Below are 72,089 nucleotides of genomic sequence, written 5' to 3'. Positions count from 1 at the left end.
TGGTACAGTTTCTGATAACTCAGCAAATGCATGCATATGCTTGAAAGACACTGCTGTTTCTTTTTAACTTTAGTATAGATCTTGGCCTGAGAGGCAGCGATCAGGCAGACCCAGCTCCATCAGGGATAGCCTGAAGGAAGAGACTCCTCCCTCCTTAACTGTCATTTTCCGGCCTCCTATTCCCCTCCAGCTATGCTCTGACTGTGTGGGGGAGAGGCTTATGCACCCTAATGAAGTTGTGAGCTATGCTGGTGGTGGTATAATAGCCACCAGTAGGGCCTCCCATGCCAGACAGGTCACAACTGAAGGGTCTGACCAAGAGCGCCAGAGGGCAAGATGGGCTCTCTAGCCTTATGGCAACCATCCTAGGAGAAGGAAAATTCTAATCCCAAACCCGGGCAGATGGTGCTCGTCTAACCCTGTAAGATCAACCATCTCAGAGAAGGAAATTCTAATCAAACCTATGACCCGAGGACCTCATTGCTACCGTCCATGCTTGTCAAGGCCTCAGCAGTCGAACCTCTGGTTTAAAGGGTGAGGCCAGTTCTGTGCACACTGCACTCCACCAGAAAAATCCATTGCACAGGCTTGAAGGATACATCCAACGTCATCAACATGCTTGTAGAAAGCACGGATGAGTCATTCCTGAATCTTCGTTTGCGAAGTATAGCCAAGAAGAGAGATAGATCTCAGTTCGTAGGATGGAGGTTGACATTTAGATGCTTAAAATACCTTGTCTCTCGCCAACCACCAAACGTATACACATGCAAAACATATTAAATTATTTCCCTCAGTGATTGAACTCATCCATTTTCTGAGTCAATTTGCTGTCTCACATGGAGGATAATAAGGTACTACTTTTCCCCATCCTATGTACAGAAGCCAACTAGACTGGAAGGTGAAACTTTCATCAGTTCTTTGAGTAAGAAAGCGTTCTCCCAAACATCACAAATAGCATCAAATGGGCAGTCTGCAGCTGCCCCTATACTGGCCGGATTGGGGCCATGGCAACCTCATGCCATGGCCCTAGCCTGGCCCCTGGAAAGCGCAAAAAGGAGCCACAAAAAGCAGCTCCTTGTTGCACTCTCCAAGGGGTGCCATAGCAGCGGTGGCATGACTTTATGATGCCCCTTTGGCACTTGTGCCATGTAGATAGGCACGTGCCAAAATGGTTCTCAAATGGTGTGAGGACGCTGTGCCTTAACTCTGCCCACACTTTTTGCCAGTCTGTATAGGCCCTTAGCTCAAGAAGGATATGATGGACTGTGTAATATACACTGCTAGGGTTCCCAGACCTCAGAGCCTGGCTCCTCTTCTACAGGCCTTATGACAATGGGAGGAATCTGAGGGCAAGAATGTTGCTCTGAAATGTTTTTTTAAACTGTGCTGTTGGCTCATCTTGTGGCTGGCTGCTTCAGAGTAGCCATTATAGAATCTCCGAAAATCTCTTCTCCTCTTTTTCCTCCTTAGTCTCTTTTGCTAGATGTGTGATTTAAAAGAAAAATAATAATAGCAGGTTCTGCGTAACTATACTTGATACTTAATAAAAATAATAAAATAAAATCTTTATTTATATCCCGCCCTTCCAAAAAGATCAGGGCGGCTTACAATAATGCAACAAGTGCAATTGAATACAGAATTAAAAACATATAACAATCAATACAATACATTAAAAAACAATAAAAGCCCCGTTAGCCCATCCTCATGGCCACGGAAGAGGAGGGAGGCCCACAGGATATTTAATCGGGGAATGCCTGCTTGAATAGGAAGGTTTTGAGGTCCTTCCTAAATTGGGCCAGGGTGGTAGATGAGCGGAGCTCTGTGGGCAGCGTGTTCCAAAGGGCTGGGGCAGCTGTGGAAAAGGCCCTTCTTGAAGTAGAAGCTAACCTGGCCCCAGGCACCTTCAGCAATTGCTGCCCAGATGTTCTGAGGGTGCGAGGCGGATTGTACGGGGAGAGGCGGTCCTTTAGGTACCCTGGGCCCAAGCCATTTAGGGCTTTATAGGTAATAACCAACGCCTTATATTGAGCTCGGAAGCGAATGGGCAGCCAGTGAAGATCTTTAAGCACCGGTGTTATGTGGCTGGTCCTGGATACGCCAGTGACCAGCCGGGCTGCCATATTCTGTACCATTTGGAGCTTCCGAGTTTGGTATAAGGGTTGCCCCATGTAGAGTACATTGCAGAAGTCCAATCTCGAAGTTACCAGAGCATGTACAACAGTTTCTAGGTCCCTCCGGTCCAGGTATGGGCGCAGCTGGCGAATCAGCCGAAGCTGGTAACAAGTGTTCTTGACCGTCGCATTCACCTGAGCAGTCAGATGAAGCGACAAGTCAAGAAGCACTCCCAGACTGCGCACGGAGTCCTTCACAGGGAGCGTGACCCCGTTCAGGACAGGTGGAACCACCGCCATTCCTGGACCGGGGGAACCTATCACTAGTACCTCCGTATTCTCTGGATTTAGTTTGAGTCGGTTTTTCCTCATCCAGCCCATTACTGACTCCAGACAGGCCACGAGAGGAGAGACGCCATCCCCAGTCACTGCATCAGTCGGAGACATAGAGAAAATAATTTGGGTGTCATCAGCGTACTGATAACCCCGCGCCCCATGTCTCCGGATGATCTCTCCCAGCGGTTTCATGTAAATGTTAAATAGCATGGGAGACAGAATGGCTCCTTGAGGGACCCCAGTTTTAAGGGCCCGCTCGCTGGAGCACACGTCTCCCAGCTGCACCATCTGGGACCTCCCGGAGAGGTAGGAACGGAACCACTGGAGTGCAGTGCCCGCGATTCCCACCTCAGCCAGGCGCCCCAGAAGGATACCATGGTCTATGGTATCGAAAGCCGCTGAGATGTCCAAGAGCACCAACAGGGACACGCTTCCCCCGTCGACGCTCAGACGGAGATCATCGACCAAGGCGACCATGGCCGTCTCAACCCCGTGACCCGCCCGGAAGCCAGTTTGAAATGGGTCCAGATAATCCGTTTCATCCAAGACCGTCTGAAGCTGGATCGCAACCGCCCTCTCGATCACCTTTCCCAAGAATGGTAACTACTTACTAGTTAAAGGTTAATGACATTACCAAGTCCTGTCCCTGTGGCATTACCAAGTTCTGTCCTGGGCTTTTACATTTAGGTCATAAAATTTCAAGCCCTGGGATGCTCCTGACTTGGAAACCTTTTACTCAGGCTTAACCTCAGACTTCCAACAGAGGTGAATGGTGTGGGTATGCAAGAGCTGGCAACAACAGCATTGGATCTATCACTTCTCACCCCAGAATATGTTACCTGAAGTGACAGCCTCATTTAGATTAATGAGAAGGCTGGCTTTATGAAAACTGAGTGAAATTGCAGTAAAAGTGTTTGGGGGGAAATGCGTGCCATATTAAGCATTAGCAGTGTTATCCTCCATTTACAGACATAAATTTCTCTACATCCATACCCAGGTTTATATATGTGTATGAGTGTAAAATGAAATGAACCCTTTTAGTACAGAGTTACATTTTCATGCAAATTACGAAGTGCAATCTGATTGTGGGGTGTCTTGAGACAAGCAGTTAGGGAAGAACTCTGAATGACTCAATGTGCAGTGTAACCAAGATAGTGCTGCAGATGTCACTTTACAGCACTCTGGTCTGCAGCATCTCAGAAACCCTTCAGCTGAAGGGCTGTAAAACTGAAACAGTAGGTTTTTAGAGGGTGGCATCAGCGAACATAATTATGATAATGGATCTCCAGCAATGTAGTTATGTCTGATTATATGGAATCTTGAACATTTTGGGAGAGCCAGGAAATGAATCAGGGAAAGGTCCTGTCACAACTTGTTGGCACTCTGCACCATGATGGTGAAAGAGAGCTATATGTATCATCCTGCAGTGCCCTGCTCACTAATGCTGCAGAATTCTATCCCTTGGTGCAGCTGGCTGGATTTTCAAGTGCACTTCAGGGGCATTTACGGTGATGGCAATGGTATCACAATTGTAAATGTGAATAAAAAACAGCTACAGGGTCATAAGTCTAGCTTACAACATTGTAATTGACTAACAGGATATCAGGCCTTGTAGTTTGGGGAGAGGGTGAAACAAAAACTATTTGCAGTATTTTCTCCAAAGAATCTATAACTGTGGAAAATAATCTAAAGATGAACAATACCTCTTGTAATAGTACACTGCAAAGATAAAACTTTTGATATGTTCTGTTCTTGTGCATTAGAATGGGATAAGTGAAGATTTACATTGCTATTGCTCACAGACAACATGAAGCACAATTTATTGCAGAAAGAGATACTAAAAAGTCCAACATCTTTTGACCCAAACCCAGCTCTTGATCAGGGAAAAATCTGAATTTTAAAAATAAGGTTGAACTGTTCTATTACACATCCTTCCTACTAGCTTTCAAGTCAATACCCCAGTGATGAAGAGCTGGATGCAGTTTGAAGTCTGTTCAAATTTTTAGTGTCACCATCTCCCCCAATAAATCTGCTTTGAGCTCAGTTACTGACTGATCTTCTACCTCCCTGGAGCAAGTACCACGCCATCTTAGGCACTTGGGATGCAAATAAATAAAATGAAGCAAAAGAGGCTACACATATGTTGCATGACCCAGTACAGTGCCATCCCATCCAGATTCCTTGTGTTTTTAGCTTCCAGTGCCAAGTTTGACAAAGTGCCACAGCCAATTTGCTTCTCCTGTTGCACTTATTTTAAAATAAGGAGAACTAAAGGGATAAAAGATAATGCTACAACTGTGACTGGGTTGGTGAAATGTGACTTTACTTTCAGGAAAAGTTTGTAACATGGGCAGTAAACCAATGAGAAGATCATGGCATAGGAATCTGACTTGAACACTTGTCAAAAATATAGTTACATGATTGTTTTTGATGGAGAACTGTCATCATGTTTTCATGAAGCAGCTGCTTCTTCAGCATGTACTCCACTACACATCCAGTTAGATAAATGGCTTTTCCACATAAGTTGTTTAGATGTTTACCTGGCAAAACAGAGATTCCTTCAAATGAATTTTTCACCATAGGAAAATATTACTGAACACCCATTTTATCTATTGATTCTAGCAGTTGAAAATTGCCACACTGCTCCAGCTTTCTAGGTTTCTGCTTATTAAAAACAAAAGAAAATACCTGGAAAAATTCTTAGTTTGGGATTTTAGATTTCCCAGAGGATAAATAGTGGTCAAATGCAAAGGTTACTAAAGCAGGATGCATAAATCTAATCTTAGTTCCACAGCCAAATAATTATACATCTCTGTGCCTCCTTTCCCTCCATCTTTTGTTTCCTTTGTCTGGATAATTTATAAACTCTCCAGGAGACCATCTAGCTTCATTATATGCTTCTACAGGGTGTATAAACATGGGAATCTGAAACTATAGTCTGAAACGTTGTTCCACTAGTCAAACCACTGACATTAACGAGACACCCTTGACTTACCAAGTCTGATGATCACGGCTTTGATCCCAGTCAGAGACTTAAGATGTCAACAAAACAAGGAACTAATATCTATGGCCATACTCTGCAGGCATAACAGCAGCAGAACAATGTGCTCTCTGCAACCAACAGTCTTATTTCTAAGTGACTGGCAGGAGAGATTTCTGTTATTCTTTGAAAGAAAAAGAGCAGACATATTTCATTAAGGCATTTTATCTTTTCAGTCCAACTCTTCCGGGTGTGTTAATAAACAATACTTTATGTTATTTTAGAATGAGAGAGAGAGAGAGAGAGAGAGAGAGATTTAATAGTGCTTTCATGTTGTTTTTCATTGGCATTTGGGGTTAATATTCAGTAGCTACATTTTTGATACCCAACCATGAAATAAAGAGATCAAACATTAAATTGACTGAATAAAGGACCATTTATTTGACCTATAACCTATTTAATGCAAAACTCTTGAACTTCAAGACTTAAACTTCAACACACTTAAGAAAATCAGTTAAAGTGAAAGGCCTGGTGTGGGTCCAGCTGAAGCCAGGTATCAATCCTAGACCACCTCTTCAGTCTTCACTTTGGGCTCCAGCACCAGACACTGAGGTAAATCTGATGACTCAAATTGTATGCTCAGCCAGTCTTAGGGTGGTAAACATGAGGCACTCTCCCCCAGACTCTCTCAAGTTTGTAAGGTTGAACAAAAACCTCATGTCTGCCCCAAAGGCAGGTTCTTTCCCAGCTCCAGGTCCCTTGACCTGTCTAAGCTGTTCAACAGCCTAGACTTTCAACACAATGGGATGCAATGGTGTGCACAAAATAGTTCCCCCCCCCCCCCAAAATATGGGCCAGTGAAACCTATTTAACAGCCACCATGAGCCAATTACCAGTCCCTGTGCACAGTATGGGATAGGTTTTAAAAAAAATCCCAGGAAAAGGGGAGAAGATTCTTACCTGGCCCAGAAGCAACCAACCAAGTTCAAACTGCACTTAGGGTGGGAGGGTGGGCTGCATCCAAAGAAAAGAGGGAGGATGGGGGCAGTACATCCTTAAATACTTGAACTCCACCCCCACTCCCACCATGTGCCCAAGCTTGGCCCATTGGGCCTTGCTTATTTTTAAAATTCCTGGTCTCCTTCATGAAGGGTATCAAAGCCACACCCTCCCTCCATGGATCTGCCTTTCGTCCTGGTGTGAAAATTTCCTATAAAGTGCAAGAGGTTTGCAGAGAATGGAAAATAAAATCATAAAATTGTTGATACAAGTGAATCAGTTCTTGGAGTAAGGGAGAAGTTGATGAATATTAGATATAGAAGAAAGCTGTGAATGGCAATTTAACTAAACTATGGAAAGAGACCAGAAGGTATGGTTGAAATGTAAAAGAAAGGAAGAAGAGCGAAGGCAGAGCAGAGAGACCAGAAGGCCAATAAGAAGCATCCCAAGAAAGGAATCACTAGCAAGAAACAACCAGAGTGTGAGCTTAATCTGTAGGAGAACAATTTTGTGAGAAAAGCTTTTGGTTGAATTCTGCAAAGAACTGTTTGCCTGGAATCTGAGAGGAAGAAAAAAGGAAAAGTGTAAGACCTGCATTTGTGTTTAGATAGGCTTAGGACATTATCACATGAACCATAATGGTTTAGGAGCATCCATCATTTCACATCTCTGAAGGAGTGCAAAGGTGCTGTTTTTTCCATTGACAGTCCCTTATGTTGTCTTCCACATTCCTCCTTAACCCCACTCCTTTCCTTATTCCAGTCAAATAAAATATGATCTGGTTACACATACTTCACAGGAGTTTAGGCTTTGTGTGGGTGGGGTGGGGAGGGGACTCATTAAACTCAACAGGAAAAGCCTCTGGAGTTTTTATTAGATTATCCTCTGAAATCCAGAGAAATACACATCATTGCATCTGTGGCCATCTGTCTGCTTCACATGCATTTGAGTGGCTGCACATTTTTGGTGGTGGTAGGGAGGTGAACAGATGTGAATTTGTGTATGAAAGTCAAGACAATTAACCATTAATGTGGATGTGCAAAACTCTACACCAATTTGTATAAGTGTAACTTACACTAGTTTGTATAAGTTACACTTATGTGTAACCAGCCCTTAGCCACCCTAGAGAGGGAGTTCCAAAGTCTGAGGACAGCTACCGAAGTGGCCCTCTCCCTTCTTCCCACTAAACAAGCCTGAGAAAGTGGTGGGATGGAGAGAAGGGCTTCTCCTGGAGCTCTAATGAGCTCATAAATGTAAATACAGCCCACCAAATAGCCTGCAGCTGAGCATTTAAAGGTGGCTTAAATCATTGTCAGCAGTTTTAATTGGGCCTAGAAACAACCAATGGAGTTGTTGCAACAAGGAAATTGTGTTTGCCCTGTAGACTATAGTACCCTTTAATAGTTGAGTGCACCCTGTGTTCTCGTTCTTTGCCCTCTGTTGCATCGCCATGCTGATTCCCACTGTGCTATGCATGGTGGGAAGATGAACTTCGGTAGTGTGGAAATTTCTATTCTCATGGAGATTTCTCTGAAATTTAGAACTCTGATCATGCAAGATATTTCAGGATTCCAAACTTCCATTGGAATTTTGAAAATGTAGAAGGCTTTGGAAAGATTGCTTTCCAAAGAACTGGAAGATGACCTTCCAACAATAGAATGGAATGGAGAGGTTATGAAAAATGGACTTATTCTTATTTTAACATGATGGTAATCTTTTGGAGGACAACAATTCAATAGGACATCTGGGGCCCTTTCATACTACACAGTTATGATGCTATGATACTATTTTAACTGTCAGAGTTCCATCCAAGGGAGTTCTAGAATTTGCAGTTTCTCAGCTAGAATGCTTAGAGTTCTCATCCAGAAGGCTCTAGTGCCTCACCAAACTTTACACCACGAGATTCCATAAGATGTAGCTATGGCACTTAAAGTGGAATTATAGTACCATGACTGAGTAGTATTAAAGGGTTAAAGTTTTAGATATCTCAAGTTTGATCCAGCTGTATATATTAATTATAAGGTTATCCCATTTTCTGTCCACAGAGCTCAAGTTGGTATGTTAGCTTCCTTCTTTCCAGTTCTCCTTACAATAACCCTGTAAAGTACATGAGGCTGAGAAGGTTGTGAGACTGACTTAAGTGAATTTTATGTCTGAATATTGGTTTGAACCCAATTTTTCTTGCTCTTAATTTAATTTTTGAACCCTTATATCATAGGTGGGCAAGACTTAAAGCTACAGGTCTTTATTATTCTTAGTTATAACAATAAAATGAAAAAAATGGGGAAGTTCATTTTGGGAGACATAGTCTGAAATTTGGGAGTTTCCAGAAAATTTCTCCCAGATCAGATATTACATCTCCTTGAACAAATCTTGAATACAAATAGTGAAACCACTCTACTAAGATGGTGCTAGGAGTGGCAAATAGAACATTACTGTATTTGTAATTCCAATTAAATCTAACATTTTGAGTTGATGTACCTCAATAATAGGTTCACCTTAAGGTCACCATAAATCAGACATAACTTGAAGGCATGCAACAAGAAGCATATATATATCTAACCTTTGAAAAGCAGCTATTGTATGAAACACTCATCCTAGAACTTTCTCTTTCTGAGATTATTCTTTTGTCCCCTTCAAATGTCAAGGATATTCTATTAGAGGATAAATGTGGCAAAAAAAATTCCAGATCTGGGAATGCACATTTCCAGTGCTATTACTTTTCTTTATAATCCAGGCTATAGGATTAAATCCATAAAGCAATGATGTAAGATTCCCAGTCAAAGCCACTGAGACTCCAATCATAGTGTACCAAAATACTGTATCTACACCTTATTACAATGATGAAATGGAATATCAAATGTCTCTGTAATAAATTAATAAAATATAATAAATCAATACAATAGAACCAGTATTCAGAATAATGAAATCTAGCTAGTTGTGCATCATTTCACCCACCACCTACCAAATGTCTGGTAGCTCAGAGATGGAGTGTGGGATAGCGTGGAACAGAAGTCAAGAGGATATGTTTAAGCCCGAAAGTTGTACTTCAATAAGAATTGGATGAAGATCCTTTAACTGTTTCCATTACGGACTGTACTAATTGACAGGAACCAAAAGGTTTTGGATCTGCTTTACAGGAAGATCTAGGAGGCTAGGAATGATTTTAGAGAAGAAATGTGGAATTAACTTTGGTATGGGATGAATAAGGACAAAGTGACAGAGAAGCAGAAGGAGTGATCTGGGTCTTGCTAATCACAGGTAACAGTGGAATGGAAGAGAAAAGGAGTGGAAAAATCTGGAGAGGAGTTGTGGAAAGGGGGAAAAACATTAGCAATTTGAAGGAAAAATACTAAGTCAATAAGTAGCTTATCACAAAGCCTCCTACTTAGTAGGCCATGTGGAAAGAGAAAGAATGTCTTTTCCTAAAATAGCGGGCTCCTGAATGCTGGGGCTTTCACAAAATAAGGAGGGAGAAAAGAAGAGAGGAACAGAACTTTTGGGACATAGTACTAGCTCATACAATATGGCTGAGATTCTACATCAGCATAATATGGATATAGATGTGGTCAACACACAACAACACAACAAAAACAATGTCACTAGAAAGATGTGGGCCTATGTTTGTTTTCCCAGGGGAAATGTGGAATGTACAATGGCCATTTCAGTGTGAAATAATGGACTTGAACAATTTTTTTCATATACTATTTTTGTGCATTTCCCTCTCTTATTGAATTATATAGGAAGTCTTCAATTTTATTTAACTGTTTATGTATTATCAATTTCTACAAGTTGTCCCCACACCCACCCTAGGCCCAAGAGTACTTCCAAAACACATTTGGCTTTCCCTTTACTTACTCTAAACCTGGACTGTCAGAAGCATCAAGGAAGGTATTGCCCTGTCATTTTCTACTACACTGTTGCACACTGGTTGTATGTAGACTTATAGAAGGTGTCATTCTCTCAGTGTGTGAAGTGAATTTCAGAGTGAATGTGAGGTGAATTTCAGATATCTCACCCATCTTCTCTTGCTACATATTCTCTCACTGTTTGCATAATTTGCATTTCAAAGGTATACTCCAGAGCATTGTGACTTACCCGTGGAAGTGGAAAGCTCCACTGTGAGTCCCAATAGAAATATATGCTTCTTGCTTACTAGCCTAGCCTGAGTTACTTGCTAACACTAGCAAAATAGGTTTGCTGCATTATCCTGCAGTCTCATGAATGCTTTGTGCTCAATTGCTACCTCAAAACTGCTTCTCTTCTTTAGCACCCAGTCTTTCTCAGAAACTGGAATGTTATTTTTAAAAAAGAAGGCTGAGATCATCAGACTAACAGCAATCACTGAACTCTGATATTATAGCTTGTCTGATGATTTCTGTTGTTGTGTGCCTCCAAGTTATCACCGACTTTTGGTGACCCTATCATAGGGTTTTCTTGGCAAATTTCTTCGATGAGCATTTTCCATTGCCATCCTCTGAGGCTGAGGGACTTATCTAATGTCACCCAGTGGATTTTTATGCTCAAGCGAGATTCAAACTCTGATCTCCAGTCACAGTCCAACGTTCAAACCACTACACCATGCCCTTCCTGCCAATCTCACAATGTACTCCATGACTGGGAAAGTGCTGCAGATGTCATTTCCCAGTGCCCTGATCTGTAGTGCCTTTGAAACCCTTTGGTTGGGACATTGTCATACTGTAAAGATTTTTTGTTTTTGTTGTGTGTTTTTTTCTTATCTGAGTGCTAATGGCTGAAAATAGGAATCCCCTGCACTTACACAATCTTGTAAGTACTGAACAGGATGCCAACCAGCATGTTTTACTGTGTGTAGATGGTCAATAGCTTGCATCAAACACATAGTCATGAAGTCCAATAGCCTGCATCAAACACATAGTCATGAAGTCCTAGCTATGCTTAGCCAACTCATGAAATTCACCTTAAAATCCAATCAGTCATCTGGGGCAACAGAGGTCTGTACTACTACCAAGTAGAGAGCTATGGAATGGCATGCCCAGCCCTCTCCTGCCAGTGAGCAATGCTAAGATGAAGAGTCATGAGAGGTCCCCAGAAGGGTTCCTGCTTCTCATCTGAGGCTAGGTCCTTACAGGCTAGAATATGTTGAGAGCAGCTTGGAATATTGTGGTCCCAAAGCTGCCCCAATGTTATCTTGGGCATTCTGTTGCAACACTGGGCAGCTGTTTGCACATGTGTTTTGCTGTTCTGCCCAGCACCACTACCGCTAGTGCAAGTAATTTGCTCTCAGGTCAAACAACAACCCAGCATTGATTGCATAGCTGAGTGCCTCGTTCTGATCTCAGAGAGGTACACACACCAGCAGTGACAGTGTTAGGCAGCACAGCAGGATGCAAACAGCTGCTTATCATCACAGCAGATGTCTCTGGGAAAACTAGAGCAAAAAGTAACTTTACAAGAAAATGGTTAAGGGGTTATAGGGCAGGTTTGACATGCAACTGGCTGGATGTCATCCAGGCAGTTCACACCACAAAAGAAGATTTGACCATGTATTCTCTGGACTCCTTGCAAAGAGGATTGGGGGAAGACATTTTATTTGGCTAGTGCAATCTCACAATGTCACTCATGGTGGAAAGGGGCTGGTCGAGTCATGCTACAGTGTCCCCCTTGGCAAAAGTACTAGCAACTCCAACAGCCGAATGGCTTTTTAGGTGGGTTTCCAGGCAATTTCATTTGTGGCAACAGTGCCAAGAGTGAACATGAGAATAAAGAGCAGTTACAATATCCCAAGTCTAAATTATGGCATTGTTACTGGCTAACCAGTTGTGCACCTAAAGTCTAAAACACACTACAGAAATAATCCAGTGTGAAACTGCTTTAACTGCCCTGACTCAATCTAGGGAATCCTGGGAACTGTAGTTTGTTGTGTCAGAGCTAAATGATAGGGATAGCTAAATGTCTCACAAAATTACAGTTCCCAGAATTCTTTAGCATTGAGCCAGAGCAATTAAAGCAGTCTCAAACTGGATTACTTCTGCAGTGTGTTTTGGACATAAGTCTTAAAATAATGCATTATTCATAAGTAATGCATTAACTATTCTGCTAATTTTGTTTACAAAATCTATTTTACAAATAAAAAGATTGCCGCAAATAACCTGATAATCCCCACCATGACCCAATTTACCAATATTTAGATTTTTTTTTGAAAAAAGTAAAAACATTAACAAAAGTAAGATCTTTGTGCTCTCAGTAACACACAAGAAATTGCCTACAGACAATGTACATATTTGTAATGTGTTATGTTCCTGGTTTGTTTGTATTCCTTTATGCCTGCTAGACAACTCTACTATTAACTCTTCAGATTTACTATCTGGGCTTTGAACTGGAGTCTTGTGTCAGCCCTTATTTTTATCTTAAAGGTTTTGACTTCTGAATATCTAATCAAATCAGATGGAAGAGAATCTGGTTCCCATTTATCTTAATAGGTTCAATGAACTACCATCCATCTGATGGCAATATTTTACAATCACCTTTTAGAAGCCAAGTAATTGTAATTATGTTAGTGATTTTTATTTGTGTGTCAGCTACAGAGACAATGTGAATTAATGATAGCTAGTACCACTGAAAATTAAAAGTTAATCACCTTCTTTTCTCATGTGAAAAAAGGAGACAGATAAAACAAAAAGACACATGGAATGAGGAATATTTCTCAAGTTTCTTTCCTCTAAAAATTCCAGCATAGCCAGCTAGCCATACCTGTTTAACCTAATAAGCATGACTAGGACTAGGCAGAAATCTGAAGCAGAGTTATCAGAACTGTAAATTCTAGATCGGCATGATCTGAACAGTAGTCCTGTGGATCTTCTTGTCCTAATTTAAGTTATATCATTCAGTATTCCTATCATGGCCTAGTGAAGTGACAGATAAAAGTAGCAACTTCAAATTAATGTTAAAAAAATGTTGGATAGCAAACACACCAATTTTGAAAGTCCTATAAGGTTTTGTAGGAAAAAAAGGTAGCATCAGCAGCTTCAGACATGTACTAAACCCTTGACACATGAAGAATTGAATATGCCCTAATTTACTAGTTGTATCTTTAGGCCAGGGGTAGGCAACCTTTTTGGGCTGGGGGCCAGGTTTCTGTCCCTCAGACAACTGGGGGGCTGAAGCCGGGGGGGTGGAGCTTCCACCCTCCGGGGGCGGTGCCACACACTGGGGGTGGAGCTTCCACCCTCCAGGGGCGGGGCCAGAGCTGGAGGCCTTGCCCTCTTTCCGGGCCCCTGACGGGCCCCAGGTCCCGTCAGGGGCCCGCAAAAAAGCCAACGGCGGGCACCAGCGCTAGAGGCCTGGACCTCTTTGCCAGACCTGCCACCCCCCATCTCACATTCATTCTCTTTTCTTCCTCCCTTTTCCTTCTTCCATCTCCTTTTCTCATTCTCCCACTTCCTTCCCTCACTCCCACTCTTTTTCCTTCCTTCCATCCATCTCTCTCTTCCTCCCTTTTCCTTATTCTTCCCTTTCTATTTCCCTTTCACCTTCTTACTACCCTTCCATGCCTTTCTTCCTCCATTTCCTTTATTCCCCCTCTCTCACTCTCCCTTTTACTCTTTCTTTCTTTCCTTCCATTCATCTCTTTCTTCCTCCCTTTCCTTTATTTCCCTCTCCCTTTCTCTTCCCCTTTCCTTCTTCCTTCCCTCCCTCCTGTCTTCCTAGCTCCCTTCCCTTCTCCCCATCTCTCCCTCCACACCTCTTTCCTTCCTTCCTTCTTTCCCTTCCTGCTGGAGGCAGAGGTCCAACCCTTCTTCCTTCCCATCTCCCCTTCTCTTTCTCCTTCCTTCCTTCCCTCCCTATGTCTCCCTTCACATCCCCCTTTCCCTCATGTCTGTCTTCCTCCCTCCCTCCCCCATCTCTCCCTCAACACATCTTTCAATCCCTCTCACCTTCATTTCCCCCTTCCTTTCTTCTTTCTTCCTGGCTCTCTTCTCTTCATCTCTACCTCCACACAGCTCTTTCTTTCTTTCTTTCTTTCTTTCTTTCTTTCCATCCCTTCCACTCTCTCTCCTTCCTTTCATCTCTTTCCTTCTTTCCACCCATCTCTCTCTTCCTTTTCTTTCCCCCTCCCTTTCTCATTCTCCCCTTTCCCTTTCTCTCCCTCTCTCCACCTCTCTTGCTTCCTTTCTTTCCTTCCATTCGTCTCTCTTCCTTTTCCTCCCACCCTTCCTTTCTCATTCTCATTCTCCCTTCTCCCCATCTCTCCCTCCACACCTCTTTCTTTCCTTCCCTCCTTTCCACTCTCCTTCCTTCCTTCCATCTCATCTTCTTTCCCTATCTTTCTCCCTTTCTTTCTCTCCCTTCCACTCTCACTCCTTCCTTCCTTCCTATCCTCTCTTCCCTCACCTGCTGGAGGCAGAGGTCCAGGAAGGAGGAGGCTGGCGGCCCCCCAAAGGCCCTACCCGCTTGCGCGAGCGAGCAGTGCCTTTGGCCTCTGGCGTGAACAGCGTCTCGCACGAGAGGGAAGAGGCCGGCGGCCCCCCCAAAGGCCCCGCCCGCTCACGCGAGAGGCCAAAGGTCTCTCGCGCGAGTGAGCAGCGCCTTTTGCCTCTCGCGCGAGCAGCGGCTCGTGTGAGAGGGAGGAGGCCGGCGGCCCCCCAAAGGCCCCGCCCTCTCGCGCGAGCGAGCGGCACCTTTGTGCCTTGAAAAGATTGTGAAAGCCACAGCACCATATAATAATAATAAATAAAATATTTATTTATAGCCCGCCTTTCTGTAGATCAAGGCGGGTTACAACAATAACAGTTACAGAGTAAAAACACAATACACAATAACAGCAATTATACATGGCTTTAATCATGTGGACGCAGTGCCAGAGGAGCGCCACGATACCACGTATCATGTAGAGTGGTGCACAGCATCATACTGCCATGTGGCGGAGTCAGGTCATACGCTGTATGGATGCCACCCCCTAACTCCACCCCTAGGCCGGCCTTAATGGCCAGTCTGCAAAGCTCCTAAATGACTCTTTCATAGTACCTTTCAAATTTGGACACAAAATCAGAATAGATTCATTGGCCACTAACACAGAGGCAACCAGCCACCACTGCTCTGAACAAGTCTTCCCTCACCCTGGAATTATATCAGTTGTGAGGGGTTAAAGGACTGCAAAGAAAGAGGGAATGAACTGGCTTTTATTTTTAAATAAAATAAATCAAGATCCTGTCACCACCTAATTAGGCTTTTTCTTTATAATGACTTTTTAAATAAAAGGATAAGGTGTTTTATATTTTAGCTTTTCTATTTTTAATGTGAATATCAGAGTTTAATTGTACTAGCCAACACAAAAGCAAATCCGGCACCACCTTTCCTAGCTACTTCCAACATTTCAGATCTCGCTGGCTTGAAACCCTCATTATTTCCTGAGTCCTGAACAATAGCTGCCATTCACATTGAATTGGATATTGATTTTGTTCATACGAAGAAGTGCAGAGCATGACAAATGCAAGCAGTGACCTAAGACTGCATTTGAGCAGAGAGAATCCAGAACACACACGCAAAAGGTCTGCTGGTCTGAAATACCTGCGATCTATCACCAGGCATTCTCCTAATAGGAAATAAATACCTTGTGATGAGTGTGATATACTGGCTTTGAGGACTGGTGACAGGTGTGGAATTAAACACTGCTCTTCTTTCAAAACCCAGCTGTAACCCTCAAGTGCCAGTGCTGATGAAAAGTGCTATGGGAATCAGTCTCAGCAAAGCTGATTGTTGAAGCAAAGCAACAAAAGTTGACTTTTTGTATAGCTTTGAGGGCTGTAGTCACATTAGAAATGTAGAGAATAATGTCTCACTCCTTTCAGCTTACCTAGGAGTTAAGAATTTCATCCCAGGAAAGAAGAAGGCCACTTAAATAAAAGACTCTTTGGTGAGCCGGCTCAGCTTGCTCTGGAAATAAAAAGTGAGAGCGGAAAAAGAAAGAGCTCTCCCCCTTGCTTGGAACTAAGGCTACATCTTTCCCAACATGTTTCACTTCAAAAAAGGATGGAGGGAAGCAAATCACATGCAGAATACCATAGGAAGAATTAATTCCCTGTATCTATAATGAGTTCCAACTGCCTTTGCAAACTTCTAGATCCCAACATGGACTTTTTCCCTGCCATCATCAGTTCAGTCACAGAACTGATGGTACTTGTTGAGGGGAAATGTCTTTATGCACAAGGTGAACATCCCATAATTTGGGATTGCTTTACAACCACACTAAAGACTCATTTGGGGGGGGGGATTCACACACACTTTTTTGTCCCAAAGAGAACCAGATCACCATCCCAATACAATATTGGATCGGTGTTCCCATTACATTTTGGGTTACCAAATTTCTCTGAGGCATTTTAACCCTGTTGCTATTCACACATGCCATTGTTGTTGTGTGTTTTTTTAAAGTGTGGTATTGATTGCTAAAATAAGATATGGAGATCCCTCACTTTGTTTTAAAGGAGAGTCACAGCCCCTGTTAGCTTTTGTGGCAAAATTGTCCTTTGGGGAAAGAAATGAATCGGGCACGATAGCACAAAAATTATCTGAAGGCCACATGCAACATTCTGCTGTACAGAAAGACCTTTGAATAAGAGATTTGGAATTTATTGTCCTAATATTAAAAACTGGGAACCTAATTTGTTTCCACTAACATTAATAATTGTTAATTGCCTGCTAATTAATACATTTCTTGAAACATTAGACGATGAGATTTACCAAGAACTACAAGGCTACAACCCTTTTACATACAATCACATTTTGTTATTGGAACCTTTCGATGTGCTAATTTTCTTATTTGACAGTGTCTTCCCCCAACTGGATTTTTTTCCCAGTCGTAATAAATAACATTATGGTGGGAGACCAACATATCAGGAAACTGACATGTTGGGAAAGAGCATCTTAGAGTATGCCTGTAAGGCAAGAGGTTTCTTGGAAAAGTTTGTTCAGAAAGGGTTTGCCACTGCCTTTCTTTGATCCTGGGTAGATTTCCATCATTTCCATGGCTGATCAGGGATTTCAACCCTAGTCTCTCAGAATCCTAGGTCTCCCCTTCGCTAGGCAGGGTATTTCAGGGGTTGTCCAGACTACCTTAGCTCCAGAGCTTCCCAAATGCTTCCCCATTACAAAGGCACTCAGTTGCAATGCCTGGCAGCTGTTCACATGCACATCCCACTGTGCTGCCCAGTGTAGCTACCATTGTGATGTATCACTTTGCACTGATGTCAGAATGAGATGGCAAGCTATGAACACATTCTGACCTTAGATCAAGTGACCTGGGCAGTGACAGACCCATTGGACAGCACAGCAAGTTGCATTTCAAACAACTACCCAGAGTCATAATGGAGGACTCCACATCTTTCAGGGTTTTCAGAATGCATGTTAAGAGGGGTATACTCTAGTTTTGATACAGAAGGGCCAGACATCATCTGGTCTGCTTACACCAGAAGCAGGTTTGGAGTGTGTGTTGTTTGGTCTTCCCTTCACATGGCTGCACCCAGCGGACCAAAGGAGAAAGGTGCCAAAGGAGACTCCACTACACTCCGAGGGAGTGTCTTCCACTGAAAAACAGAAAGGGATTTTGAGAAAGAGAAAACTTAAGCGAGAAGAAAATGGGGGGGGGGGGTCATTTAATTAGCCAGGTTGTTATCATTGTGCAAACAATAATAAGCACACTAAAGTGGGGTTCACAGCAGCTTACTCCAAATAATTATACAGTATTTTATATTATGCAATAATGTAGATTAACAACTAGGACATCATCAATAGAGGATGACAACAAACTCAGAGCACATACTCGAGAAAGACTACAACACTTTTCTCTTGTGACAATCCAAGAGGTGTGGTACTAACATGAGCCTTTAGAGTCCAAAACTTTGAAAGGTCTATAGATGTTTGAAGGTCTCAGTCTCCTGATAAGCAGAAAAATCATTCCCTCCCCTGCTTATCTATTCCATCTTTTTTTCATTCCAGGCTGGGACTCCCTTTTTTATTTGTTATTTTTATTTTATTTTATTTTTTTTATTCCTCTTTGTATTCTTCAGTTTTTTCCTCACTCCAGCTCTTCTGCTCCTGGGGTTCAGAATATTCTCTCTCTCTCTTTCTCCATCTCATTCTTGCTCTCCCTCAGCCCTAAAATGACAAAGAGTAGCTTCCCTGGCAACTAAGCAATGTGATACCTTTTCTTTGAACCTAATCCTTCTTCTCCTGAGGCCTCACTGTTTACAGTTTTACTTAATCTGGGAGAGGGATAGCCACCACTCTAATGAATTATAATGACTGAGTCAATTAACTTGTGAAACTACAGGATTAACCTCAATTTTAATCAGGAAATCTACTGTGGAAAATCACATGGGGGAAACCCACCAGAGGGATGCAATTTCTTCTTCATGCCCACTTAATGTTTGGAGAATATGTCTTCTGATGATGATTACACCTTTCTTCCAATAATACAGACTCAAACAAGACAACTAACATTTTCAAAACAATGCAGATTAAAAACATTACAAAATTATAATTTAGACTTATTTACAAAAAGTTAAATGAAAATATAAAATACATAATTAAACAATCATACTATAAAACAATTAAAATATTAAAATATATTAAAACAAAAATAATAGCTATATATAGACCCTTAAAAATCAATTTATCCTATGTAAAGTTCATACATACATAAAACAGCATTTTATTTGTAAAAAAAAACAGCCTTTTCTCTACAGGAAGTAATATTTCTCTATTGAAATGTTATTGTCTCTGCAGAAAATTCTTTAACTGGGGATTTATTCTGTGTAAAATTCACACCTGGTTGATTTGCAGAGAATACAGCATTTTCTGAAGAGAAATTAGCATTTTTGCAATAAAATATTATTTTCCGTGCTCAAAGAGCTTTTATTTTCCTGTGCAGAAAATGCTGGTTTCCATGCAAAACAACCATGTGCACATTTTACACAGAATAGATCTCAAGCTAGAAAGATTCTCACCAGCTGACGATTCTTCTCATCACAGTTTCCAACATTCGAAAAACATGTTTTTTCAACCAATTTTTTATTATTGTTTTCATATCTATAACTTTTGTAGTTTTGGCTTAGGTTTGTCACCTTTTTGTTAACTGCCTCTTCATCTTTAAATTAGTAACTACTAATAAGTAGTACTAGCAAGTAGAGCATTGCCCATTATAAGAAAGCTTTACTTCCAGAATTGAAGTGAGAAGTTTATTCTAGGAACTTTGTTAAGAGAGAAGTCAATTGTACATCAAAGTGCAGGAAGCAGAGGCACTGGATCTCTTCTTTGTGACAGGGCTTTGCAAGTACTCGGTAATTGCTCAATTGTTGTTGCTGATCTTGTTGTTTGTCCTCAAGTAGTTTCTGATTTATGGGGACCCTAAGGTGAACCTATCATGGGGTTACCTTGGAAAGTTTCTTCAGGGGGGTTTTTTCAAAAGTTACATGCCACTTTTTAGGAGTTCATGTACTCTATCTTTATATTAAACTCCCATTGATTTGTTTTTTCACACTCACTTTCTTTATCCATCATCTAGCCTTCCTTCTTTGGGGTCTCATCTCATCTGCCCCTGTAATCTTTTTCCTTCTTACCTTCAAGAAAACACATGAGAGAAGAATGTCTCCTAGAGCCTATACCGGCCAGTCTGAAAGACCTACTTGTGGTTAGAGTCAGGGCATTGTGTCCAGATGATGCATGCCCTGACTTTGCCCACAGGGTACCATAATGCTGCCCATTGCTCCACATGGCGTGCAGCATCATGGGGCTCCTCCAGCAGTACATCCATATGACACAGCACCGAAGAAGCACCATATGGTGTAAATTTACAGTGCTTTATAAATAAAGGATGATAATAATAATAATAATAATAATAATAATAATAATAATAATAATAATGCCACACCGCTATGGCTATGGCACCCTTTTGAGGGTGCAAAAAGGAGCCACTTTTGCTGCTCCATTTTGCGCACTTGAAAGGCTGGATCAGGGCCATGGCATGAGGCTGCCACAGCCCCAATCTGGCTAGGAAAGGGACAGTGTCCTGCCGCCCCTTAGGGGGCCATCTGTCAAGCCCCATAGTGAGATCTTCCAACTTTCCTCATACTTGGTAATTCAGCGGGCCCTTGGTGTCTGCTGGGATTTGGTTCCAGGCCCCAGCATGGATATCAAAACCTGTGGATGCACAAGTCCCAGTGAATACAATGGCATAAGAGATTATCACATGGCTTTCCTCCCCCAATCTAGACATGGGCTCACACTGTGTAAAAACGGATGTTAGTGCACAGCTCCATGCCCAGATCAGAGGCATCCCATACCTGATTGGGACTTCTCCTGTACTTTGCAAAGTCCCATTCTTTGCAAAGTACAGGAAAAGCTCTGACCTGGTACAGGATGCCTCCAATCCGGGCATGGAGCTGTGTGATAACATCTGTTTTTATATGGTCTCGGCCCATGCCTAGACTGGGAGGAAAAACCTGGTGCAATAATCTCTGCCTTGAAGTACCTTTTTACTTCAGAGACATGAGAAGACCACTTGTCAATGACATTTGCCCAGCATCCACCCTTTATACAGCCCCCCTAAATGTATACGGGTGAGGGTCCCCAGTGTCTTCCTCAATATGAATTTTAGGAAGTTCATTTATATTGTTAATTTTGTTTGTATTGTTGTGTTTGTCATGTTATTTTCCTATATCTATATAGATGGCAAAATCAAAGTTTGCCAACTCTTCCAACTCTATGATTCTATGATTCTAACCATCCATAGCTTGAAAATATTTTTTTTAAAAATGAATAGCAAACTTTGATTTTGCCATCTTTGCCAAAATCAAAGTTTGGCAAAACTTTGATTTTGGTAAAGATGGCAAAATCAAAATTTGCTATTCAATTTTTTTTTCTTTTTAAAAAATATTTTCAAGCTATGGATGGTTAGAATCATAGAATCACAGAGTTGGAAGAGATTGCAAGGGTTATGGTTAGGGTTTTTTTGTATCTTATGTTTTCTATGCTATGTTTTCCTTCTTTTCTTCAAAAAGATAGAGCTATGTGAATTATGCACACATATTTGTGAATAAAACTACTTCTGTAGTTTGTTTTCTTGCTCTGCTAGACGTTATGAGGAACACAGATTCCTCTTGTAATTAGCCGAGAAGTTACAGGTTGAGTATCCCTTATCCTAAATGGTTGGAAAACATTTTGTTCTGGATTTTGGACTTTTTTTTAAGATTTTGGAATATTTTTATATGCAAAACGAGATACCTTGGAGATGAGATCCTAGTCTAAACATGAAATTCATTTACCTTTTAGATAGTCTTTATAGACATCACCTGAAAGTAATTTATACATAATATTTTAACAAATTTTGTGCATGAAATAAACTTTGCATACACTGAACCATCAGAAAGCAAAAGTGTCACTATCTCAGCCACTCATGTGGATAATTTTGGATTTGGGAGTATTTTGGATTTCAAAATTCCAGACAAAGGACAGCCAATCTGTACTCCACTTGAGAGATATCCACTGCTATCTCTTACATTTACCAACACATTGTTAGCACATCTTTGTCAGTGGGTGCAAGGACCCGTAACTTTGCCATTGTGTGATTTCATTGGCATCGACACACACATTTATTCTGCTGTCTCCTCATTTTCCTCTTCACCATAGTCAGGCTCCTGGTCACACAGTGGGTTTCCATACTTGAGTGAAAAATCAAACCCTGGTCTCTAGAGTTGTAGTCCAGTGCTTAAACCACTCCACCATGCTGGCTCCCATGTATGTGTATAGCCATACTGGCTATAGCCAAACATTTTGAGAACATTATAGGAACTCTTGCACATAATCCCTTAAGGATTATCAGAAGGTTTTATTGTTAGCAGCCGAGAGTTATACTGCCATTATATTTGTCACCACTTTTTTTTCCTCCTTCAGCTTTCCTTACTCTCGGTATAAAAGAGAAACTATCCTATATAAATACATGTCGATAACTTCACTTTAGTTTATGTAAATGAGTATAGATTGACTATCATAGATTGATTTTTTTGCAAAAAAAAATCTTGATGGAATTCATCCTTTTGTATTCTTACTCAGACTGAAAATCATAACTCTGAAGGGATGAACTGGGAATATAAATTAGAATTATGCTGCACATTATAATGCCATCAATAATGCCATATGGCTCTATCAATACTGGAGTCTAATAATGAATTCAGATTTACAGCTACTTCTTTTTGTCAATTTGCACTCTGTCCATCTTCTGGGACATGGGAAATAGCTTAATTATAGCATTTGGGTAAATTTCCAGCTACACAGTTCACAGAACTGGACTTTCTTAGGTTCATCTATGTCGTTCTTTCACACTGGCCTTGCCCAATATTTTATTATGTTATATTATATTTATATCCCACCCTTGTCCCCAGTGGAACTCACAAGCTGGACTGGTATATGAGTAAAGATCTATCAAGAAAAAAGGTAAAATAACAATAAAATAAAATGCCATAGGAAAATTCCAAGACTTTCAAACTATATAAAAAAATTTCAAAACATGACAGGGACAATGCTGTTAGCCACACTACAGAATTAAAGAAGTTTGACACCACTTTAACTGCCATGATGCTGTCCTACAGAATCCTTGGATTTGCAGTTTGGTGAGATATTCAGCCAAGTCCATCAGAGAGCTCTGATGCCTCACCAAACAACAAATCCCAGGATTCTGGAGAACAGATCATGGCAGTTAAAGTGGTGTCAAACATCTTTAATTCTGCAATGTGGATACACCCTTTGTCACCAATTGCTTGTTCAAATAGCTAAGGGACAAAAAAAAAGTTTGTGCCTTTAAGAGTTACTTTATTTTGAGAAATTAGCAGCTAAAACTCACATGAAGTGCTGGTACTGATTTCTTTTTTCTTGCTTGCTTCCTCAAGTCACTTGCCCCATTGTATGATTTTTAGTTTATCTTTTAAAATTAATATTTTATATGGTTTTAATTCTATAGACATTTTAATATTATTTTAATTTTTTGTATGTTTTTAGCTATATGTGGTTTTATTTGTATCTCTTGTTATTCTCTGTACCACCTTGAGTGCTACTCTTGGGAAGAAGGCAGAATACAAATAAAATGATTGACTGATTGCTTTCACTCAATTCTAATGGCATTTTCTCATTACTTTATTGAAACCTAGGCAAATTGCTTTTAATTGAAAAAGGTCACATATTCTTTCCTTGTCTATCCATGCCTCCTTTCCCTCTTTTCTAGATCTGTTTTTGATTGTGTGCTTCTAGAAATAGAGACCTGCCATATTTGTTCTGAAGCACTCCACATATAGATTATGATTATGGTTATTATGCTCTAATTATATCCTGGTTTCTTTCCAATGAGCTCAAGGCAGCAGACATGGCTTTTTTTCTAAATACTTTCCAACATTTCACATATGAAAACTGGGGCAAAAGAACACATAAACTGGCACCAGTTTGCCTTACCCTAGGCCTTACTGGGAAGGGCAAGATTCTGCCCCCTTCTCTCCTCTCCCCTCTGCTAAGTGAATTGCACTATGAATCCAGTTGTAGGCAACTGACATAAACTGAGGACAAAGAGGAAGAGGGACAAACCAGCTCTAAAAGCTGGCTTCCTGGTGGCTTAGGGGTGTGGCGGTTAGCCACTGCAGACCCCCAAGATATCTTGAAGCCACCTGGCTCCCTAGATGTGGGCAGCTTCATGATGCTCCATGCTACAGGCCACTGGATTGTCATGAAGTTACCACAGGGCCGTGGCAGGATGGAAAAAGTCAGCTATTTGCCAGCTGAAAAAGGAGTGGATCTTTATCCCTGCAACGACAGTGAAGTCAGGTTGAAAGAGAGACTTAATAGCTCGAAATGGGAGTGTGTTTCCTGGATTAGTTGGGATTTGAACTTGCATCTCACAAATCCCAGTCTAACCCTAGTTCATTACAGCACACTTTACAGATAATAACATTTGTTTACCTCCTAGAAAAGGCCTAAATACCCTAAAGGCACCAGCTCCTGTCTGTTCTTGGAAGCTAAGCAGGGTCAACTTTGGTTAGCATTTGGATGGAGACCACCAACAAATACCAGGTGCTGCTGTAGACGCCATTTCAAATGAAGGAAATGACAAACCACATCTGAGTATTACTTGGCTAAGAAAATCCTATGAAATTCATGGAATCACCATAAGTTGACCGGCGACTTGAAGGGCATGTGAGCGTGTGCACGCGCGCACGCACACGCACACACACACACACACATCTCTTAAGAAAAATAATCCATAGTATTTATAACCCACTAAAAGGGATATGTTAATTTTGTTTAAATGGTAAGAGTTATCTTATATACGAAGGTCCAAAATACACTGCAGAAATTATGCAGTTTGAGACTGCTTTAAGTGGCCTAGCTCAGTGCTGGGGAATCCTTAGAATTGTAGTTTGTAGCAACACCAGAACTCTCTGACAGAGAAGGCTAAATGTCTCACAAAACTGCAGTTTCCAGAGTCCCCTAGCACTGGGCCAGGGTATTGGAGTATAGTGCACTTGTGTTTTACGTGGGCACACCATATGCGGGTTTCAGCATACATTGAAAGCCATGCTGGAAGAGCCCCTCGTGCACCCCAGAAGAACTAATGGGGCACATGCCCGTGGCACACACGCGTTGCCATGTGCCATGGGCACAAGCCCCATTACTTCCTATGGGGCTCCAGCATACACTGATTTCCCCTTATGTGGAAGGATCTGGAACAGGTCCCCGAGTAAGGGGAGGGCCCACTGTATTTCTGCAGTGTGTTTTGGACCATAGTGGCAGTGATTCAGCTCCAGATGTTTTATGCCTCTGTTTACCTTATAATCGAATAATTTTTTCACTACATTTTTTCAAGGATATTATCGCAGGTGAATATCATGCAGTTACTTTTTATATGATTATTTCTGTGAATGTTATAATAATAAATAATAAAATTTTTATTTATATGCCGCCCTTCCTCCGATCAGGGCGGCTCACAACATAATTAAAATACAAACAATTCCAATAAAAACATATTTAAAAACAAACCAACAGTAAAGCCCCAAAGCCCAACCTCTTGGCCACGAAAGAGAGGAGGGAGGCCCACAGGATATTTACTCGGGGAATGCCTGTTGGAATAGGAAGGTTTTGAGGTCCTTCCTAAATTGGGCCAGGGTGTGGAGTACTCCTGAAGCAAAACTTATTAAGCTTGGGTTTCCTTTTGAGGTGAGACTGCCAGAAATAGAGTTATACAATCATGGGTTCATTTACTAATATACACAGAGAGATTTTATGGCAGCATAACGTATGTACACTACTTCCCTGAAATAGAGAAATTCCAAAATGTCTTTTAGTGATTGCTCATTATTTTTTCTCATGGTTTCTGTACCTCTCTCAGAAACTATGGCGGGTTATACACCGCCATGAAAGTACGGAGTCAGTCCGTACTAGGGTTAGGAAGGTGCGGTGAGTCCGTACAAAATGGCGGCTCCCCTTCTACATGGGGGCCACCATGATGATGTCACGACCGTGCTGCCTCTATACTGGGCGGCGCGGACGTGATGTCGTCGGTCCGCGCCAGGGCACTTAGTGCGCCCTTTCCACGGACCAGGAAGGAGCTCCGTTTCGGAGCTCCTTCCTGGTTTGCAGCGCCGCTTTGCTTCGCTGGCCGCAGCCTTCAGACGGCTGCGCCCAGTGAAGCAAGGGAGAAAGGGGCCAAGCGGCCCCTTTCTCCTTCTCCCCGCTGCTGCGGGGTGTATATACTTGTGTGACCCTTTGCTGAAAGGACGTGATTTACATGTTAATCTGTGTGTTGGTCTGTTGTTGAATGGCAAGGCCTCGGGGTAGAAGGATATGCATGGTAGGTGGGTGTCTATTTAATTAGCAGTCCATTGTCTGCGGGGAAACCCTTTGACCCTGGCTGGTGTTCATTTGCAAGTACAGTAGACCCTTGTTATATGCTGGGGTTTGGTTCCAAGATCCTCCATGGATAACAAAATCCGTGGATGCTCAAGTCCCATGTAATATAATGACATAGCAAAATGATGCCCTTTATTAAAAAAAATGGAAACTCAAGGTTTGATATTTGAAATTTAAACTTTTTAGGAACATTTTCAAATCATGGATGCTTGAATCCATGCATAAAAAATCCATGTACAGTGGTGCCTCGGGTTACGAATTTAATTCGTTCCGCGGCCGCTTTCGTAACCCGAAAAGCCTTCGTAAGCCGAAATGCCATAGGCGCTAATGGGGAAAAGCCGCGGTTCCCTTTAAAATAGCGCCGAAGTTTTTTCGTAACCCGAAAAAACATTCGTAACCCGGAACAATAATTCCCTATGGGATTTTTTCGTATCCCGAAAATTTCGTAACCTGGGTAATTCGTATCCCGAGGTACCACTGTATAAGAAAGGCCACCTGTACTGAGTCTTGCTTTTGGTGTTTTTGTCTTTGTCAGCCTAGCTGCTCTGTTTTGGTCATAGTTCTATGTATTTTGTTTGTTTGTTAATGTATCAACATTAACTAATATAAAAATTAAAATTTGTTAAAGGTTTTACATACCTTGCCTTAGTGTTTGAATGAAGTAGAGATGGTAATCAAGAAAGAAGAAGGATAAGACTTAAAAAGACAGCTATAAAGAAACTAGACAAGACCATCAAGTATGATAATACATCATTAACACCAAAGTCATCCATTGTATGTATGAATGATTGTGAAAGCTGGACAGTGACGAAAGCTGGTGGGCAGAAGATTACTGTACTTGAAATGTGGTATTGATGAGAAAAGTTCTATGGATATCATGAACCACTAGAAAGACAAATAAATGGATCTCAGAACAAATTAAGCAGGAACTCTCACTAGAAGCAAAATGACCAGACTGAAGTTTTTATCCTTTGGATGCATCATGAAACAACATGACATATTGGAAAATATGATAATGCTTGGTAAAATGGAAGGCAGTAAGAAAAATGGAAGACTGCATTTCAAATGGATTAACTGACTCAAGGAAGCCATGACCCAGGATTTTCAAGGTGAGAGCAGGGTTGCTGATGACTAGAACTCAAGGAGGTCTCTCATTAATATGGCTGCCATAAATTGAAAATGATTTGATGGCAAGTGATAACAAAGTAGTCTCATTTATCACAATGAGTCTAGTGTAGATAGAACAAATTTTGTATTTAAAAGATCACTGAGCTAAAAGTAACTTCATCAGAACTTGATTGCAACCAAAGCAGGAAAGTTGCTACTACTTTGTGTTTAATCACCTCTGCTTAAAGACATTGATGGTTGCTTGAAATATGGGAAAAAATAAATCTTTCTTAATTAATGTTTTATTAAAATAAAATTTTCATTTCCATCTTACAATATCTATATTTGTACAATCACAGGAAATAATAAATCTTGTGATATTAATCAGTCATTTAAGAACTAAACTGAAGTTATAATATATTAATCAATTAATATACTATTGGTCTCCATAGTTGATTAATATATTGTATTAAGCTATGCAAGGTTAGCTGCTAATAAACTGAATGCTGTATATAGTTTGAAAATAATTTGGAAATTATTTGTCGCGAGAACCAGTAAAAGAAAAGGGAACCCCATGAACAGAGGATACCTGAGCCACAGCTGTTTGCTGTGGACCCCACTCAACTCTGGGGTATGTCCCACTTTTAATGTTCTCATGTACAAAAGGTAAAGGTAGTCCCTTGACATAAATGTCTTGTCTTAACCAACTGTAGGGGGCTGTGATTATCTCTGTTACTAAGCCAAAGAGCCAGCCTTGTCCCAGGACTACTCTGGTGATCACGTGGCCAGTATGACTGCACTGAACACTGTTACCTTTCCACTGAAGTGGTACCTATCTATCTTCTTGCATTTGCATGCTTTTAAACTGCTAGATTGGCAGAAGCTGGGACTAGTGACAGGAGCTCACCCCATCATGCAGCACTCAGGCCTTGAACTGCCAACCTTCTGACCTTCTGATCATCAGAATTGGTATCTTAACTACTAAGCCACTGCATCACATGGCAACAAAACTCTACAAAAACTTTACAAACCCTACCCACCTTGAATCCTATTGTGGGAGAACTGTGGGATATAAATCCTTTAAATAAATAAATAAAAATACTTTAATATGTAAGGTTTGTAAGATTTTTATAGAGTTTTGTGGAATTTTGTGCCATTTTGTGTCTTTACTATTATTCTTCTCATTCGATAGTGAAGAATGAAAATTCCATACCACAAGTTGGGAATTGAATTCATTTTCCTAGTGTCTGTTCCTGAAAGTCCTACTATTAATATAATAAAATTGTTTTGCTTGGTAGCTCTCCCACCTGCATCCCACTGGAAAAGTAACACAACAAATGACAATAATGTCAGCAACAAAGTCCTGGCATTCTGAGTGTCCTCAACATTGCAGGTTTTATGTGCACACATGGGAGAAATTACAGATTTTGTTGTAGTCTAGAGAAAATGATGCAACTGCTGATTTACTGTGTGCTATAACAATCCAACAAATTCACAGGCATAGCGATTACTTTTTAAAGCTCATCTTTCAACCCTCAGTTGAATGAAGCAATGAGTTCAGTAATACTGGAAAATGTGTGACCTAGCAGATTTTGAGGCTTCCACCCTTAGCTAACATAGCCAATGGTGAAAGGTCATAGAGTCAAGCAATCATTAAAAAACTACATGTTCTCAATACCAATACAAGTGCAAATACTTGATATTTCTATCATATTTTGGAGTGTTGTGTTGAAGATCAGGGATTCTACTGTTGTTAATTCAAGTTGTCCTATGATTTGGAAGCATGGAATGGCAGAGTGATATACTTATGTGGAATTGAAATTTATGCAATGCTGATGAAGACTATTATAAGTTGAAACAGCCATACATTACTCCGGAGGCAGCCGTTTGAAAGTTTTCTACCATGTTTCTATTGTAGAAAGCATTCAACTCTTGAAGGATATTGCCAGCAATGAAATGCTATCTTTGCTACAAGGGCTACAAATAGTTTTTTCTTAGGTTTTGGATTTGATTGTTTCTGCAACAGCAGAATACTGCCACTGCTGATACTGTATTCTAAAGACTTCACCCTTATCATTTGGACTATCATTTGCCACTGCTTATATTTTGGAGACTTCACTCTCATCATTGGGACTATTAATTGCCAGTAAAAAGAGTTATTGCCTACAGCCGGCTTAATGTTGATAGTTTATTCAGGATTTGTTTGTCACTGTTGAGCTTTATTAATTGTTATACATATACATATACATATATATATATATAGCAAGAAAATGTTATGTCTTCATTATAATCATTGCATTTAGTATTGAAGATTTATAATTCACCTCAGTGTTTCCCTCCCTTTTTGTTAGTTTACACTATAAGCCTTCTGCTTGTTTTGGTTTTCTCAATTTAAATAGTGTATTTTAACACTTATTTAAAAAGGAACCAATCACTGGTGAAAGGCAAGAGCATAATCTGTCCTGGATGCACTGACCCTTCTCTACTCTGTCATCCATCCAGCCTTTAGTATGATCACAAAGGGTTGTGCCTGCTGGGATTTTGAAATTCTTTTGGCATTGTTTTCCCTTGCTTAATCCCTGACATCATTTGTTCCTGACCCCTAAATTTTTCCCTCAACTTATCCATGGGTCATATCAAAATCCAAAATTTTGGTCCCCAAACTGCCTTTGACTTATACCTGATGTGCACTTATAGTTGAGTATATACAGTAAACAAAAAATTGGAGGCCATTGTAAACAGCTACTAGTCACCAGAGCCATTTGCAGCTTCCAGACTGAGAAAACCATGAACACTAACTGCTGTGCAGCAACAATACAAATGAACTATTTCCTCTTACTTTATGCTTTCCAGGAAAAAAAAAATCTAGTCTACATGGGACTTTTATAGTGATCCAGCATGACTTCAGATTTTCCAAAATTGAGAATGAAACATTTCTGCTTTTCTTGCTCTCAATGTTCCTCAATAAATATACTCTACATCAGTGATTCTTAACCTGTGGCCCACAGACCCCTCAGGGCCACAATATCTTCACAAGGAACCTGCAAAGGCTTGGAGGCTGCTCAGACCACCTCCTCCTTGTTGTGTTTCATGTGCATTTTCCCACTGTGTTGCAGGGAAGAGAGGGAAGGAGGACTGAGCAAGAACACAGCTGACAAACAGCTTTTATCCTCCTCTCACTCTCTCCCTCCATCCTAACTCTGGCAGCAGCAGTGGTTCACTTCTCTTCTCCAGCTTGTGACTGACAGGACAGTCATGCCAGGTCTGAAGTCTGAAGATAGCTGCTGCCATGACATATATCAGTGGTGGTAGCCACAGTGTCCTGGACTGCAGCCAGCACAAACAAACACACGCTGATAAGGATGGCTCAGCAAGGTAATTAGCTATGCAGCTGGAAACAGTCCACAAACCTTGCAAGGAGCGAGCAAGAGAGCAAGCCGAAAGCCAAAGCCGAAGTCAGGAATACAGAGATCGCGATAGTCAGTCCAGTCCAGGGTCAGGTCAGCCAGAAGGTAGGAATAGTCCAGTTCGTTCCGAAGTCAAGAGTCAAGGCAACAAGGAGTCAAGATACACGGAGCCAGTGCAGGCAGCATTCACACCAAAGGAACATGCAATAAACTCTGGCACTGCATTGGCATCTCTCTGCTCATTAAGTAAGAGACACTCTCCCATTATATATTTATTTTTTTCTTGTATGTAATATTCTATTCTAAATAAAAATTAAAAAAAAGTAAGAGACGCTCTCCCCCGTACCACCTGAGGCTGATTTGCTAATTGCCTCTCAGCAATCCTCCTGGATCTATGCACGCAAGCACTCTCAGCCCTGCATTGCCTAAAGGAAGGAACCTCCAGGCATGAGTCACCACTAGGCTGTTGCACTACAAGAGGAATCCCACCAGCACTAGGACCTGGCTGAGCCTTCTCCTCTGGGGCTGGGAGATCACAGCTGGGATCTGGCAGAGCAGGATTAGCACCTGGTGTAGCCTCAATTTCCCCTTGCACTGGAGTAATCACATCCTCCTCTTCATCCTCTGAGTCCGGCTCTTGGCTGGCCATGACATACAGATCCAGAACAGCCCTACAAGACACTGTAGCCACCTGGGAGAGAGGTGTGCTTCCACCACTGCCAGAGCTGGAGAAGGATCTTCCATTCCTCCTCACTCTAATAAGCTAAGAATAGTAGGTGCAGTACATGGATTGTGGTATGGGAGGAGATCCATGAGAATGACACCGTACCTCCCAGAAAAGTTAGGGGATTCTGGAGATTGCAATGGTGGTCATTTTTGTGACTGATGGTGTCAGAGTCACACACTTTGCATCTCCCTAAGGATGTCACTGTTGCTAGCCCTCCTTAGTACCTATGTCAGTTAACACTAACTTTGTAATTATTATAATTGTTGTTTGTGTTATTATGATTATGAGTATGAATCATTCAAATAAAAACATCATAACAGAAATGGATGTATTTACTTATTTGTCCCTTCTCTCCAAATCTGAAGACTCTTGATGATCAACTTGAAATAAATATTCAATACTCTTTGGGTTTTAAAGTCTGAGTTAAATATTGGGGGTTTATGGCAACCAAAGATATTTAAAGGGAGTCTCTGGTAAAGAAAATGTTAAGAACCACTGATCTCAGTTCTAGCTTAAACAAAATTTTTGATTAATTCCAGGCTTAAAACATCTAAAGTGGTGACCATCACTATTGGTTGTGGCAGCTCATTCCCATACTCTCATTAAACATTCTGCCATGACATGCTGAATCAAGAAGACAAGGACCAAAACCAAACCAAAAATTATCACATCATGTATTAAAGCCTCATTTGAACACCTGTAGATGCCCCATTCCATCTCAGGACATTATCAAGACTTTTGAGGTTTTGCTCATCGTGCTTTCATGAAGGAATGAAAGGGCTATCTATCACTGCCTCCCCTCACTTGTTGCTCCCCTTATATGGAAAATGTGTCTAAAGAGATGTTCCTGTTCATGTGGAAATCTACCATGTGAAAAAGAGTTTGATTTTTCAGAATTCTTATCACCTAGAGATACCTCATGTGAAGGAGAACCTATCTTCTTTAGACTCAGAATTTTATCAAGAGGAAATAGACCATTTAGCGCATGGGGCTCAGACCTCTGCTATTCCCATGGTCAAAAAAGGATCATGATTAACACTTGAACAGAGTCATGCCTTCAGTGTCATCAGTTGTTTTGAGTAACATGTTGCTCATTTAAGAGAATAAGAGATCTCAAAACCATATACCTATTTGCACATTTTAACTGACCTAATAAAGATTTTAGAACAAGGATTCTGATATGTCTGTGATCAATCTCTTTTCTTTTTCTATGCTTCTCTCTTTCTCTTTCTCTTTCTCTGAGAAGTAGAAAGAAGAGAAGAATATATGGATGAAGAATGTATATGAGCATATCTCTCTCAACAAAAGAGCAGCCAAGACAGCATGAATCATGAGTATGGAGTTGCTCTTGTAGAAAAAATGGACTTGTAGTAATTTAACAGCTAGAAGAGAACTCAAAAAGTGCACTTTTACTACAATTTTGTCCTCTTTCATTTCATCAATAAATAAACAAGAATCATTTTATGGTCCACCACCACAGCAGTAAACATTCTGGGCCGTAGTTTTTAAATACAAGCAATTAAAGTGATATAGTATAATCATGCTGGGACAGAGTTGATTTAACAGAACCTTTGTTTTATTTTATTGATTTGTTATTATTTCTTTCCATAAATTAAAAAAATAGGGTGGGAGAGAGACTACAGACCACTTCCCCCAATTTACAGGATCCCTTGGTGGATGATCTGTAATGTGTTGGCAAGTCAGTTTTTTGCAAGGCCAGATTCATATCCCCAACTGAATGCCTTCCAGATATGTTGGAGTATAAATTCTATCATTCCCAGCCAGTCAGCAAATCAGAAGAACATCAGGGTAGAAAAACCAAGATGTTTTCCCACCTTCAATGCTTACAAGGAAAGTCAGTCTTATTGAACCAACTGAGATTTATTCCTAAGCAAATATCCTGAGGATCTCATTGCAGTCCAGTAAACATTGTGGATTTTAAAGCTGTTAACTACCTTTGCTATACTGTTACCTTTAGTCTTGCCCTACTAATAGGTCTTTGCCAGAGTTAATTTCAAGCTATCTCATGCTTATTGTTTAAAAGAAGGAGAACGGATATGGATTAAGCAGGACAGTACCAAATCCCAGGGCTCCTCCACCATGAAACACTGTTGGGACAGATATGTAGCAAATGACAGGATGTGCATAAAGTAAAAGTGCAAAGAAAGAGAAATATGTGGCATGTGATCAAGCTCCAGGTGTTGTTTTTTTTAAAAAAAAAAAAACAAGGCGTACCCTAAAATCAAAGTATGAATCAATTAGTACTGGCCATGTTCTCATTAATTAAATAGTCCTTATCACCAGATTATATTACTTGTTTGTGAAGTCCTCATTTCATTAGAGCTAATTGAAAATAATTACAAGTGATATGTTAAATGCTTAATTAAACAATTTATCTAGCACTATTGTCATGATCCCATATAGACTCAGAAGTATCCTAAGCAAGCAAGCTCTGGAGTGCTTTGTTTAAATTAAAGGTTACTGACAGCAGCCTTCCCTATCTGTTCCTAATTACAGACAAACATTTCTTACAACTTGAGAAGGTAAAGAGATCTGAGAAGTCCATTCCTCCTCTCCCCTTCCTGCCTCTCTCTTTTTTTAAAAACCGAGCATTTGAAAGAAATCCACAGAGCTCCAATCACACCTTTCAGTGAAGAACACTGTCCTGATATCCTTGAATCCAGGATGGGCTATAAGTACATAACTAAATCTATGCAATTGATCCTAAGCACTCAATCCAATGTAGTAATAAGATAATTCTCTGTGCAGCAAAACTTGCCCAGAGAATGGAGCCATAGTTCAGTGGCAGAGCACATGTTTGACATACAGAAAGTCACATCCTAAAGAGCACCCTCCCCTTATGCGGGGATCCATTCCGGATCCCTCTACGTAAGGGGAAATCAGGGTATGCTGAACCCCCATAGGAAGTAATGGGGCTCGTGCCCTTGGTGAGCAGCAGTGCAGCAGCACACACACCCCACAGGCACACACCCCATTAGTTCTTCCAGGCCTCGCAGCAGGCTCTGCTGAAAGCTGCATATGGCACACCCGCGTAAACCGTAGATGCACTGTAATTTCAATCCCTGGTATATCTCCAGTCAAAAATAAGAAATAATAGAAAAAGTATCTGCATATGACCTTGGAAAACTCCTGTCAGTCAGAGTAGACAATATTGGATGAGATAGAAAAATAATGTAAAATAATATAAATCATCTTCATTTTCCCTGATAATATAGATGGCATTGAAGGATGCAATGAAGAACTAGAGCAAAGGAATCTGGGTGAGAAATCTGATCAACCTACAGATGTTGAATTCTTTCTTCAAGCAGCTATCATGGCCAATCATCAGGAATGCTAAGTTACAGGCTTGATATATCTGGAGAGCCATAGTTCACCAGAAGAAAACCTAACTTGTTGGAATCTTCTTTTGCTGCAGTCACTCTTTGAATCATAGAATCATTGGCCTGTTCCGCATGGGCGTAAAGTGCGTCCTGGGGACGTACTAGGGTTAGAGAAAGTGTGTGCCTTACGCACGCACCTAACCCTAGTACTTCCTCAGGACGTACAAAATGGTGGCGCCCATTCCACACGGGGGCCGCCATGACTACGTCATGACCGCGCCACCTCCAAATGGGGTGGCACGGAAGTGATGTAGTGGGGCCGCGCAAGGGCGCCTGGGGTGCCCTTTCCACGGCTCTGGAAGGAGCTCTGTTTCGGAGCTCCTTCCATGATTTGTGTCACTGGCGCAGCCTCTACATGGCTGCGCCAGCGATGCAAATGAGAAAGAGGCCGAGTGGCCCCTTTCTATGCGTCCCCGCCGCCGTTGGGTATCCTTGGGGCATGAAGCTCCAAGGACACCCCTTTCCAGGCCGTGGAGAAGCGGCCTTTTGCTGTTTCCCCGTGACCTGGAAAGCGGTGGATCAGGGCCTCAGAGGCTGCCACTGTGGCAGCTGAGGCACCAATCCGGTGGGAAAAGGAGCGCCTACAGGGCCCGCCCCAAAGGGTTTGTCTGTAACACGCACACAGAACACAATAGAGTTGGAAGAGTACCACAAGGGCCATCCAGTCCAACCACCTGCCATGTAGGAAATCTCAATCAAAACATCCCCGACAGATGACCATCCAGCCTCTGCTTAAAGACTTCCAAAGAAGGAGGATCCACTACAACTCCAAGGGGTTGTTCCACTGCCGAACAGCCCTTACTGTCAGGAAGTTCCTCCTAATGTTGAGTTGGAATCTCTTCCCTGTAGCTTGCATCATTGCTCTGGGTCCTAGTTCTGGAGCGCAGAAAAACAAGTTAGCGTTTTTTGAGGCAACCAAAATAATTAAATTAAGAATCATAGAATCATAAGAATCGTAGTTGGAAGAGACCACTAGGGCCATCCAGGCCAACCCCTCCGGCCATGCAGGAAATCCAAATCAAGCATCCTGACAGATGGCCATCCGCCTCGGTTTAAAGCCTCCAAGGAAGGAGACGCTATCACCCTCTGAGGAGTGCATTCCACTGTCGAACAGCCCTTACTGTCAGAAGTTCCTCCTAATGTTCAGATGGAATCTTTTCCTGTAGCTTGCATCCATGTTGCCGGGTTCTGTTCTCTGGAGCAGCAGAAAACAAGCTTGCTCCCCTTCAATATGACATCCTTTCAAATATTTAAACAGGGCTATCATATCACTCTTAACCTTTTTTCTCCAGGCTAAACATCTGCAGCTCCCTAAGTCGTTCCTCAAGGGATGTTCCAGACCCTTCACCATTTTGTCGCCCTCCTTTGGACACGCCCAGTTTCTCAATGTCCCTTCTGAATTGGTGGCGCCCAGAACTGGACACAATATTCCAGGTGGGGCCTGACAAAGCAGAATACAGGCACTACTGCTTCTTGATCTAGACACGATACGTCTATTGATGCAGCCTAAAATAGCATTGGCCTTTTTAGCTGCCGCATCACACTGTTGACTCATGTCAACTTGTGGTCTACTTGGACTCCTAGATCCCTTTCACACGTAGTTTTCATTCAGCCAGGGTCACCCACCTAACCTGTGCATTTTATTTCGCCCTAAGTGGCAATACCTTACATTTCTCCTTGTGTTGAATTTCATTTTGTTAGCTTTGGCCCAGCTTTCTAGTCTATTCAGGTCATTTTGAATTTTGATCCTGTCCTCTGGAGTATTAGCTATTCCCCACAATTTGGTGTCATCTGCAAATTTGATAAGTTGCTCCCAGTTCTGTCATCCAGGTCATTGATAAAGATGTTGAATAGCACTGGGCCCAGGACAGAGCCTGTGGGACCCCACGGTCACTTCGCTCCAGGATAAATAATAAAATAATATAATAATAATATAATAATAATAATAATATGTTTTATTTGTTATACCGCTTTTCATGATCAAAGCGGTTTACAGCATACATATGCATATACAACAAAAGCAAATAACCAAAAAAAAAAAAAAAAAAAGAAAACAACCAAACAAAAAAACTTGCTTCTCTCCCTCAAGATGGAGGTGGGGGGAGGCTCTTCAACTTGGCAGGGGGAGAGCCTGTTGTTTCTTGCCTGCTTCTCCCCATCAAGATGGAGGTCGGGGGGAGGGCTCTTAACTTGGCAGGCAGAAGGCTGTTGTTTCTTGCCTGCTCTCTCCCCTCAAGATGGGAGGTCGGGGGGAGGGCTCTTGCAACTTGGCAGGCAGAGGCCTGGTTGTCTTGCGCTTTCTTTCCCTCAAGATGGAGGTGGGGGGAGGGCTCTTCAACTTGGCAGGCAGAGAGGCCTGTTGTTTCTTGCCTGCTTCTCTCCCCTCAAGATGGAGGTGGGGGGAGGGCTCTTCAACTTGGCAGCAGGAGGCCTGTTGTTTCTTGCCTGCTTCCTCCCTCAAGATGGAGGTCGGGGAGGGGCCTTCAACTTGGCAGGCAGAGGCCTGTGTTTCTTGCCTGCTTCTCTCCCTCAAGATGGAGGTCGGGGGAGGGCGCTTCAACTGGCAGGCAGAGGCCTGTTGTTTTCTTGCCTGCTTCTCTCCCCTCAAGATGGAGGTCGGGGGGAGGGCTATTCAATTGGGCAGGCAGAGGCGTTGTTTCTTGCCTGCTCTCTCCCCTCAAGATGGAGGTGGGGGGGGGTTCTTCAACTTGGCAGGCAGCAGGCTGTTGTTTCTTGCCTGCTTCTCTCCCCTCAAGATGGAGGTCGGGGAGGGCTCTTCAACTGGCAGGCGGAGGCTGTTTGTTTCTGCTTGCTTCTCTCCCCCAAGATGGAGGTCGGGGGAGGGCTCGTCAACTGGCAGGCGGAGGCCTGTTGTTTCTTGCCTGCTTCTCTCCCCTCAGATGGAGGTGGGGGAGCGAGGATCAGCGGGGGCCAGGGCTCTAAGATGCGAATAGGTCAGGGGGGGAAGGGCTCTTCAACTGGCATGCGGATGCTGTGTTTCTGCCGCTTCTCTCCCTCAAGATGGAGGATCGAGGGGAGGGCTTCTTCAGCTTGGCAGGCGGAGGCCTGTTGTTTCTGCCTGCTTCTCTCCCTCAAGATGGAGGTCGGGGGGGAGGGCTCTTCAACTTGGCAGGCAGAGGCCTGTGTTTCTTGCCTGCTTCATCCCCTCAAGATGGAGGTCGGGGGGAGGGCCTTCAACTTAGCAGGCAGAGGCCTGTTGTTTCTTGCCTGCTTCACTCCCCTCAAGATGGAGGATGAAAAGAAGCCATTGTTGAGCACCCTTTGGCTTCGGCCGGTCAACCTTACAGATCCATTTAAGAGTTCCTTTGTTTAGCCCACTTTTACAAGCTGTTTGCAGAATGTCATGGGAATTTGTCAAAGGCCTTACGAAATCAAGATATACTATATCCACAGCATTCCCTTCATCTCCAAGCTGGTAATTTTATCAAAGAAAGAGATGATGGTTTGTCCTGGCATGACTGTTTCTCTGAAACCCATGTTGACTTTTTGTGATTATGACTTTTGTGAAAATGACTAATGTGAAAAGAAGTTGTGTAAAATAATATAGGGGGAAAAAGGAAAAAAAGAAATGATGATCAGCCTTATAGGTTTTTTCCTATTGGAAAGTTATATTGTCACAAAAATGCTAAATATTTTATTTGGAATAGTTGATTTATACAAAGTGACATATAACTGTAATATATAAAGATGTATTGGTCAATTAATACATGTATTTTCTTTTAAACTAATAAAATTTAATTTAAAAAAAATAGTACTCTGTGGGTACCTTCTCAAACGCCCCAGCTTTGGGGTAACGCCAATAAAGTATTGCTAAAACCCTCTGAAATTGCTGTGAACTACCAGCTTTTACATCATTAGTTCTTGGTTGGCATGTGTAAATGAATGTATTCGAGTGAAAGTTATATTTTGTCATAAAGAAAATTAAACTAATTGGAATCTGCAAAAAACACAAGTTAGCGTTTGTATACTGTTTACTTTTAAGTTATATTTTATTACTGTAAACTTTTTTATTGCATGTTAAGGGGGGGGGACTGGGGGTATGTAAGTATATTTAATGTTGTAAAGCTGCCCCAGTTGTGTTGTGCAGAGGGGTGGGATAAAATATTATATTATTATATTTTATTATTATTCTTATTAATCCCCTTCCAAACTACAAAGTCACAGTGTAAATCAGCAGTATGATTTTCTTTGTTATATACTGCCAGCAACATAGGAAGCAAAGCATGAAAGCAGAGTCTTAAATCCAAGATAATACGTACTCCTTTTCCCGTAAACAAGATGGGCAATTGTGGTCATGACAAAGTCAGGAGTGAGGGGTTAGATAGCATTCCAAAAATATTGGTGGGGGGGGGGGGACAGGAGTGCCTAAAAAGTCCACATGTCATTTTGAAAAACTGGTCTTGCAGTGCAGATGTGACCCATAACCTATTCCAAGGTGAACTACTACCCTTAGGAGCTCCATGACGGCAATTCAATTTTTATAGTACAATCTGGGGAGTCTGGATAGACCAAGGTAGACCAAAAACACTTGGGGTGGGTGCTGTATGCAGTCCCAAGAATTTACTTTGTGCAGTCCACTCTTGCGAATTCTTAATTTCACGCAACAGCATGTGATAAGTATTCAGTGCTTAACCTATGAAGGGCCATTTGCTGTTGTTTGTCACCAATATTTTCATGTTCCATTTTCAGGGGCCAAAATGTCATATTCAGGCACCCACTGTTTGATTCTTTTTATTTTCCTTTTTATTTCTCTCTCGTCACAAATAAAGGGCTATAACCACAGGAGTTATATCTGCATAATGCATATTGATACCTAGCAGTGCCATTTGGATGTGTAGCTCTTAATGCTCGCATTCTAAACCTTTTTCTAATATCCCACAGGCTTCTAGACTAAAACAATCATGTGGTTCTCAAGTCTTTCACACACCCTGCAGACTTAACCCTTTCTTATAGGATATGAGGAAAGTGGAAATTGAAATGAACATGGAATTTAGATTTTAGAAGCAACAACCACAAAAGGAAAAGTGGTTTCTTACTGGCTCCTTTTAAATTCATTTCAGTCAACAAAAGATGGATGACTTCGTCAATGGGTAAATAAATAGATAGATCTACCTGGATGATGTATGTTCAAACTTCAACTTAACACTTTCCATCTCACCCCCCCCTCATTGTGACTAGAGCTGGACCTCAGTCAGAAGGACATTTAAAAAGATGAAAATCACTAGTGGTTAAAGGCCTACATGATTTAATGCTAGAGATGGACAGGTGAATTCCATGCAAGGGTGCATTAAATCCATTCTGATTTTCATCCTAATTTTAAATGAGCTAGCCAAAGTGCTGATGCTTTTTTTAGGGATAGCTTCTTTAACATCTGGAAGAAAACTCCAGATGTTCAAGTGGATTCAATTATGACCTTTGGCATGGAATTCACTGGTTGCCACTGCTACAAAGGTAAGTCATGCCTGAAGACCTCCCAGTTATAAGAGTCACATCAGAAGTATTAATTCTTGAGTACTAAAAAGAGAATTTTTCAGTGGTGCACCCATGGTAGAAGATTTTGTTCCAAGGCAAACTGTACCTGAATGACAACCAGTACCTAGGTTGCTGGTTTATCATTCAGCCCTGGATACATTATTATTCATTATCCTCATTTATTATATATGGCAACACTAAAGTACATAAAGCCAGTGTGGTATATATATGGTTTGAGTACTGGATTATGACCGGGTTCAAATCCTTGCGCAGCTATGGAAACCTACTCCTTGGGCAAGTTGTACTCTCAGCCCGAGAGAAAGAGAAAGGGCAACCCCCTGTGAAAAAACCTTCCCAAGAAGATGCTGTGATAGTCACCTGAGAATGTATTTTGCCTTAGAGTTGGGTATACATCAGAAATGACTTGAAGACACACTACAACAGCAGCAGCAACTATACAATGTTAACAAGTAAAAACAAAAACAAAACTCAGCCAACCCTTACAAGCATGCAACCTAATATTTACAAACAAGTAGCAGACAGAGAGAGAGAGAAGAAGAGTAATGCAAATATAAAACTATACCATACATTGCAAAACAAATTTTCCATATGTACTCTCCTCTCTCTCTCTCTCTATCTAAAGAAACTGACAAAAAAATATCAAAATATGCAAGCTGAAAAAACACTTCAACAGCTTTTTTAAAAAGAAAGTTTCAATTTAGATTTAAAAACAAGAGAGGAAGCAGACAATAAATGTTCAGAGAGTCGTTCCAGCAGTATGAAGCAGTGAGTAAAAAAGGACAAAGAAGAGGAGACCCTGATGAGTGAGAAGCCTGAATGCAAATTCTGAGCAGGCTGGTGAAAAGAAATTATTCTAGGATTTAGGAGATTATCTCATGACAAATACCTGAATGCTCCATAACAGGATGAAACCGGGTTGTGGGATGCAGCCGGGTATTACCATACATAATGCGGCACCTCTGCTGCCAGGTGGCTGCATCCCAGGTCCCAGCCACACTTCAAAGGCTGCTTTTTGAAGCCATTGAAAAGTGACCTCTGAAGTTCAGCTGGGATCAGGGTGCAGCTGGGATGCAGCAATGGCAAATGACATGTGACGAGCACCTGCCTGCATCCCGACAATCCAGCTGCAGCCTGAGCAGTTGGGTTGTCAATGTGATAATCTCCTTACTGGGAAATTTCTATAGCGCGTTACAGACTGCTGAAGCGGCAGTCTGCACGGCCATCATTAGCAGCACCAAGGAGCCCAGCGGCCAACCATGAGACTCCCCGGCGCTGCAAAAAAGAAGCACCAAAATGGCGCTTCTTGTTGCGGCGTGCTAATGACGCCGCAAGGCGCCAATGGCGCACTCATGACGTCATTAGTGTCACGGACGTGCGGACGCTAAGCGTCCATTACGTCAAGATGGCGTGCAGTGTAGAACGAGCACCGCCATTTTGTACGCCCCCAGGACGTACTAGGGTTAGAGGCGTGCATAAAGAACGCCCATTCCTAACCTTAGTACGCCCTGGGGATGTTCTTTATGCCCTGCGGAATGGGCCCTTATCTCTTTTCATACAACTGACTCCTGAGGCAGTGATCACATTTCATGTTTTCTAAACACATTAAAGGTGAGAATGATATTACCATAAATCAAAACACCAGTTGGTCATTCCAGTCTCTACTGTCCATACATATGCCAGGTACAGAAGGGCCCTAGAATCTACAAATAATTCTCAACATGCAAATTGGAACTCAGCCAGGTTAACCTTTTTAACCTCAGTTTTCCCCAAACCTTATGGCTGGTGGATTATAATGTTGTCGCTTAAAAAAGTAATGTACCAAGCTGTGTCCTAGCCAACCAGGGTTCTCACGAGTCTTGCAAACACTGAAGAGACATCAGAGGATTCCTGATTAGCTATAGATTTCATTCATACTGTATGCACTTAGAGCTCACATGTGTTTGTTATGCAACAGAGAATCCTACAGACATAGCAGATGCTTTACAGACACAGGATTTGAAATTGTTTTCTAGATCTCCAGTAGAATTGGGCTGGAGGAGACATTAGATTTTTTTTCCAGTCATAGAAGACAATTCTAATAGGTATAGACCATTGAATCGCTTGGTATAATGCAATAGTGGGATAGTAGTGAATGTGTGTAGATGTCACTCAGATTTTACCTATACATTCCTTGTAAAGGAATCACATTAGACCAATTGCACTGATTAAGTTTCAATTTTGGAGAACAAGCCTCTGTAACTTCTTGGAGGAAATAAGTCTGGGGGTGCTCTTGACTCGTCGCTCCACGTACGTCTCAGGTGGATGCGACAGTCAGGAGCACCTGTTATCAGCTTCGGCTGATACGCAGCTGCGCCCCTACCTGGACGAGGGGGACCTGAAAACAGTAGTACACGCTCTGGTAACCTCTCGGTTGGATTCTTTGCAATGCGCTCTACATGGGGCACCCTTTATACCATACCCGGAGCTGCATTGGTGCCGAATATGGCGGCAAGACTGGTCACTAATTACATCTAGGACCAGCCACATAACACCGGTCTTAAAGACTTACATTGGCTGCCTATTCGCTTCCGGGCGCAATACAAGGTGTTGTTATCTCAACCTATAAAGCCCTAAATGGCTTGGGCCCAGGGTACTTAAAGGACCGCCTCTCTCTGTACAATCCGCCCCGCCACACTCAAATCCACCGGCAGCACCTATTAAGAGTTCCGGAGGCTAGATTAGTCAACACCACCAGGAGGCCTTTTCCACTTCGGCCCCTACCCTCTGGACTCGCTGGCCATTGAGCTCCGCTCAGCAACCTCCCTGGCCCAATTTAAGAGGGGTGAAAACGTTCTTTTCTACCCTGATTTTTCTCCCTGAATGCCCTCCCCCCCCCCTCTGTTAGCAGTTGTTGGTTGGTATAAGTGTTTTTATTGTTCTAATTGTATTGTTTTTATACGCTGTTTGTATGTGGTATATTATTGTTGTTCCACCGCCTGCTGGTTTCGAAGGGCGGTATATAAATAAAGCTTTTATATTACTTATTAAATATTTCCTTCTCTTCTCCTGTCTCTTTTTGGCTTCCTTATGTATTCTGAAAAATAAGGCTCCTTTTATTTATTCCCCCCCCCCTTGATATTCTCATTCAAAATAAATAAGCCCAGATCCTGCGAGCTAACCCAGTCTGCTGTTCAGATAGTGCTCGTGAGAATCCTTGCTATTAGTGATAATAGGACTAGTGAGAATTATTTAAAAAGATTGATGAGAGTGATAGGCTGTACTAGTGATTCACAGTAGGAGATCCAATCCTTGAAATTCTTTTATATAGAGCTAGGGCTGCTTGGAATGGTTGCAGCAACGTAAAAAAAAAAAACCTAAAAAAAAATGCTTCAAACCTTCTCCTGCTTCCATGGTGCTTTGACATAACATCAAAGCAGGACCATCTCTCAGCACTGTTGAAGAAAGAGACCACAGTATTTTAAACATGACGGACCTAATTTCTAGACTTAATTTTAAGTGTTGTCAAATAAGATTATACTGACTCTAACCCTGTTGGTAGTGGATTTTATGGTGTGTAATTGGCCCCCAGTAATTCTTTCCAAAGTGCCCAAAGGGAGTTTTATCCTTGTGTGGTGTGTGTGCACTCGCACTGATTGGCTGCAGATCAACAAGAACACGTTTCTTATATAAGGAGACTTTATTTTCATCTAGAGTTTGATGTGGATTTGTAAGAAAGGCATTCATAGTAAAGAAAGAAGAAAGAAAGAAGGAAAGTTGCCTAGCCTCCAACATTTCACAGGTGGAAATAAGAATACTAATTTTCACAACTGGCAACGCAGGAACAAATTCTCAACATGTAAACTCCTGAGGGTAGTGATTGGGAGAAACCCATGTTTTTCTTCCTCGTTCATGAGAACTTGAAGAGAATTTCTTAAAAAATATGCGTTCCACAAAACCCCCTTTCAAAGGTGATTTCTTCTCTCCCTTCCAGCAGCTAGCGAAATATTTTTCACAGATTTCTCGAATGACAATAAAAGACCAGTCGAATAATTAACGCTAATTACTTTGCATTCAAAGTCAATTGCCATGTCAAAAGGAGAGTTTGGCAGATGTTAAAGAACATTCCTATGCTGTGGTGACTTGAGGCCTTTGCTGGAGCCCTTGGCGCCCTGTGCGTGGTCCTTTACTCCCAGGGAGTCCCCTCTTGTCACACTTTTCCCTCTAGGTCTCCTAGATCTCCATTCTCGCCTCCCTGTTGAGCAGAATGAGACCTGGAGGTCCTAAAGCCGCGCTGCCACCACCAGTGAATGATGAACTATAAATTATTAATTATATTTATAATAGCTCACAGCTATCCCTGCCCAGCAGCACATGGGGAATTGTGAGGGAAGTAGAGAGAGAGAGATCTAGTGTTCAATAGCCGAGTCCATGCACGTGTACAGGAGGCAAAGAGAGAGACGCTGATACTTTAAAAGAAAGAGTTTATTTTAAAGAAATAGCATAGATAGAATAAAAGTACATTTTGTGCAGAGCCACCTTGCTATGCAGTCTAGAAAGCATAGTTGCAAAGAGTTCATTTCACCCAACGCCATTGTTAAAAAATAACAAAAGGCCTAAACGCACTAGCTAACACATTCCTAACTACTCACAGAAGATGGATTTGTAGTCCTTTTGAGTTCCTGGATGCAGGGAGGGCCCCCGGCTCTCGACCTGCATTCCCTTGAGTCTGTGTCTCCCAGACTCAAAGAGACAGCATCTGGTTTCCCCCTCAGGAGGATCAGGGAGAGACAAAGGTCACATGGCTGCACAAGTCCTTTTAAGATTTCCCATGAAAGTTCTTGAATCTCGCGGTCCTACTCTCTGATTGGTCAGTTAGACCTTACATCAGCTATGATGTCACAGCTCATTAGCATGTATGTTCATCTCTCATTAGCATGCACCTCCTCCCAGATTACCCTTTGTAGTTCAGGAGAAGTTCCCAGATGACTGGAGACCCAGCCATCACACGCCCCCCAAATCTGGACGGTTTTGGAAGAAACTGCAAGTTGAGACCAAACTGGCTGGATTTCATCCTGTCAAAAAGAAAGCAGATAAGCATAAATGTGACACGCCCCCCCCCCCCAAGGTCCACTTGGCCTGGAACATAGATCAGAGCCACCCTGGCTAGGATGTCATCTTAGTACCTGTGAAAGAAAATGTAAACAAAAACAATAATGCACAGTATCACAACCCAAATGAAGAGGTAGTTTCAACAATTAGCAAGTTTCGGTATCCAAAGTGTGCGGCTTCATGGCCTCAGTGGCCCCACTAGCCCTTGGCGCGGAGAGACAGTCGCCACACAATTAGAGGCTCCAGCCACATGTTGAATTTCAAAGTCAAGTCTTGTAGGGATACACACTCCAGCGGAGCAGCTTCTTATTTGCTCCCTGCACTGAGTGAAGCCATCGTAATGCTGCATGGTCGGTCTGGAGAGTGAACTGGCGGCCCCATATGTAAGGCTTCAGCTTGTCTAAGGCATAGACAATGGCGTAGCACTCCTTTTCTTGGTATGGACCAGTGGATTCTCTGGCAGACCAGCTTCTTGCTGAGGAACAGCACGGGTGTAGGAAGCCATCTGTGGCCCTCTTGCATCGGACAGCCCCAATGCCTCTGTCGAAGCATCAGTGGCTATAGTAAAGGGTTTATCAAGTCTGGTGCCATCAGGACTGGATCAGATGTCAGAGCTCTCTTCAGTGTGTCGAAAGCACTCCTGGCACCCTTCAGTCCATTTTACTATCTTGGGTTTCTTTGAACCCGTGAGGTCTGTCAGAGGAGCTGCTATCTGACTGTGTGTGGTACAAACCTTCTGTATATAACCCGAAAGCCAAGGAAGGATTGGACTTGTTTTCGGGACTTTGGTCTTGGCCAGTCCTGAATCATCTCGACTTTGCTTGCAAAGGTGTGATGTCCCTTGGCCTACCTCATGACCGAGGTAGGTCACCCTCTCCAGCACAAACTGGCACTTCTTGGCCTTGATTGTAAGGCCAGCCTCCTGAATGCGCTGCTGAAAGACAGTCTCTAAGTTTGAGATGGTCTTCCCGAGGAGTCAGAGAAGATCGCAATGTCCTTAGGTGGCTACCGCAAAGTCTCCACAGCCCCTCAACAGGGAGTCGACTAGCCTTTGGAAGGTCGCTGCAGCGTTGCGAAGTCCAAATGGGAGCACGTTGAACTCGAACAAGCCCATATGGGTGATGAACGCAGTGCGTGTTTGGATTGTTGGATTCTCAGCTAGAGCAACCTGCCGTACTTTGGTCAAGTCTTATAGGGACAGATAACTTGGCACGTCCCCGCTTTTCCAGGAGTTCGTCCACCCTAGGCATAGGGTTACTGCTCAGGACGTGTCACAGGGTTGAGTCTCCTGTAGTCCACACAGAACCGGATCTCTTTACCTCCTTTTCTTAGGCCACCAATACAACAGGTGATGCCCAAGTGCTGCGGGAGGGTCGGATGATCCCCATCTCGCAGCATTTCGTTGATCTCTTTTCAATGGCTTGTTTTGCCACTGTGCGACACCCGTCGAGGCTGTTCGAGCCGAAGGTCGGTTGTCATCCGCTGCTACTACATGCTGAGGATCCATGGTCAAGCCGGTACTGGAGAAAACAGGGAAGCAAACCTGGATGTTAGATGTGAGAACTCTGTGCGTTGAGTGAGTCGAGCCTTGTGGGAATTTGAATGTCCTCCAGGTTGCCTCCTTCTTTCGTATCGTAGAACGCTCCTGCTGGCCACTCCTCCTCATCTGCCTCCGGATCCTCGAGGGCAGAAGGTAATGTGGCCTGTCGTGAAAGGGCTTAAGTGAATTGACATGATAGACCTTGGCTTGAGACCGCGTCTGGTAGTTGGATGAGGTGTTCACAATGCCTATTCGCTCAAGCACTGTGGCAGGACCTACCCAAGACGTTTCCAGTTTATTAGTCCGTGATGCCTTCAAGACATAACGTGGTCTCCCAGGCTGGAAGCATCGCTCCCTGGCAAACTGGTCATACCAAGCCTTTTGGTCTTGTTGGCCTGTCGGAGATTGTTGTGAGCTTCTTGCCACGCTGTCCTGAGCGTGTTTTGCAGCTTGGTGACAAAATCACATTTGTTTGCTGTGAAGGTTGGTCGCCTTCCCATTGTCTGCGCACTAACTGCGGGCCCTTTCACCTCGTGACCATAGACCAGCTCAAAAGGTGAGAAAGCCCAAGCTGGGATGTGGGACAGATCTATAGGCAAAGAGGAACTTTGTAGAGCCAAGTCCCAATCATTAAGTGTTCTCTACAACTTTCGTATCATTGTCCCTAAGGTAGAATGAAAAGGTTCCACCAGGCCATTAGTTTGATGATGATAAGGGACCGAAGTGAGGTGCTTCACCCCATGTGACTCCCAGAGACGGTTCATGGCCTTGGACATAAAGTTAGTCCCTGCGTCCGTCGGATCTCCAAAGCCACCCTACTCGAGCAAAGATGTCCGTCAATGCTGAGCTACGGCCTTGGCTGAGATGGCACCCAGTGGGACAGCTTCTGGCCACCGTGTGCAAAAGTCCACCAAAGTGAGGATTATACTGCTTTCCTCTGGCAGTTTTTCGGGGAAGGGGCCCCAAATGTCCACTGCCACTCTCTGAAAAGGTACCTCAATAATGGGTAGTGGTTGCAGAGGCGCCCTTCGTCTGATCTTTGGAATTTCCAACTTGTTTGGCAGACCCGGCAGGATCGGACAAAGATGGCCACATCCTTGTTCATCCCGTCCAAAAGAAAGCCTTCTTAAGTCTGTCCTTCGTTCGTGTGACTCCTGAATGTCCACTAGGATGGTCGTGTGCCAGGCTGAGAAGTTTGGCCCTGTATGCAGCTGGACCATAATTGCCTCAGAGGTGACCAGCCTTCCCTAAAGTCCTTAGGCCAAAATTCCCGTAGAGCAGGCCCATCAACACCCTGAACTTGCTGCGGTCATTTGGAGAAGTGGTGTGTGTGACTCATCCCTCGCCAGGGACCACGCTGCCTGCAAGGTTGGATCTGATTGTTGTTCCTTCTGGAACTGTTCCCTTGAGACCGGAACTGGCTGATCCTCCACAGAGGGCAGAGTAGAGAGTTCTCCAGTTGTAGGGGGGGGTTGTTTCCCATTTGGGACAGGGTTGGGCACAAGCGTCCGCTGGTGGCAACATATCCCGTTGTGGTTCAGGGATATCCCGTGGCTGTGGTTGCTGTGTAGCGGCCACGGCTGCTGGACCACATCCTCTGCCCTCCTCAGGTAAGGGTGTTGTAGGATGAGAGGACTGGCATGGACATACCAGTTCGCCCTGGCGACCACATCTGCCCGAGGGAGCCTGCGGTGCACTGGCATGACTGGGCTCCCAGGTTCGCTGCGGCTTCGCTTGGTCTAGGATGGCGCGGGGAACTTCGCTGCGCCTCCTGGACATGGCGGTGCAAGTCCTCCCCCACAAAGGCAGGGCATTCATAGTCGCTGTATATTGCAAAAGTCCCAGAGTCCCGTCCATCCTCTGTATTTAATGGGGACTCTTGCTGTCGCAGCAGACTCGGTGGTGCCCTGAGCCTTTTACCAGAACCTTGGTGTCGTTGTCGATGAGGTTAGGGTCCACAAAGGATCGATGCCAGAGCTGATCTGTGCGCCTGAATCCCTGTATGCTACCACTCCTTGGTCCCCCACCCCACAGGGTGGTCTGAGGTGACAGGAATCATAGGGAGGGATCAGGATCTACTGTTGCACCAGACTCAGCCATGTGAGGTTTGGCCTGAGCCATAACATGTATCGTGCTGGTTCTGTGGCACTGAGCCCTAATATGGCCCTAATTGTCCACAAGAATAGCATTTGGTCGGTTCTTTGTTCTTGGGTCTTCCCTGTGAAACAATGAGGGTTGTTGGACGCTTGTGGTTGAGACGGCTGAGCCTGGCGAGGCTGTTGAGGTGGGTTGTGTGCAGCAGCCTTAGGATGCTGAAACCTGGAGTTGTCCTTGCGAGAGAATGGATGCCCAGGGTGTGATTTCTTCACCTGTCCGAATTGGGCAATGGAGGCTGGTCCCCTCTTAATTCACGGTACTTGGCTTGCCGCCCTTGCCGCCTCCTTCAAATTCTTAGGATCCTTGTCCAGCACATATTGAACCACCTCAGAAGGAAAATGTGCCAGAACTGCTCCGGTCAACAATGAGAAGCAGATCTCCTCCACTGAAGTCGTTTAGTCACTTGAAACCAGAGCTCTCTCCTACGTTGGATTTCATAAGCAAGGTCCATCTCAGATGAATTTGGTTGTTCTGTATGTCTGCCTGAAGCGTTTCCTCGCTGCTTCAGGGTGAGACCTGGCGGTCTCGTGCCGCCTCACAAAGAGTGTTGAAAGTTGCCCATTTCCTCTACCGACATGCTGCGTTTTCCACTTGTCGGAGGACCCCAGACAGGTGTGGGCACATTTCATGCATGTATTGGTCTCAGGGACCCCATGGTGCGCACAAGCTCGCCGAAACTTATGAGGAGGAAACTTTCAAAGTCCTCGCCCTCTTTGTAGACGGGGAAGTCTCGTAGTCGGCCTTCATTCCGCACTGGTGCTGGTGCAGGTGTAGGCTGATTCTGGGGTCCGATTAGCCAAAAGTTCAGTCACATGGCGGTTCTGGGTCAGCCAACTGACGGTGCAGTCAGAGACATCTTCTGCTGCACGTCCGTGAGCATCTTAGTCATTTGGGCCCACACATCCATGACAGGAGGGGATGATGGCTCGTGGTAGCGATGCGTCATCTCCCTTGAGGGTGTGGAACCCCCCCCCCCTGAGGGTGGTAGGGTGGCGTCCTCGCTCATGCAGGACTTGCCCAGTGGCAGAAGCATGGACTAACTGCTAGCTATAATGTAAGCACGGTGAGCAACTACTAATAATAAAAAAAAACCACAATGGCTTGCTGAAATGGAGGTGTGCGTAACCAACTGCACACTGTGAGCCGAGGTGGAGAGAGAGAAGAAGAGAAACCAGATCAGAAACCTCAACTGTGTATCGTGCAGTTTTCAAACTCCACCACTAGATGGTGTTTCCAGGTGTCAGTAGCCACAGGAAAAAAAATGGTCCTTTTGTTTTTGAAAGCCCCACTGACCCCTCCTTTCCTTTAGCCAGAGAAAAGAAACAGCCCCTCCTTGAGTGGGCTAAAAAATCCCCCTCCCTTTTCCTAGTCAGAAAGAGAGAAAGAGACACCAGACACAAGATCCTTCCTAGGCCATAAATACCAAACTTATATTGCCCTGTTTGCCAGCCAGCCAGAAGATCAAAGGACCTCTGGCTCCCTCCTCCCCTTTCAGGGAGGAGAAAAAACAAGAGAGAAAAGAAAAATCTCACTGGCGACTGCAATTCCTTTGTCTGTAGCCGCGATCCAGATTACAGCTTCAGCAAACTCAAGCCCCAGGCTGTTGGCTTGAAGGGATGCCGCGGCAAAACACTTGCCCCCCCCCTCGTCTCCTAGCACAACAGCGCAAAACAACACACAGGCACTTGAGGCCTTTCCCTGGAGCCCTTGGCGCCCTGTGCTGGCCCTTTACTCCCAGGGAGTCCCTCTTGTCACACTTTTCCTCTAGGATCTCCTAGATCTCCATTCTCGCTCCCTGTTGAGCAGAATGAGACCCCTGGAGGTCTAAAGCCGCGCTGCCACCACCCAGTGAATGAACATAAATATTAATTATATATAATAGCTCACAGCTATCCCTTCCCCACACACACTTGGGACTTGTGAGGAATAGAGAGAGGAGAGATCTAGTTTCATAGCGCAGTCCAGGCACGTGTACAGGAGCAAAGAGAGAGACAGCTGTACTTTAAAAGAAAGGAGTTTATTTTAAAAGAATAGCATGATAAAAAGATATCATTCGTGCAAAGCCACTTGCTATGCAGGTCTAGAAAGCATAGTGCAAAGAGTTCTTTCACCCAAGCCATTGTTAAAAAAATAACAAAAGGCCTAAACGCACTAGCTAACATTCCTAACTCTCACAGAAGAGGGATTTGTAGTCCTTTTGAGTTCCTGGATGCAGGGAGGGCCCCCTGGCCTCTCGACCTGCATTCCCTTGAGTCTGTGTCTCCCGACTCAAAAGAGACAGCATCTGGTTCCCCCTCAGGAAGGATAGGGAGGACAAAGGATCACATGGCTGCACAAGTCCTTTTAAAGATTTCCATAGAAAGTTCTTGAATCTCGCGGTCCTACTCTCTGATTGGTCAGTTAGACCTTACATCAGCTATGATGTCACAGCTCATTAGCATGTGATGTCATCTCTCATTAGCATGCACCTCCTCCCAGATTAACCCTTTGTAGTTCAGGAGAAGTTCCCAGATGGACTGGGACCCAGCCATCACATATGCTTAAAAAAACCTGAAGGCACACACACAAAAGGGAAAAAAAAAAAAAAAAGCCAGTCTCAATAAATCAACTGTGATTTGAGCCCCAACAAGAAATGTACGTTGAGGGGACCTAGGGTTGGAGTTGAAGTGGAGAGCAAGGACTTGCCCAAGGTCAGCCAGTGAATTTCTATGGTGAACGGGAGAATGAAGATCTACTGAACTTTTCCCCTTCCCCACTGCCCATTCCCTTCTCCTTTGTCCTTCATGAATGAATGCTGATGGTTCTGGCCTTTGGTTTTGTTTCATTTCAAGAAAGCCTCTTTAAATAATAAAGTTACAATTTATTTATTTATTTATTTATTCTATGATTGGTTTGCTTTTGGGCAAGGACTGTTCAGAATGTCCCTGAGGCTGAGACATATGACTTACCCAGGGACACCTCTGCATTTACCTGGCTGAGCTGGGATTAACACTCTAATTATTTTATTATTATTATTATTATTATATTATTATTATTATTCCCCGCTTTCAGCCAAAAGGCTATCAGAGCAGCTTAAAAATTGTTAGACTTTCCTGCCCTCCGGCTTCCAATCTAAAGAGACAGAAGACAAAAGGAGAAGGGAATGGCAGTGGGGAAGGGGGAAAGTTCAGTAGCTCTTCATTCTCCCAGTTCGCCATAGAATTCACTGGCTGACCTGGGCAAGTCACATGCTCTCAGCTTCAACTCCAACTCTGGCACCTCTCTCATGGTGTGCTAAGGTCATGCAATAATAATAATATAATATATAATAAGAAGAAGAAGAAGAAGAAGAAAGAATTGGCAAGGAGAGTGCAGCAATATCCATGAATGAGAGAGTGTGACTTACCCATGTCACCCTGTGGATTTACATGGCTGAGCTGGGATCAGGACTCTACCTCCCTGTTCACCATAGAAATTCACTGGCTGACCTTGGGCAAGTCACATGCTCTCACTTCACTCCAATCCTAGGTATTCCTTCATGGTAGAAGAGGGGGGGTTGGATGACCTCTTGGAATCCCTTCAATGCTAGGTTTTCCCCATATGGCAGAATTCCTGCCATTGCACCCCACCCTGCTCTTCTTCTCTTTTGTGAGGGTTCACACTCTCTCAGCCTCCGGCAGGGCATGACCCAACTCTGCACTTCTCCCATGGTGTGTTAAGGTCATACAACAATAATAATAATAATATAATAATAATTGGCAAGGACATTCTCTCAGCCTCAGCGAGGGCATGACAAACCTCTCTCCAGCTCTCTCAAGGTGATGCTAAGGCAAACTACTTTTATTTTGCATTTTATATATATATATATACTTTATATGGCAAGGAGAGTTCAAAATATCCATGATAAGAGTGTGTGATGCATCCAAAAAGAGCATGCATAAAGGGCAGAATGTCTTATCTACACCCAACACACAAAATGCCTCCCCTTTTGTTCTTCAAAGTAAAGCTGTGAGTGAGCACAGATGGGGGGGGGAATCACCCTAAAAAGGAAATAGCCTCTGGTAAACCCAGGATGAATAGTAGCTTTTCTGATGCAAAATACAAATCCTGTAGGTCGAATTTGTCAGCTGAAAGTTTCTTCTCTTCTCTTCATTTGGAAATGATTAAAAATCAAAATTCTTACTCATGATCGAGAAGTGATCAGAATTTCTTCTGTATAAAATGCTTTCGAAATTTTCGAATTAGACATATTTCTACTAATTTTCAAATTTTGGAGAATATTCTTTACATCCCTACCTGAGGGTGCCCAGACTCTCCACAGATAATTCAGCACTCCATTTTTGTATGATTCAGACCACACAGAAGAAACTTTTTCACCTTTGCTTTTGTGCAAATAGGAAATAAATATCAGAAGAGGTATCAGACGGTTCACACTAAATTTACCACATCATCAATGCATTTGCACACATAGTACTGTAGGCGTTTGTGGTTCATTCCTTACTATTGCAAAAAGTGGGCTGAAATCTGCAAAATTCACAGCATTAAAAAGACATTGCAACAGCAGTCCTCAATCTTTTCTATCCCCAAACCTAGGACATGTGTGATTAATGTTTGCACCCCCTACAAAAGTAATATCACATTTGAAGATGAAGTCTAATTTCAACGAGTAGTTGGTAAATTCCATTGCCAGTAAACTCACACCTCACTAGGAACGAATTCACTGGGCAACCAGAATATGGAGAAATACACCAAAGAGATTTACATTTCTCTTGCTGTGGACAGTGGGAGACTAGAATGTGCTTGGGACAAACATAATCTCCTTCCTTCCCTGAGCTCCTTAGTCCCTCATTTTACATATAGTGATGCCACTGTCAACAAGGGAAGCATTTGATTAGTTGGTAAAAGTGGGAATAAGCACAGGATTGACTAAGGGCCAAAAAGACCGGCAAAATACGCTGGCTTCCCAGAAGCTTGGGGATATGGCGGATACACAACGCATGCCCAGAAGCTAACAGGAAGCTGCTGTGAAGCCACTCAGCCATTTACATGGCGGCAACTTTTTGGCACTCCAATGGCGCAGCATTTAGACACCACAGGAATGTTGCAAAGCCGCAGTGGCAGCATAAAGGGCATCTTTTTTCCAGTGTAAAAAGCCAGATTGGGGCTGCAGCAACCACATGCCTTTGAGCTGGTCTATTTTGGCCCTAAGTGAATTCAAGTGATGAAGGGAGGCATGTTGCATGCAAACAGAGATAATGGGCGAGCTGAGAGGACCGAGGTAGGGGAAATGCTTAACAAACACTCATGATTGTGAAATTATTAGTGAAGCAATATACATTGATTATATCAGATGGTGCAGCATAATGATATTAAAAGTTATACTTTGACAACGCAATACTCTGACTTATTTACTTTACTTATATGTTCATTCTGTTACTCTCTCCTTTTGATTAAATAAATGAGACTAATATCTATGCAACACAACCACCTGTACCACTTCTCAAGGCACATTGGTAGTTGGCTGAATGATGACTCGTGATTTGTCAGTCAAGAACACAAACCGCTCTTTGTCACACACCCTGAAATTCTATCTCACACCCCCTGTAGTTGTGGGCACCCCAGATTGGGAACCCCTTCATTACGACATCTGAGCTTCTCAAGGCCTAACTAGACTTATGCTAATAAATGTGTGGGGTTTTGTTTGTTTCTTTGTTTGTTTTTTTATATATTTGTTTGATTTAGAACCCCCACCACAATTAATAGAAATGACAGGGAAGCATAAATTCCTCCTTCCACTACTGAAATGCCATATTTCCAGGCCTGCTGCAGCAAGTAGCCTTTTTAATATTGCATCTACTTTGGTTTCTAGGTAAACTTTCAAATATTGCCACCTACAAATATTTTCAAGAGACCCCTGGTTTCACTTTATATGCTCGGAGCTACCCAGTGCCATTAGAGATGAATGATAATATTTCAGTCACCAGTGACATCCATATATATATATATATATATATATATGGTGTAACTGACAGCAGAGCCAGGATGCTCACCTCCAATGTTTCTTACAGGAGAGAGAGAGAGCACATCAGGACAGGTTGACAGATGAAAATAATCTACCATGTGCAATCTAATGATTTGGATGGGGGTGGGGGGTGGGGTGGTATCACAGACAAAAAATGACTATTATATTCTACTTGTTCAGCAGGCCTTTCCCTTATGAAGGAGATCCGCGTATACTTGCATCCCATTACAAACAATGGGGTTCATGTTTGCGGTTCATGACAGTGTACACACCATGGGCATGTGTGCTATTTTATAGTGCGGCCATGTATGGTGCGGTTGCACTGAACAATTTTTCACAAAAATAACTTTTACAGAACCAATCTCAAGACTGACAGAAGACATCTGGACATGTTGAAGATTTCAAGTGATGTTTCTTGTTCTCACAAATAAAAATAAAACAAGTACCAATTTAATGTTTCTTCCATTAGATTGAGATGAGCTCAGCAGCAGTACCTGTGTATGAAGCTTATCAGATGAACATTCAAAGCAGATCAAGTGTTGCGGGCTACAGCTGGGACACATGATGGAGGCGGGGATTATTGCAGGCTAAATCACTAACTAATTGCCACCCACCATCAGCCCAGATCCCAGCCACATTCCACCAGCACCTTTAGGGCTGATGTCAGTGATTTAGCATGCAATAATACCCACCTCCATCCAGCATTCCGGCTCCAACCTGGGAGGCTTGATCCGGTTTTAAAGTTCATCTGATAAACTCCTACAACTTTAATAGTTACATTAGGCTGACACATTCATTGAAACCAATATCCATATTTTATTTGCTATTCCCTAATTCTTTGTTCATTTCCTTTTGTGCTAAAATGTACCGTGTTTCTACCAACTCATTAACACATTTTTTTAAAAAGTAAGGCAATTTGCTCCTTACTGCTTTTACATAGCTGTGGGTTTGGTTTTTAGTTTGTTTGTTTGTTGACATGTTTCACTTTTATGATTATGCATGATCATGAGCAAAGATGACTATCACAGGCATCTGGCCCACAGTTTGATAGATCCTGAGAGCTACGTCCATCACAGCCAGATTTGTGTTGCTTCAGTGAATGAACATTCACCTTCTGCCAGTAGATATAATGCAGTACAATAATTCTCATGGCTGCAAATAAATATGACTTTCCCAGACACCCTTAAAAGTTGCCAAGGAATATTTTGATCACATTCTTATCTTGGATGCATGTGCCAAATGTTCTCTCCTTGTTGTCAGGCACATTTGTCAAATTTGGATTTCTTGGTTTCTGTACTAAGGGAATCTGCAAATAATTGTAAATAATCAAACAACCCAGTTTTGGAGTATGTGTATGTATGCCCAAGATAAATAAAATGTGTATTCTTTTGCTAAATATGTGCAAGGGGGGGGAACCATCAACCCCATCCAAACCCAGTATTATCTTTCCAATCCCTGCTTCTAATTTTACATAAAAGGAAGTGAAACTACCTTCCAAGTTATTCTGTTCAGGACTGTAGCCTTAGGGCACAACCTCATAGTGGATTTGAGATGGAAACAGGTGGGTTAGGTGTCCACTTGGTTTGATTCCTTAGTTCCAGGTAAGTGCTGTGACCAGTTGTGAAGTAAGAACTCTAGATCATCTGAAGTTGGTTGTTCATGAAGCTAATTTGAATTGAGAGCTGGCTCATGTTACCTGGGCCACCAGGAGAAAATCCCTGCAGGTGGGCAACTTGGTGCTTTGAAACTGCCAAAAGGGAAAATAATATTAAGTGCCCCCTTTCTGAATACAGCCAAAAAACCACATAAGAGCAAACATGAAAAACTCAATATATCTATTTTTTGCAACCTGCCAGAAACCACAAAAATAAAGTTGCAAAGCAACTTGTTCATGGGGGTTACATTGTGTAGATTTGTTATGCAAGCCATTCTCCATTAACATTCTGACCATATGTATATGCCTGCATGTAAGCGAACATTGAGGTACATTATAGATGTGCATCTTTATTTGAAATCCACATCAACTTCATGTTTTGCTGAGATTACAAGCTGAACTTTGTCAAAAGTATTCTTTGACTCATTTCTACTGATTAGAATTTGCTTTCTGCCGAGTTTTGCATTACTGGAAAGGAAAAAGGTCAGAAGGTTCAACTTTATTTTATTAAGGTTTTATTGGCATTAGTGCTACACACAGTTAGAAAAGGGGAGAAATCGATATATTTTGTTCAACATGATTGAAGTTGCAGAACAAAGCTCTATTTCTGGATAGGAATATACAGCAAGAAGGGACTTTGGTGATACAAACCCATTCCAGCTGGTAATATAGAAACAATACAGTGGGTGTTGGTTTGTTATGTTTTCCATTAGCTGAAACTGATTGTATGTATGAAAATCTTAGAGAAAAGCTATATACAGCAGAGGACAAATGGCTCAGAAATGATGTGATTCAATGCACACCAAGATCAATTAAACTATTTTCCCTAGTAGGGATATTTTTCCATTGTACAAAATTCAGTGGTTAGAGCTTGGTTTCCAAAAGTCGTAATTACCTCCAAGGAAAAGAGCAAACAAAGCACAGCTTTGATAATATACGACTCATTTCTTAACATTTCTCACCATTGGCTATGCTGCTAAGGCAGCTAGGAGCTACAGTGCAGCATACCTTCCAACAGTCACAATTTGGCAGAGACGGTACCGGTTAATCCTCTGCTGTCCCACATTTTCAGCTGCTTTTAAAATGTCCCAGTTTTTCTCTCTTTCTCCAACGTTCTCCTTTTTGTCTTCAACTTTCCTCAGTTGAAGCAAACTGAATTCAAATGTCAAAACTATTTTGCACTCAGTTAACTCAGTAGTGGAGAGAGGAGAAGAGGACATGGAATCTTGCACTTCCTAATAGGCTCAGGCAAAAGCAAAGTGCTGCAGCCCTTCCTAGCTTGTGCATTGTTTTTCATTAATACCTTCTGCCATCTTAACCACACTCTAATGCTGCTTAGCACTCATAATTCTCCTGGGTTTCATCTGTGAAATGTTGGAGGGTATGAGTCAAACAACACCTGGATCATGTCTGAATTAGCTCATGATGAAGTCAGGGGAATTTTTGTGTCATTGTCTCAATGATAGTTCCTGAATCACAATCAGAACCTGAAATCTCAATTCGAAGCATCTGCCTTCAGGGCCCACTCAAGCAGAAGAGTGTCAGATGGAGCAAGCTTGTTTTCTGTTGCTCTAGATACAAGGGCATGAAGCAATGAATTCAAGCTACAAGGGAAGAGATTCTACCTAAATATTTGGAAGAACTTCCCATGGTAAGAGCTGTTCAACAGTATAACACACTGCCTCAGAGAGTGGTCTCCTTCTTTGGAGGTTTTAAAACAGAGTCTTGATGGCCATCTGTCAGGAGGGGTACTTTGATTGTGTATTCTTTCATGACAGGGGAGTTGGACTGAATAACTCTTGTAGTCCGTTCCAGCTCTAGGATTCTATTATTCTAAGTGGGCAGCTGACAGGAGTTGAGGGTTCACTCCTTCATACCTAAGTCATATACATAAATATCTCCATTCATTTCAAATGTATTGACTCCTTCCCACCCAGCCAGAGATTAATTTGGCACAAGGCAATATGGCCTCAAATAGGTGCTGTCTCTTCAGAACCAGGGAAATCCATTACCAATTATTTTTGGTTGCTATATTAAATTACATCACATCTAAATTAGGTAAGGCAATCAAAAGTTGCTAATTGCTAAATATTTCTCAGATTTCTGCCCGAATAGTTTATGAGTTAATGTCTTACACTCAGACTTGTGAAATTTGAACAAAATGTCAATGTCCATGTGAAGACTCCAATGCAGATAGCTGAATCTGCTGAAGCAGGACTGGCTATCACTCAGGGATGAAACAGATGGGCAAGGAAAAGTAGCTTCAAGCTGCCTTTTCTGAAGCCGCATTGAAACCTCACTAACCATACTACCTGCTTCCAAGGCAGCTGGAGTGTGCATGTCCTGACCAAACAGTGTGGCTTCAAGCCACACCTCAGGATCCTTTTTTTTACTGTTCCCCACCATCCCTGTGCAGCTTCACAGGAGCAAGCTACTGGCAGCTGAGATCACATTGAATGGCCATCCCTGTGCAGCTCTTCACTGGGACAGGGCATCAGAGCAGAGGTGTACCTATGCAGATGCAGGCAAGGTAAAATCATGACCCCCTTCACTCACCCTTCACCCCATGCTCCCTCTTTGGCTATCTGTTTTGTATATGTTGTACTCATCTCCATGAGAGGTGTCACACTTTCTGTTTTGGGCACTGCCATCCCCAAGTGCTTGGGTACAGCAGCTCCACCGCTTTCAAATGCACTCCTGCAATGGGCCATGTATATGCACAATTAGGGTCAAGTTTAGGGTTAGGATAGAGAGCCCCTTTAAAGCCGGTCTGGAAGTGCTGCATTTAGATGTACAAGTGAATGTGTACATTTTCTGGGAAGAAGCAGAAAAATTCAGCTCCTTTTTAGTCTGGCTTTTCTCCCTATGGGGCAGCTTGAGAGCGGTTTCCAGCCGGCTTCAAGGCTTATATCATCTAAACATCCCACCTGGAGGCCAACTGGGCAGAAACCTGCTTATTTTGATTGTCTGTTTCACCCCTCAGTTAGCAAATAAGGTGCACTTGAGAACTGTTTAAGTCAAGCAAAATGGGGGTAAATGAACAAACACTTTTTTAAAATAAAAAAATTATTAGCATATAACACATAAAAAGACATTTATACATAAAAACACACATACATAAAAACCTAGAAAAAAAACACCAGATGTAAACATATATACATATTTCATTCATATGTAGCTGTTCTGTAAAAATAAACTTCCTAGTACCTCATAGCCAATCTTTTTGTAGACTTTTTGACAACTTACAAGAAAATTAGAAGATTAGAAATAACAAATAAATGATCTGGCAGAAATGTCTATTGTTTATAATAGCTTAGAAAGGCACACACATATCTGAGAGAAATAATTACATAATAAACAGGTTTGGAGACATCTAATATAGCAGAAAAATAAGCTTTGTCAGAAACTTTGATGACTGTACCAGAGATCTCTGTATTTGTTTCAAAGTCGCCATATTGTAGCACTTATGCTTTAGAACAGAGAATATTTGTAAAGACTTCATCTCTTGATTGCAGATAACAACAAGAAGAATGGGTAAGAAATTTAGTTTATTAAGTTTTTAAATGAATTTTCATGCTTCGTGAGGGAAGAGGAACTTCTAGAACACTGTGACATATTTCTATACCTCTACAGGGTTTGCCCTGCCTTGTGTTCTGTTCATCCAAAACCAGTTCTGGCATGTCATTTACCACCTTTGTTACCACCATACTGGAGAGTTATCCATTCTGTTAAGAAGAATCTAATTAGGGGAATTTCTGAATTTAGCTCAATTGCTGAGAGGGAGGATCCTAACAACACCCTCACAAGACTGTGTCCTGTGATGTCTATGATTATGATTATGATTATTATTATTATTATTAACCTTTATTTATAAAGCGCTGTAAATTTACACAGCGCTGTACATACAATCTTTTTAATTGGATGGTTTCATGCCCTCAGGCTTACAATCTAAAAAGACACAACACAAAAGGAGAAGGGAGTGGTGGTGGGGAAGGATAATACATATAAAATACATAGCAATACAGGAAATGATTCAATAAAACAGACAACAAAAGAACATTAAATAGCAAGTGACAGTTATGCAATGCCTGGGAATGCTTCTCTGAACAGGATGGTTTTCAACTCCGTTTTGAAGCTGGTTAAAGAAGTGATGGCTCTTGTTCATGGAGGAAGAAGGTTCCAGGAGTGAGGGGCAGCGAGTGAAAAGGGGCGAATCCGAGATGGGGCAGAGGAAATCCTGGGCTGGGACAGCAGACCTTGACTACCAGAATGGGGGGCCCTAGTGGGAAGGTGAGGAGAAATAAGGTCTGATAAGTAAGGAGGGGCCAGCCCATGGAGGGCTTTAAACGTTGACAGCAGGAGCTTATACTGAATGTGGAAAAGGAGGGGGAGCCAGTGAAGGGATGCCAACACAGGAAAGATGTGATCAGAGCGGTGGGTGGATGTGATAATGCATGCAGCTGAATGCTGGACAGAAATTAAAGGACGGAGGTGAGAAAGAGGAAGCCCAGCTAGGAGGATGTTACAGTAATCGAGTCATGAGACCACTAGGGCATGGACCAGGATCTTGGCAGTAGAGGCGGAGAGATATGGTCAGATTTTGGCAATATTGTACAAAAAAAATCTACAAGCCTTGGTTGTGGTCTGGATCTGAGGGATACACGACAGAGAAGAATCAAAGATAAAACCAAGACTGCGGGCTTGCTGGACTGGTTGAATAGAAATGTTGTCCACAGAGACAGAAAAGGAGTGTTGAAGGGTGGACTTAGGAGGAAAGATAAGAAGCTCCGTCTTGGACATGTTGAGCTTCAAACGCCGATGGCACATCCACTGCGAGACAGCTGTGAGACAAGACGAAACTTGCTGTTCAAGCCTTGGAGAAAGGTCGGGGGTGGAAAGATACAACTGGGTGTCATCGGCATACAGATGGTAGGAAAAACCAAAAGAGCTAATGAGTTTACCTAAGGACAGTGTGTAGAGAGAAAACAGAAGGGGACCCAGAACAGAGCCCTGGGGAACTCCAACAGATAAGGGAACAGGAGATGAAGTCTGACCACCTGTGACCACTGCAAAAGATCTGCCAGACAAATAAGATCTAAACCAGTCGAGAACAGAGTCTGAGAACCCGAGGTCAGAGAGTATATCAACTAGGAGACAGTGATCAACGGTGTCAAAGGCTGCAGACAGATCAAGAAGGATGAGAAAGGAGTAAAGGCCATTAGCCTTGTCCTGTAAAAGGTCACTGGAGATCTTAGTGAGAGCTGTCTCTGTGGAATGCCTTGGGTGGAAACCAGACTGAAAGGGATCAAGAATGGAGTTGGCTTCAAGAAACTCAAGACAGCGAGAATAAATAACCCGTTCCAAAACTTTAGAAAGAAAGGGAAGAAGAGAAATCGGACGATAGCTAGACAAAGAGGAGGGGTCAAGAGAAGGGGTTTTTTTTTTCAGAATTGGGAAAATGAGAGCATGTTTGAAGTCCAACGGGAAGGAGCCTGTAGAGAGAGAAAGACTGAAGATATGGAGAAGTGAGGGGAGAAAAGAAGGAGCTATAGAGATTAGAAGACGAGTAGGAATTGGGTCAAGAGAACAAGTTGCAGGTTTGGAAGAGTTCAGAAGTGTAGCGAGTTCATCCAAGGAAGCAGGAGGAAACACAGAAAATTTGTTAGGCGAGGGCAATAGAAGATTCGAGCAGAAGAAGAATCGGGGGGGGGGGGGGACTATCTCAGAGCAAATAGTGGAATGAGAGGTCCACAAGAATCCCTTGAGAGACAACACTCAGGCAGATTGCTCCAATTAAGTCAAAATATTTATTTAAAAGGGGGGAAACAAACACACAGCAAAGGGCACATGCACATGAAATTCTCAATGAAAGTAAAGGAGGGAAATCAGGAGAGAGTGGAGAGAGGCAAATCTACGGGAGATACTTCTGAAGGATTCTCTGGGAACCAGATGTGGCTGTAGATGACGAGATGACATGATCACCAAAACATGGAGGGAAATGGACGAGGGAGCTAAAATCAGAGTTCGGTCTGACATGAAGCCAGGCTGTATTCTGAATGTAGCACACCGGTGTGTACTTAGATTGAGGCTTATATAGACAATTTGTAGGCTCTAGTTATGAACCTAATGGCTTAACTGCAGCCAAGACAAAGGGTATGAAGACCTGGGGTTTTGTTAAACCAAGGTGAAGAATAGACTGAGCCAAAGCACTGGATTTGAACACAATCAAGGAAGGCCAACAGATGGCCTTTGACTTAATCACTGGGCCATCAGGTGTGAGGCTGAAAACAAACAGCAAGTATTGTACTGGTTTTTGGAGTAGATGGTTTTTCTTGTCTAGCAACTCCCAAACTTCCTGTGGGGAATTTCCAGTGTTATCTCTAGGGCTCCTACCCCCTCCTTTGCAAGCTGGTACATGACATCTCTGCTTTGGAGAAATGATGGTGCCCCTAGGAGGTCAGCTTGGGGTCAAAGTGAATTCCACACACACTCCAAAATTTAATATAAATCGATATGCTCTAACAAGTCCCAGAAGTCTGGTACCATAAAACCGATAGTTGACTATGACTGCTGCTACACTGCGGAATTAATGCAGTTTGACACTGGTTTAACTGCCATGGCTCAATGGTATGGAATCCTGGGTTTTGTAATTTGCTGTGGCACCAGAACTCTCTGACAGAGAAGGTTAAATGTCTGACAAAACTCCAAATCCCAGAATTCCATAGCATCGAGCCATGATAGTTAAAGCAGTGCCAAACTGCATTCATTCTGCAGTGTAGATGCAGGCTATGACAGGTTGGTCTGAATCGTATTATTAGTGCTAGAGTAGAGCAGATTCATTGAATCAGCTGGATTTATCTATGTACTGATTTACCATTAAGCAAGTGATGGAACTGCTCTACTCTAGTTGGCTAATCCCGGCCGTAATTTTAAAGCCATATGGACCACATGTCCAATGTCATATATTGGAAAGAAGAAGGATTATTCCATGTTAATAATAAATAAATAATAAATAAACTTTTTATTTATATGCCGCCCTTCCTACGATCAGGGCAGCTCACAACAGATTAAAATACATACATAATAAAATAATAAAATAAAAACATAATAAAACACATAAATACATAATTAAATCAAACCAACAAGTAAAAAGCCCCATAGCCCAACCTCTTGGCCACAGAAGAGGAGGGATGCCCACAGGATATTCATTCGGGGAATGCCTGTTGGAATAGGAAGGTTTTAAGATCCTTCCTAAATTGGGCCAGGGTAGTAGACGAGCGGAGCTCTGTGGGCAGCGCATTCCAAATGTTCCCTTCATACATCATGGATGGGCCACTTCAGTGGGCCAACGGGTCATTTTAAACCATCTCTCTACCCCACAAGATCCCCTACAGGCCATACTTCTCCATGCTACCCTGATGTTGAAAAGGAATAGCAAGGCTGGCAGGGGGACATTGAAAAAAGCAGGTAGTGTTTATTTTAAAAGGCTTTTCTTAGTCTACTCCTGATTTTGCAGTAAACACTGACAGCTATTAAAATAACCAGTAAATGTTATTTAGAAAAATGCTAAAAGCCATATTAAACCAAACAAAGAATCATAGAATTCAGACATTCTATGATTCAGTTGTATGATTCTATGTTGGTTTAATATGGCTTTTAGCATTTTGCTGCAAAAAATGGTTTTTTGAGGACTTGGAGGTGGATTACAAACATGGCCTTGAGGGCCTGATGTACCCATTTCTAATATATGTGAAGACATTATGTATTTCCTTTAGCTTCCTGAGTCTATTCAGGGACTATAGAAAGAGAGCCTTTAGAGCTGAAGGGTGGGGTATAAATACCGTAAATAAATAAATAAATAAATAAATATGAATAGCAATGAATAAACCATTATTTCTTAAGTAGTGCACTCAGCAACCTGAAAGAGTCAAACTTATTTCTTTGTTTTGGGAACTGTTTTGGAAAACAGGTGTTTGGAAAACAACATACACATCTTACACTGCTATATTCTATGTCAACTTCAAATCCTAAACAAATAGTGTTCATAACACCTGGTTTCCAAAGCTCTGCTACATCCACAGGAGCAGCTGCATTGTGTTGCCGAAAAATCTCCACTTCATTTCACTTCTAAGATGTGAAATGCTCAATATCTTAGCATTCCATCATAGACTTTGCCAAAAGGATTACTTGTGAAGTTAAAAGGAGAGTGTTTGGCATCATTCTTTCTGCTTACAGTTTAAGAGTATGGAACCTAATGAAAGCACACATTTGTGCACCAGAAATATGTGTACTTGAAAAGAAGTGCATAAAACAAGAACAATTTAGAAAGATATTCATATAACTCTGAAAAATATTTAAGCTGTATATTTTATAACATTACATAAACTTCAAAGGGTGTAATCAGATACTTTTTTATCATATGAGAAATCTTACCTCTCTGGCCAGTGTTGTTTTGTTAAGCTCTGTCAAGCATCGGAGTAAAGCGATGCAGTTCAGGAATCACTGTGAAGGGTGAGAGATACATGAAAGTAGCATCTGCTGGTTCTATAGTAAAGCAAGATATTAAAAGTATTAATCTAGGTGGAAGGGGAGAAAATAGTTCAGCACTGGTGGACCAATACTGGGAAGAACAAAACTCTCTAAGGATACTGTCTCAAAAATCTGTTCAATGCACAAAAACTAACGGTTACATTAGCATGTTGTTTGGACCTAGGTCTTAGACAGGGTGACTGTAGTAACTGTTCAGAGTCTGAGAGCAATACATTTATTGTTGAATAGGGATGGGGGAAAAATTCGTTGGACTGACATGAAAGAAATACTTTTAAACCCCCAATACTTGCTTGAAAAAAATGGATTCTTCACTTTGATGCACATTTGTGAGAGTTACAGGGCATTTCCAAGAAATAAAATGCTCACAAAGCCATGCATGTATTTTTCAAAATGAACCTAACTGAAAACTTTCATCTGGGCAGCGGCCCAGAGGACTCTCTCTTCACCGCCGGAGCGGCGTTTCTGAGGGGCGGGGCTGGTGAGAGCAGCCCCATAAAGCCGGCTCCCGGCCTCCCTGAAGAGGACGCCACTGCTCGCCCTTTTTTCATCTGGGCAGCGGCCCAGAGGACTTTCTCTCGCCGCCGGAGCGGCGTTTCTGAGGGGCGGGGCCGGTGAGAGCGGCCCCATAAAGCCGGCTCCCGGCCTCCCTGAAGAGGACGCCACCGCTCGCCCTCCTTTCATCTGGGCAGCGGCCCAGAGGACTCTGTCTTCGCCGCCGGAGCAGTGGTTTTGAGGGGTGGGGCCGGTGAGTGCGGCGAGAGGGTTGTGCCAAAGCCAGCCTAGCACAGAGGATGATTGCTGTATCACACCTCTGTTCTTTTTATGGTTTGTAAGGGGGAGGGAGAGGGCATGGATGTGGGGAATGCATTGGCTGGGGAGGAAGAGGCTAACATCGGTGCGAGCGGGGCTCCCATTGAGGTAGTGTGGGGCAGGGGGAGATATGGCGGTAGGAAGGTGGACTTGCGTTACAGAGGAAGGCGAGATCGATGCTTAATATCTATCTCTCCTTCCGGTCCCCCTCCTAACCAAAGGGTCCTGAGGGTCATTCCAACCATGCCACAAACCCTGTCGCTGCTCCTGTGCAATGCCAGGTCGATCAACAACAAGTCTTACATCCTCCATGATCTGTTGGAGGACAATAATTGCGACCTGGCTTGCATTACCGAGACCTGGCTTGGGCCTGAGGGAGATGCTGTGTGGGCTCAGGCCCTGCTTACTGGGTTCTCGGTGAAGGACCAGCCCAGGTTAGGTGGCGGTGGGGGGGGTGTTGCCTTGATCCATAAGAACACCTTGTCTCTCACCAGGAACCACATCCGACAAACTTCCCTTATCGAGTGTATTTACCTGACCCTGAAGGCTAGGGACAGTCTAGGGATTCTGTTGGTGTATCGGCCACCCCGTGCGCTAACGGACTCCCTTAACGAGCTGACACAGCTGGTCGCGGAGCTGATGTTGGACACACCCAGGCTGTTAGTCCTGGGCGACTTCAACATCCCCTTCGCGACCAACTATGTTCCATCCGGTGCGGCTCAGCAATTCATGGATACCATGACGGCCATGGGCTGATCTCGGGTCCAACGCATTTTGCGGGTAATACACTTGATTTGGTCTTTTGTTCGGATGCGGAAAATCCGTGGGCGGAAATAAATAATATTTCCCCCCTGTCATGGACGGATCATTTCCTGGTGGAGGCAAAAATCAAGGTCTCTACCCAGATCCCCCCCGGGGGTGGCGGACCTATTAGGATGGTCCACCCTCGAAGGCTGATGGAACCCAAAAGGGACTTCCAACCATGTGTCCTAGAGGGACACATGGTTGGAAGTGACGGCGACTCTGTTGATGACTTGACTGGTATTTGGAATACCGGTCTCTCTAGGGCTATACACAGTATCGCACCCAAGCGCCCTCTCAGGCCCACTTCCAAACGTAAGCCCTGGTATACGGAAGATCTCGGGGCAAGGAAGCGGGACCTGCGATGGCTAGAGTACTGCTGGCGGAAACACCTTTGCTTAGACGACAAGGCTCTCCTAGACCAACTGTTAGAGGACTATGGAGAGGCGATACGAGCAGCTAAGAACTCGTTCTATGGTGCTCGTGTCGCGTCCGTGGAGTCGCGTCCAGCAGAGTTGTTCAGGGTAGTCAGGGAGCTAACTCAGCTCCCCCCTGCCCCGAACCAGATTCTTGATCCTTCTAAGGCCTGCTGCGACCATTTTAATAACTTCTTCGCGGATAAAACCTCTCGGATAAGCGAAGGTCTTAATGCCGGCATTAGAGCAGAACCTAGACTGGAGGCGTCCAGAGCCTCCGTGGACTCTATTAAACTGGATCAGTTTGAGTTCGTAAGTACCGATGATGTGGACAAGATCCTTGGAAGTGTTCGGAAGACAACCTGTTCTCTCGATCCCTGTCCCTCATGGCTAGCGGCTCAGGGGGGACCGGCAGTAACGTCTCTGTTACGCCGGATCATTAATACATCTTTGAGGGAAGGGCAATTTCCATCTGATCTGAAATTGGCCATTGTAAAACCTCTGTTAAAAAAGCCCTCCCTCGACCCCCTGGTACATAGTAATTATCGGCCAGTCTCGCTGCTGCCATTTTTGGGGAAGGTGATCGAGAGGGCGGTTGCAATCCAGCTTCAATCCGTCTTGGATGAAATGGATTATCTGGACCCATTTCAAACTGGCTTTCGGGCGGGTTATGGGGTTGAGACGGCCATGGTCGCCTTGGTCGATGATCTCCGTCTGGGCATCGACAGGGGAAGCGTGTCCCTGTTGGTGCTCTTGGACATCTCAGCGGCTTTCGATACCATAGACCATGGTATCCTTCTGGAGCGCCTGGCAGAGGTGGGAATCGGGGGCACTGCGCTCCAGTGGTTCCGCTCCTACCTCTCTGGGAGGTTCCAGATGGTGCATCTGGGAGACGTGTGCTCCGATAAGAGGGCCCTTACTACTGGGGTCCCTCAAGGAGCCATTCTGTCTCCCATGCTATTTAACATTTACATGAAACTGCTGGGAGAGATCATCCGGGGGCATGGGGCACGGGGTTATCAGTACGCTGATGACAGCCAAATAGTCTTCTCTATGTCTCCAACTGATGCAGTGACCGAGGATGGCGTCTCTCCTCTCGTGGCCTGTCTGGAGTCGGTAATGGGCTGGATGAGGGAAAACCGACTCAGTCTGAATCCAGAGAAAACGGAGGTACTTGTGATAGGTCCCCCTGGTCCAGGAATGGCGGTGGTTCCACCTGTCCTGAACGGGATCACGCTTCCTGTGAAGGACTCCGTGCGCAGTCTGGGGGTGCTTCTTGACACGCCGCTTCACCTTACAGCTCAGGTGAATGCGACGGTCAAGAGCACCTGTTATCAGCTTCGGCTTATTCGCCAGCTGCGCCCATACCTGGCCCAGAGGGACCTTGAAACAGTGGTACATGCTCTGGTAACCTCTAGATTGGATTTCTGCAATGCGCTGTACATGGGGCAACCCTTATACCATACCCGGAAGCTACAGTTGGTACAGAATATGGCAGCCAGACTGGTCACTGGTACTTCCAGGGCCAGCCATATTACACCTGTGCTAAGAGACCTGCATTGGCTGCCTATCCGCTTCCGGGCACAGTATAAGGTGTTGGTGATCACCTATAAAGCCCTACATGGCTTGGGCCCAGGATACCTGAAGGACCGCCTCTCCCCATACATTCCGCCCCGCACCCTCAGAACATCTGGGCAGCAATTACTTAGGGTTCCAGGGGCCAGACTTACCTCCACAGCGAGGAGGACGTATTCCATCGCCGCCCCGGCCCTTTGGAACACGCTGCCCACAGAGCTCCGCTCAGCCACCTCCCTGGCCCAGTTTAGAAGGGATTTAAAGACCTTTTTATTTCAAGCTGCATTCCCCGAATGAAGCTCCATCTGGCCTTCCTCCCTCTTTTGCTGGCAAGATGGTTGGCTGATGAGTTTTAATTTGTTTTTAATCTGTGTATTTATTGATATTTGATGTATCTGATGTATGTGATTCTATTGTGTCGTTTAGCGCCCTGATCTTTGGAAGGGTGGTATACAAATAAAATTTTTATTTATTATTATTTATTTAAAACTTGATTCTTGAGGTGGGACAATTGACTGTCTCCCTTGTGCAATGACTTACCACCTCAAGACTCACTTTTCGCCTGCTCAGTTTCCCCTTCATGTCCATATAATGGCTTGGGGACAGCCCCTTTTCTAGCTGGATCAGGGCCGCAGCAACCTCACACCATGGTCCCAATCTGGCCTTACGAGGGTGCTCCTTCGGTGCTGCATTGTATGGACACAGCACCGGAGGAGCACCATGATGCCGCACACTGTGTGGAGTGGCACACAGTGTCAGGGTGCCCTGGGGGCTGGAGTCAACTCTGTGTCATGCGGACGCTGGACCCCAATTCTACCCCCATGCCGACCTTAATGGCTGATCTGTACAGGGTCATAGTAATCGCAATAACAATTCAGAAATATCAATAAACCATGACAGAGAGAAGAACAATTCTACCAACAATTACAAAAATACAAATGCTGAAGGAATAAAAAATCTTTAAGTTGCAGTAGATAAACCTCTGAAATGTTCCCCTTTTTCTTTTCTTCCTGTTAAAAAACCCCTTATTTTTAAACTTTTTCCATGACACCTAATACAAACCAACCCCATTTCCAACTCATCATTTGAAATGGGTTCATGAATGTGATGGCTCTTTGTTTTGGTTGGAGTCATTTGTTTTGGTGGGGACATCCAGCTTCCATTACTAACCTTTTGGTATCTAAGTGGGGATACAGACAGACCAAAAGGGACAGCTTAGAGCCACACCTTTTAGCCTGGATTGGGGCCACAGCAAACAGTTGCCTGGCCCCAGTCCAGCCAAATCCACCCCAAAAAGGCACAGATAAGATCCAGTCTTTTTTGGGGAGTAAAAATGTGCCTCTTCTTTTAAAGAGCCAGCTTTTCCTCCCCAAAAACTGACTCTGGGGAAAGTCGCATCTAAGGGCCACTCCCTCAAGTGGGAGAGAAGCAGACAAGCATGTAATTACTGGCCCAGCTTTTGTCTGGCTCGGGGGCATGGCACGTGTAAACACTATGCCCCCAAGCCAGCCCCAAGCGGGGCTATATGGGCCAGCTGTCTGTTTCAGCCCTAAGTGTGCTTCTACACTGTAGAAATAATGCAGTTTAACACCACTTTTAGTGTTGTTGCTCCATCCTATGGAATCTACGGATTTGTAGTTTTACAAGATCTTTAGCTTTCTCTGAGAAAGATTGCAAAACTTCAGTTCCCAGTTTTCTGTAGGATGGAGCTATGGCAGTTAAAGTGGTGTCAAACTGCATTATTTCTGCAGTGTAGATGCACCCTAAGAAAACCTCCAATCCTCCAGAATGCTGCCACTACAGTAAAACATGTACCATGCATTTCCCCTGAAATTCCTCATAGCAAGAATAAGAACTTGGAAGAAATGAAAACTGCATATATAGGGACAGCACCTGAAATATCCCCAAGAGAACAAACTCCATTTCCCAATTAGTGACTCCAACCCTCCATAAAATATTTTTGAAAGTACTCTGTATTGAACTTAAAACAGGCCTTGTTTAATGTGATCCAATAATTCACTATAAAGTGATCAGTATAATCCAGTCCAACCTTTGCTGTAAAAAGCAACTCTGGGGGCAAAGAAGCATAAATGTCTCCTATTTAAATCACTAAGACACCCCCTCCCCCCAGTCAAAGACCTGGCTTTTTAATTGTTTATGCCTTGCACACGGTGATGTTTATCTGCCAAAATCACCTTGTCAGGTCCTCACACTGACACAGCAGAGCTGCATGAGAATTCTGTTCTATTTGTTTTCCCCAAGTAATGCCTTGGGTGCATTTGAAATTAGAATCCAGACAAGAGCAGTTTGTCTTCTAGGTATTTGAAAGACAAAACTCTCTTCAAAGATATCCAAAGGAACCAAGTTGCTGGTTGTTATTAAAATTTCAGTGGCTCTAGCTCCCACATCAGTCTTGCAATAGTGATGTGGCTACTTGCCCACATTTTTGTTACTTAGACACTGTCTTATATTTACTTTAAAAGTACTGAGACACTGCCATTCAAAAACAAAATAAATAAAAAATAAAAAATAAAAGCACCTGTTATCAGCTTTGACAACCCTACCTGGAACCAGGAAACCTAGAAATGGTGGTACACATGCTGGTAATGTCTCATCTCGATTTCTGCAACTCACTCTACATGGGGCTACCCTTGTGCCAAGTTTGGAAGCTCCAACTAGTACAAAACATGGTAGCCAGGTTGGTCACTGGTAAATCCAGGTCGGACCATATAACACCTATTCTAAAAGCTCTTCACTGGCTGCCAATCAGTTTCTGGGCACAGTACAAGGTGTTGGTCATTACCTTTAAAGCCCTACATGGTTTGGGTCCAGCTTGCTTGCGGGAGCGTTTTCTTCCATACAATCTATGCTGTACTCTCAGGCCCTCTGGGAAGAACCTTTTACAACCAAAGAAGACCAGATTGACCACAGTTTCCCAGAGGACCTATTCATCAGCTGCTCCAAAACTGTGGAATGACCTGCCGGAGGAGAT

This window comes from Sceloporus undulatus, chromosome 3 (assembly GCF_019175285.1).
Source record: "Sceloporus undulatus isolate JIND9_A2432 ecotype Alabama chromosome 3, SceUnd_v1.1, whole genome shotgun sequence".
NCBI lineage: Eukaryota > Metazoa > Chordata > Lepidosauria > Squamata > Phrynosomatidae > Sceloporus > Sceloporus undulatus.
The sequence above is the reverse complement of the archived record's forward strand: the minus strand, read 5'-3'. Positions refer to the sequence as shown.